Below are 72089 nucleotides of genomic sequence, written 5' to 3' on the forward strand. Positions count from 1 at the left end.
GTGAGACATTTAAAAAAAGCTTCTTTAAATTCAAAGAACTAAGAAAAAATTTGAAAGGGGATCTCTGATTCTAGAAATGATTGCATGCAGTGTGATGAAGGCTTTGAGGATATCAGGTAAATTGTAATAGCGCGGGGGAGCTCCCAATAGTCTTTGCCAGTGCTTAAATAATCCTGTGTGGATTGTTTGAACTACTGGTACTGCTGATTTAGCGCGAAGGGTTTGTCGTACGCAAGGATTTGTATTTGCTGGTATAGAATATCAGTGGTTTATCTGTGTTTACTTTAAGTATAGCATGCGCACAGATGGTTAACTTCCGGTTACCGTTTTGTTAAAGATTTAACAAAAGTCTGCTTGGGGAAGTTATGTTTAGCTTAACAGTTTACCGCCTCGAATAGCGAGGGACTGCTCGGGTTAAGCTAAATCCTATGGAATAGGGGAGTTAAAAGTGTTACTGAAGTGAATCTTTAATGTATTGCTTATAAAATAATTTAGTAAAACTGACAGGGAGTGAGTAAAGAAGAGCTTGTGTGTGTGTGAATGTGTGTGGAGCTCTGGATGTCAGTGGTTAAAAATAAGCTCTGCTCCTTGTGAACTTTGATCCCTTGCTGACTGTCACAGACTGTATGGTGGTGAGGTGAAATTGTTCACTGGAGAAGAGATAAGGAGTGTATGATGAGTCCTGAGGATAAAGTAATAAGCCTGGGGAACAAAGAGTGAATGAATAAAAATTGTCCCCATTACTTAATAAATGGACTGATATAGTGTTATATATTAATGGATAAATAAATAAGAATGCATGCTTAATATATTATATCTTATATCTGAAGACGTCTAAAATTTGTATCTCATTATCCCTGAAGACAAAGTTAGAAAAAAAATGATTCCATTGTAGATAATTAAGTTTGTGCTAAGGAAAAAATAATTTGTGCAGTGTGCAAAAAGTGAACAAGATTGAGTGACAAACAGTCATAAATAATTTACAGCAATCTTAGCACTGTGAGTTATTTTGAGCACAGCATGCAAACATAGGAAAAAGATTGATGTCTGATTTTATGATAAGGAAAATTATTTAATTGTATTATACTCAGAAAATCAAAAGTTAGATTTTTGATGATATTGCAAAGAAGAGATAGCTTGCTTTTTCCTGCAACGAAGAACTTGCTTTACTAAAAACAGAATGGGAGAACTGCTGTTGTCAACCAGTGATTATTATATAGTATAAAAGAACTAGGAAAAAGATGGATAAAAAGTGGAATTTAGAAAGAAAAAAAAAGCTAATAGCTCAGGAACAAATATTTATAAAGATTAATTTGATCTATGCAGCTCTCTGAGTGTTCAAGTTTCAGATGGCTCCAGTGTCGAATGGAAGAGGTGAAAGGTCAAAGACGACTGCAGAGAGAGCTTTCAGCTCCCCTTCTGAAGATGACCACTCTCTGGAAAACTCAGCATGGAGAAAGACTGATTTAATGCAGGAAAAGGTGAAACTTTCACTATTTCACTGGAGACTTTTTCCTGAGGACAAGAGGAAAATCCTGAGATGCAAAGCTGTGGCAAAATCTATCAAAGCCCGGCAGAGAAACAACAGAGCCTATATTCCAGTTTACACCAAGCCTTTGAGTGACAGCTAGGCTGACGACACATGCAGAGCGACAGCCAAGAAGCTTCAACCGACTGATAATCTTAAAACAGTAAAACCGACCGGCATCCTTCCCCTACTGGCAACACAGGTGTGGCAACTTCAATGATCGCTCTATAGAGACTGCTTCAAATTTAGTTAATTATTAGATTAACTTTATTCATTCTGATTATTCACTGGTCTCATAAGCAATTCTTTACATTCTCTGCTTTTTCAGTATAGGTTCAAGTCCAGCCCTATAAAAAAGAAATAATACACTGAAAGAGACAAGTGGGTGCTCAACTCACCAAATAGTTCAAACTGAGGCTGGATTTGGTATAGTGAGGGCTATTACATTAAACAACTATAGGGGTTAAAAGCATGAGGAAAATTAATCTGTAGAAAAGAAAAAGATAGACACAAAATGTCAAATAATTATTATTATTGTTTGCAAAACAATGATACTGGTCACTCCATTTTGTTTTGGTAAGTTTTTAGAGATATAGATTGGAGAAAAAATTACTCCAAAAGTCCAAAATTATGAAATCGCAAAAAATGCTGTCAAAACTGGGATAATGAGATGGAAATGTTGTTGGCCATGGATCCGAGATTATGCAGAGATCTCCAATTTATTTCATAAAGCAGCTCATGAGCAAAAAACAAAAAAGAATAGGAAAAATCAGAAAAACAAATGACAAAATGTATTTGAAAAATTACAATTGGCAGGCTTATTATTCTAAAATACTTAGTCTATTAGAATTTGTAAAAAAAAAAAAAAAAAAAAAAAAAAAGGGATTATAATAATGGTGTTAAACTAAACCTTATGATCATTGACACTTCTCAGTAGTGTTTGACATAGCTGTGTTGACCTGATCAACCCTTGAGAGAGACACTGAGTGTGAATGAGTGAGAGATGGTGTCTGAAGAGACACTAAGGCAAATCAATTATTTTGCCAATACAGCTGTATTTAAAATTTAACATGTGGGCCCACAGGGCAAATTCTGCCCAATAAAATAATGACCATGGATGCATTTGGTTAAATTTCCTGGTCAGGAACTGAAGTAACAATATGAAAAAACAAAGAATGAAAAGAGAAAAATAAAAATTGAAAAACCAGTGCCACATTTGCGCAGCGCATAACATATCTGACTTTCTTTGCAGCATAACACGTCTGCCTTTATTTTCAACATATCGTGATGGAGCTGATCTTTGTCAAAAGTATGAAATATTGTCTCTTAACTTTTGTCAAAGTGGGTTGAGTATTGTCCAAGATGCCTAATAAATAGTGGGTTGATAGTGGAACTCAAGACAAAGAGATAACTGAGTTGGATTGACTAATTATAAGAGTACATTGGAAATTTATTGTGAGAAAAATGCAAAAAGTTGCAAATAATGATGAAAAGTCAAATGTATGAAAAACAAATGAGAATATATGGATCAAAGCACTGCTGTTAATGAAAGCAGAAAGGACACTACTCAGCCCACATGACCTTTCTACAGGTAACATTGAGAAGGACAATGGGACAGATGAGCAGATGATTGAAATCACATGATGTTTTCACTAACAAAAATAATTAAGCTTTAATTTACAGATAGCAGCAGATCAATTCCAGGAAAGATTCTGGAACAAGTCTAACAAAAAGAACCAGTAACTGTGCTTTGTAATTTCAGAGGAAGTGATCAACAGAGTGAAATTTGAGTTCATGTCTCTCAACTTAAAATACACCAACTAACTTCAGCAACCCCCCACAACTGAAGTGAGGGATCAAGGACATGCTGACAATGAGAGAAAGAGTCCATTGCAACGAATGACTCAAGAGTCACCCTGGTGAAAGATGTAAAGATGACAAGACTAACAGAATGATCAAATCTTGAATGGAAAAAGAAGACAAACTTGACCAGAAACTGTGCAAAGAAAAGAGAATCAACAGAGATGAGTACAAGCTCAAACAATAGTCAACATCAACCAACTTTCCTATGATTGAATGTTCAGCCCTTGAATAGATTCAGTAGCAACTTAATAATAACCCCACCATAAAAAAAATGATTGAACAGAAAAATATATTAAAGCAACATAGAAAACAATGATAATGAAAAAAAGAAAAGAAACTAAAATTGTGACGGCAAAAACCACAGAAGCAATAATGCAAGTGAAGAATCTTTAATGTAACGATCACGGTCAGATGACACAAAACAAGACTGGTAGCGCAGGGACAAGATGGTCAGGGTCCCAAGTGAAGAGTCTTGAAGTGAAGTGAAGTGAAGGTCCAGGTGAAGTGAGGTAATCCACGGCAGTGATAATCCCAGGGAACACGAAACAAGACACGAGTTGACACGCCGACAGGAAAGGAATAACCACACACAACGAAGGACATCCAACAACGATCTGACAATGAGAGTACAAAAACAGTGAGTATAAATAGGGAATGGGATGAGCTGCAGCTGGTGGGTGGATAATGATCAGCTGGAGCGCTGATCAGCAGGATCGCTGATCAGCAGAATGGAGTGGTGACGCCCACTCACACACACCCACACAGATAACAACAGAAACACGAGACAAGAAGGAATCAATAAATTTATGAACCGTGACAGTACCCCTTCTCCTAGGAACGCCTCCTGGCGTTCCCAGACTCCCTTACCTGTCGATTGTAATCATCAATAAGGGAATGATCCAGGATGTCTCTAGCTGGTACCCAACTTCTCTCCTCCTGACCGTAACCTTCCCAGTCCACCAAGTACTGGAATCCGCGTCCCCTCCGCCTTGAGTCCAGAATACGATTTACCGAATAAGTGGGTTCCCCTTCTACGAGTCGCGGCGGGGGAGGAACCGGGACTGGCGGATTAATCCGAGAATAAAACACGGGCTTGATCTTGGATACATGGAAGGCGGGATGAATCCTCCTGTACACTGGAGGCAATTTGAGGCGGACTGTCACCGGACTAATGATCTTGGTGACAGTAAACGGGCCAATGAATTTGGGAGCAAGTTTGTTAGAAACGGAGCGGAGAGGAATGTTCTTAGTAGAAAGCCACACTTTTTGACCAACGACGTATACGGGAGGCTTTGACCGGTGGCGATCGGCCTTGGCCTTGGTGCGCTCCCCCACCCGGAGTAGAGTCTCACGGGCTCTAGTCCAGGTGCGGTGACACCTCTGGACAAAGGCGTGGGCGGAGGGAACCGCGACCTCGGATTCCAGACTGGGAAAAATAGGTGGCTGGTATCCTAAACTACATTCAAACGGAGACAGGCCCGTAGCTGACACTGGTAACGTATTGTGGGCGTACTCCACCATGGACAGTTGTTGGCTCCAAGAGGAAGGATTCTTGGAGACCAAACATCGTAACACCCTTTCCAGATCTTGGTTGGCTCTCTCGGTTTGACCATTGCTCTGGGGATGAAACCCTGAGGACAGACTAACAGTCGCTCCCAGTAATCTACAAAACTCTTGCCAAAATTTGGACACAAACTGGGGTCCTCTGTCGGCGACCACGTCTGTCGGGAGGCCATGAATACGAAAGACGTGATCTACGACTATCAACGCTGTCTCCTTAGCTGAGGGTAATTTGGGTAAGGGAATAAAGTGAGTCGCTTTCTAGAATCGGTCCACCACGGTTAAAACCACCGTGTTACCCTGAGAGGGTGGGAGGGCGGTGATAAAATCTAGAGCGATATGGGACCAGGGTCTCGAAGGGACAGGCAGCGGTTGAAGGAACCCATCTGGGGGTCGATTGGAAGTCTTACCAGTGGCACAGACAGAGCAAGCCAAAACAAAACTGTGGATGTCACGAGCCATACGTGGCCACCAGAATCGTTGCTTGGCTAAAAAACTAGTACGGTTAACTCCCGGATGGCAAGCCACGTTGGAACAATGAGCCCACTGGATAACGTCAGACCTTAATTCCTCTGGCACAAATAAACGGTTCGGTGGGCAGGCGGGCGGAGGCATTACCCCTTCTAAGGCCTTCTTGACCCTCGATTCGACCTCCCATACGAGTGTGGAGACGAATAGATTCCCCGGTAAAATGCACTCGGGAGTAGACGGGCGTTCGGATCGATCAAAAATGCGCGACAAAGAATCGGGTTTGATGTTTTTGGAACCCGGGCGGTACGAGAGAGTAAAGTCAAAACGTCCGAAAAAAAGTGCCCACCGAGCCTGCCTAGAGTTCAATCTTTTGGCAGTTCTGATATATTCCAAATTCTTATGGTCGGTCCAGACGATAAAGGGTACCCCTGACCCCTCCAACCAGTGACGCCATTCCTCCAACGCTAACTTGACTGCCAACAACTCCCTGTTACCAATATCATAATTGCGTTCGGCAGGGGATAAACGATGGGATAAAAACGCGCATGGATGAACTCTGTCGTCTGTGGGAGAATGCTGAGATATCACCGCTCCTACCCCCACCTCTGACGCGTCGACCTCCACCACGAACTGCCGTGATGGATCAGGGGTAATCAGGATAGGGGCCGAAACAAAGCGGTCCTTCAGTTTGGCAAACGCTGTCTCAGCAGCGTCTGACCACCTGAACGCAGTTCTGGGGGAGGTCAAGGCGATCAGAGGCGAGGCTAGTTGGCTGAAATTACGAATAAAACGCCGGTAAAAATTGGCGAATCCCAGAAACCTCTGTAGGGCCTTACGGGAATCCGGGATTGGCCAATCTACCACAGCCTTAACCTTCTCGGGATCCATGCGAATTCCCTCAGACGACACAATGTATCCTAGAAATGGAACAGACTGTGCATGAAAAACGCATTTCTCCGCCTTGACAAAAAGCCCATTCTCTAGCAGCCTCTGAAGCACTCGCCGGACGTGCTGCACGTGTTCCTGGAGAGAAGATGAAAATATCAATATGTCATCCAGGTAGACATAAATGAACTGATCGACCATATCTCGCAGCACGTCATTGACGAGAGCCTGGAAGACTGCTGGGGAGTTGGACAGCCCGAAAGGCATGACCAAGTATTCAAAGTGCCCCCTAGGGGTGTTAAAAGCAGTCTTCCATTCATCCCCCTCTCTAATGCGGACCAAATGATAAGCATTACGTAGATCGTGAAGATAGACGCTCCCTGCAACCTCTCGAAGGCTGAAGACATCAACGGCAAAGGATAGGTATTCTTTACCGTGATGTTGTTCAACCCTCGGTAATCTATGCAAGGTCGCAGAGATCCGTCCTTCTTCCCCACGAAAAAGAACCCCGCCCCCGCTGGAGAAGAAGAATGACGGATGAACCCAGATGCTAGAGAATCAGAAATATATTTCTCCATAGCCTCCCTCTCCGGGACAGAAAGTGAATATAACTTGCCTTTAGGCGGAGACTTACCTGACAGCAAATCTATAGCACAGTCATAGGGACGATGAGGAGGTAGAGAAGCAGCACGAGACTTACTGAACACTTCCTTCAGGTCTGAGTACTCCGCGGGCACGTTAGATAAATCCACTGCCTCCTCCTGAAACACAGAGACAGCAACAGACGAACAGGCAGACACAAGACAGGACTCATGACATCTACCACTCCATTCTAACACAGATTTCTTTAACCAGTCGATCTTGGGGTTGTGTTCAGTTAACCAAGGGTGTCCGAGAACGATGGGTGCAAGTGGTGAGTTCATGATATAAAAGGAACATGTCTCAGTGTGGTTTCCAGATGTGGTGAGTGTGATGGGTCCGGTGATGAGGGAGATGGTAGGAAGATCTTGACCATTGAGTGCCTGAACTGCTATTCTGCTGGTGAGTGGTAGAAGGGGAATGTTAAATCTTAGAGCAAAACCATGGTCCATGAAGTTACCTTCTGCCCCAGAATCCACCAGTGCCTGACAGTCGTGATTGTTGCCTGACCATCTTAGTCTTACCGGGAGGAGGGTCGATGTAGATGAGGACTTCGCAGCGGAGATCCCACCCGACAGTAGCCTCAACCTTACTGTCGGGCTTGGCCTTTTACGGGACAGTTGTAGGCGAAGTGTCCCGCGGCCCCACAGTAAAGACATAGTCCTTGGGATCTCCGCCTCTCCTTCTCCTCCCGGGAAAGCCGAGCTCGCCCGACCTGCATGGGCTCGTGATCGTAGACGGGGCTGACCGCGTCCCCGCCGCTGGATCGTGGGCTCTCAGCTCCTCCCCTGGCCCGATTCGTGGGTGCTCTCCGTTCCACTCTCGATAAGCGTGCGTCCACACGAAGGGCCAGATCCACGAGTCCGTTGAGAGATGTTGGGAGATCCAGGGCGTAGATCTCCTTTTGAACGCGGTCAGCCAGCCCATGCAGGAACATGTCCCACTGCGCCTCCTCGTTCCAGTGACACTCTGCCGCCAGGGTTCGAAATTCGATGGAGTAATCCGATACTGATCTTTCCTCCTGTCGTAACTCTGCAAGCATCCGAGCCGCCTCTCTCCCGGCAACCGCCCTGTCAAAAACCCTTTTCATCTCGGCGGAGAGTGTCTGGAACGAGGCGCAGCATGGATCCTGGTTCTCCCACACCGCCGTTCCCCAGAGAGCAGCCTTCCCAGTCAGTAATGTGAGCACAAAAGCCACCTTCGAACTCTCCTGGACAAATGTGCGAGGCTGCAGGGCAAAGTGCATAGAGCAACGTGTTAGAAAAGCACGACAGAAACTTGGCTCACCATCGTAGGTCTGTGGGATGGGTAGGCGGGGTTCTGACTGGGAGACTCCCTCAGCTGGAATGAGGGGAACGGCCGGTGCGGGGGGCGCAGTGGGATCTCGTAGCTGTTGTATCTGCTGGGTGAGCTCGGACACCTGCGCCACCAGTACTTGGACAGCGTGTCCCGTCTCATTAAGGTTCCTCTCCTGGGTCTCCATGCGCTGAATGCTGGAGTTAATGAAATCCTCCAACGGGCTCACCTCACTCGCTGCTTCCATTACTGGTCAGATCGTTCTGTGACGGCAAAAACCAGAGAAGCAATAATGCAAGTGAAGAATCTTTAATGTAACGATCACGGTCAGATGACACAAAACAAGACTGGTAGCGCAGGGACAAGATGGTCAGGGTCCCAAGTGAAGAGTCTTGAAGTGAAGTGAAGTGAAGGTCCAGGTGAAGTGAGGTAATCCACGGCAGTGATAATCCCAGGGAACACGAAACAAGACACGAGTTGACACGCCGACAGGAAAGGAATATCCACACACAACGAAGGACATCCAACAACGATCTGACAATGAGAGTACAAAAACAGTGAGTATAAATAGGGAATGGGATGAGCTGCAGCTGGTGGGTGGATAATGATCAGCTGGAGCGCTGATCAGCAGGATCGCTGATCAGCAGAATGGAGTGGTGACGCCCACTCACACACACCCACACAGATAACAACAGAAACACGAGACAAGAAGGAATCAATAAATTTATGAACCGTGACAAAAATAATGTTAACAATTAATTTAAGAAATTGATATAGCATAGTGGGAATTAAGACAATTCATGAAGGAAAAAATTAGAACTAAAAATAACTTTTAAAATAAATCTTATACTCAGATGAAATTTGTCAATACAAGGGTATACAAAATTAATTTAAGGCTACAGTTGAAATTGAAGCAAGTATTAACATTGGGTATTAACAAATATTAGATTTAAATTAAGAATACAATTTGATTCAATATGCAATTGATTAGTTAAAATTATATCAAGTAGTGCTCGATTTATAGTTTATAGACTTACAAGAACTTATTGAAATCCAATAACTAACAGGCCCTTATGAACACTCTATGTAGTATCAGAGAGGGGCCAAAAAAGATGAACAAAACATTTGGCGTTCACATGAAGGACAAATTGTTGCACCAACAGCGTTTTTAAATATTCTCATTGCAGATGTGCACGGATTTGATCACTGCGCGAGAGGGGAAGTAATTAGAAAAATTAAAAACCAGGGATATTGGTCCCCATATTTGTATGCAACCAGGGATATTGGTCCCCATATTTGTATGCAATGGTTGACAATTTTCTGTCCACATGTGAAATTTGTGCCAAATATAATGTTAGGAAAGGAACAGCGACACCAATAGGCCACATACCAGTACCAGAAAGACCATTCAAAAACTTGGTAATGGATTTTGTGGATATGATAAAGCGAGTACAAGGCAAAAGGTACATGCTTGTGATAATAGATATATTTAGTAGATGGGTAGAGGCGGTACCATCAGCAGATGAGGGGTCAGGAGCAGTGATTAAATTTTTGACAAGAGAAGTAATTCCTAGATTTGGAATACCATCAGAAATAAGTTATGATAATGGGTCGGCATTTATTCAAAAGACTGTAAAACAAGTTCTACAACAATTGCGAATAAAACAGAGATTAGGTTGCATTTATAGGCCGCAATCGCAAGGGATAGTTGAGAAATCTAATGGTATTCTCAAGGCCAAAATTAACAAAATATGTGAAATTACTAAACTTAATTGGGTTGATGCGTTACCACTTGCACTAATGAGTTATCGCATGCAAACCAATAGAATTACACATCTAACACCGCATGAAATGCTTACGGGTCGACCCATGCCTGTGCCGTATTGCAGAGGTCCCTATAAAGGACCGCCATTGGAGCAATTGCAAATGGAATTAAGATCCTATATGAAAAAACTAACTGCAATACATAAAGCTATATATTTACAGGAATCGAAAAAGCAGCCCAGTGAGGAGACAGAGACACCTTGTCCAGTGGTTCCAGGTGATCAAGTGTATCTGAGGGTGTTCAGGAGAAAGTGGAACGAGCCTAGGAGAGAGGGGCCCTACAAAGTAGTGATAGCTACTCCATCAGCAGTCCAGGTGGAAGGAAAGACAGCCTGGTATCATCTAAACCACTGCACAAAAGTTCCAAGACAAAGACAGGAAAGAGAAGATACAGCACGTGAAACGGAGAAACAGGACGAAAGGGTGCAGAATATTGAAAGCTCAGAACAACAAGTTGTTGAGCAAAGCAGAGAAAATCAACAAACGGAAAGTAATGAGTCTGATAATGTTCCTAATAATGATCCTCACATGCTCACTGTGTTTGATACTGCAAGCTCAAGCTATAAGCATCAGCACCCAAGCCTCCTTTCAAGTTCAAACTGTAGACAACACGACCCAGACTTCCCTACAATTGACTTCTCAGCCCTCGAATAGACCTAGTGGCACCTCAACAATAACCTCAACAGAAAAAGAATTGATTGAAGAGCAAAAGCTATCAAAACAACATAGAGATGTTGAATAGGGAAATATTGAGGGAGATAGTGGAGAAGATATTTTATGGGAAACAGCGCAAAATAATGATTGGTATAAATGGGCAACGTACACAGCAAAAGAAATAGGTGTGAGCAATTGCTTAATGTGCTCCAAATCCCCCTTAAATAAGGTGATAGTAGTTCCAAATCCATATGACCATGTAAAATGTGCTGTGTTTAATAGACACTTTTGTCATACAGATGATTTTTTTAGACCTTACTGCTCAGCTGAGTGCTTAGCTCTTGCAGGAAACTCCGCATTTCATGAACAATTAAAGAGACCACATTGGGGAACCTGGTGTCAATATTGGGATGTAAATGCAAATATTAAAATAGAAAAAGGAAAAGTAGAAATCCCAAAATGGTACAGCATAGACTACAGCCAAGATGTGAGTGTTTTAATAAGTCTACAGGAACTCATAATGTAGGAAAATTCAAAGGAAAGTGCGATACTGTATGGAACCTAGATAAAACAAATGCTTATAAGTCAAACATACCGGTAAGAGCTCCAGAACTTCTAGCGCTAGGAACAAGGAAAGGAGAAAAAATTAGCCCAGAAAAAGAATGCAAAAACCAAACTATAGCATTACCATCAATAGATCTGTATGAAGATCAAACAATGTTAGTAGCAGATTTCTTTTGGGCCTGTGGAAAAGGACGGCTTCGAGCTTCCCTGCCAGTAAAATGGAAAGGAATATGTGCTAGAGTAAGACTAATTCAAGAAATTACTATTGCACAGTGGGAACCAGAACAACATGTAAAAGAAGACAAGAACAGAAGTAAGAGAGCTTATCAACCAGATCCTAATATAAAATTAGATTCAATAGGTCAACCTAGGGGTATACCTAATGAGTATAAAGCAAGAGATGAAATTAAATCAGGGTTTGAATCAATATTCATATGGATCACGCAAAACAAAAATGTCGAATGGATTAATTACATTTACTATAATCAGCAGAGATTTATTAATTACACCGATGATGCATTATCTGCATTAGGAGAACAGTTATAGGCAACAAGTAAAATGACATGGCAAAATAGACAAGCGCTTAATTGGTTATTGGCAGACAAAGGAGGTGTATGTGTTATGTTTGGAGATCAGTGCTGTACTTTTATACCAAATAATACCGCTCCAGAAGGAAAATTTACTGAAGCTATGAATAAAATAAAAAGCTTAAGAGCAGAAGTTAAAGCAAATGCAGGAAGAGATGGGCAAATGTGGGACTGGCTTGATTTAAACTTCGGAGCACTGGGAGCATGGTTTGCAAAATTAGGAATGTTTTTGGGTGCTGCAATATTAATAGGAGGATTACTATTCTGTTGTGTACTTCCCATATTAAGATCACTAGTTGTCAAATCCACCGTTAAGCAAATGCGGGTGCTAAAATGCCAAGAAAATGGAAAAATAACTTTAGAGGACAGCCAAGGTATATGCTATCAAGACACAAATTGGATTTTACAAGCACTGGACAATGTTTCAAGTACCTCATTTGAGGACGAAAAAGATGATTGATGAGCCAGACCCTGGGTGTATGTACTAGCCTGCCCTCTCCCCAGTGGTGACCCTCTACGATGCACAAAGTGTCTGGGTCGAAGAGAAAGTCTACGCTACAAGAAAAACTTCAATAGTATATTGCATGGTTTGATGTTTGATGTATTTTACATAACTGTGAAAACCACAGGCAAGGCTGAACAAAGTACACGCTCACGCTTATAGCAATGTTTAATTTTTGTTTGACTAGGGAGCAGAGAATCTTTTACTTTTTCCATAGAAAGAAAAGCAAAATAACTGAAAGAAAGAAAAATGTATGGAGAAAGATGTTTGGTTCTTATGCTCCTCCGGGGTGTGGTGGCATAATCCAGTCATTGGAAAGGTGAAGGGGTGACTAATTTAGTCACTAGATAGTATTTTTGAGGGGGCTGGATTTTGAAACTACACTCTGGAAAAGGAAAAGGAAAGTGGGGCTTCGGTAAGCCCCAGAGAGGGGAATGTTGAAGATTTTATTAGTTAGAAAATAAGTAATTTAGCTATATATTAGGACACTATTATTTCCTCTGTGTGTGTATGTGTGACTTTATGATTGACTTTGGAAGCCTGCCAGAAAGCTGAGACAACAGAGAGTGCTATTTCAGTATGTCACATGGTACAAAAGTATTTCTCAAAATATCTATAGAAAGTATTACCATTTTTGGAAAGGATGAAGATATATATTGAGAAGCCAGCCACTGGACTGGAGTGCTTTTCTGCAGAGGGCGCTCGGCTTTGTTTGTGAATAAAGTCTAATATTTCTGGCATCAAAGATCTCTGAGAAATTATTTAAAAAAGGACTGAAACCACTTCAGTAACCCCTGCTTTATTCGTGTATGATCGCCAAGCACTGTTTAATATCAGATCAGTTTGCTCATCACTGTTAAATCAAGAATTTGAAGACGAAAACCACAACTCCCCTCCTCACCTGGCACTAGTGCCTACCTACCTGTGGCGCACGCCAGTGAAATTGAGGAGGAAGCGGCCTCGAAGACGCGGAAAGCGAGGTGGAGTACTGGTGAGAATTTGATCACAGTGGAGGTCTGATAACTGGATTAACCCTCATGCCCGAGACAATGGATACTCGGCACCTCACAGAGTACCGGGTCTGCGGTGGATTCAGCTCCTAAACCCCAGCAAACTGGACGTCGCGCCACGTCACCTGCCGCTGGAAGCACCGTTGCTCAGGCGTCGCAGGCGCAGCCGCGGTGTGGACACAGGATGCCTCCGGGAGTTGAAGCGCTGCTTTGCACCAGGCCATCAGGAGCATTCTCTCCACTTTGGCCTCCTCAATGTTAGATCCCTCACTAATAAGACGTTCATCCTCAACGACTTCTTTACATCACGGCAGTTGGATATATTTCTTCTGTGTGAAACTTGGCTGCACGTCGGTGAGTGCACTCCGTTCTCCGAGCTTACACCTCCGGATTGTTCGTTCTTAAACTCCCCATGTAGCACTGGCTGAGATGGAGGGCTGGCATCAGTTTTCAAGTCAAGTTTTAATTGTAGACAAGTACAAACAAACTCATTTTCGAGCTTCGAATTACAGACATTTGTTCTAAATGCCGACGTTCCAGTTCTGTGCGCTTTATGCTATCGCCCCCCAAAATTTAATAAGACTTTCATTGAGGACTTTACAGACTTTTTTGCAGAACTAACTCTTAGCTACGACCATTTTTTAATAGCCGGGGATATGAATGTCCATGTGTGCTGTAAGTCGAACCAATTGGCCAAGGATTATCTAAATGTGGCTGACTCTTTTAATCTTACTCAATGGGTGGTTGGGGCCTCACACGAGAAGGGACATACATTGGATATTGTGTTGTCCTTTGGATTAAGTGTAAACATACAGGAAGTCTGCAATTCTGGCATCTCGGATCACTTTGCAGTACTGTTCTCTGTTACATTGGCTGGCTCCTTGGATAAACCGTGTGCCCCAGCGCGCCGGGTGCGCACGATAAACAGCCAGACTGCCTCGCGCTTTTTATGTGCTTTTGACGACTCATTGATTCACATGAGTAACATAGATAATGTAAATGTTGATCAATGGCTTTGTGTTTTTAACTCGATATGCTCAGACTTGCTGGACGAAATAGCTCCACTGGGAAGTAAAAAGTCTAAACCAGCATCGGAGCCATGGTTGAATGAAGTCACGCGCGCATACAGACTTGCGTGTAGACGCGCAGAAAGGAAATGGAAAAAGGACCGTTTGCAAGTTTCGTATGAAATACTAAAAAACATTCTGGCGGAATACCAGAAAGCTGTTAAAGCTGCAAAAACTCAGTTTTTATCCAATCTTGTTTCCAGTAACAGCCATTAGCCACAGCTTCTTTTTAAAATGTTAAATTCTATTTTAAACCCTTGTGATTGTGCTGATGTTGAATCTTCAACTGAATTATGTGACAAATTACTGTTGTTTTTCCATGAAAAGGTTTTGGCTGTTAGGTCCTCTCTCACTCCTTATGTGTCTGAGCCTCAGATACTCTTTACAGGTGCGGCTGTGTTTGATCAATTCGAGACGGTGTCTCTATCTTTTCTAACTAAAGTTGTTCAGCAGCTGAGGCCTTCAAACTGTCCACCTGACACTATCCCGTCACACCTCTTTAAAGAGGTATTTCCGACACTTGGCCCTTTTATTTTGGATTTTATTAATTCCTCACTGCTCTCTGGCTGTTTCCCGGCTGCTTTCAAACATGCTGTGGTCCAGCCCCTGTTGAAAAAAACAAACCTTGATTCCACAGTGTTATCAAATTTTAGACCTATTTCTAAACTCCCTTTCATGTCTAAGATAGTGGAGAAAGTTGTATATGACAAACTACAGTCTCATCTTGATGAAAATGGAATCACTGAATTATTCCAATCTGGTTTTAAACCCCGGCATAGCACAGAAACAGCCCTCTTAAAAATTTTAAATGATTTATTTTTAGCTGCGGATGTAGGCAAATCTACTGTTCTGGTGCTTTTAGACTTAACAGCCGCATTTGACACTGTAGACCATGCCACACTATTATCTCGCCTAGAGCATTACGTGGGCATAAAGGGTACTGCCCTTCAGTGGTTTAAATAGTTTTTATCTAACAGAAGTTTCTCAGTTCAGCTTGGTGACCACTCTTCTTCAACAATGTCACTAAATTTCGGCCTGCCCCAGGGTGCAATTTTAAGCCCTCTCTTATTTTCACTGTATATGCTTCCGCTTGGGGCCATTTTTAAGAAACACAATGTGGCTTTTCACTACTTTGCAGATGATATTCAAGTATACCTCCCACTGAGCACAATTGATATTACAGCAATTTAAACTTTACAGGACTGCCTTGAGGAGGTGGTATTATGGTTGGACTCAATTTTTTTAAGTCTTAATAAAAACAAAACTGAAATTGTAGTCTTTGGAAAAACAGACTGTCTGCAGGGCTGGGACAGTGCCATCGGCCCACGGGCTTCATTTTCTCGCTCAAGCACAAAACATTTAGGAGTGATTCTGGACTGTGGTTTTAAATTCGACAAACAGGTCAGTGCAGTGGTAAAAAGCAGTTTTTATCATTTAAGACTACTTAGTAAAATCAAGGCCTATCTCCCCAAGAAAGACTTAGGCCCTGTCCCATTTCTCCCCCCTTAAAACTTCAACTTGGTTTTGAGTGCCCTCGAAATTAAAGTCCCCTCAACAAGGGAAGTGGAGTTGAAGATCTTTCCCTATGAAATGGGACACCACTATATGCAAATTAGCACAGCAAACCTCACTACATGACGCGCAGCAAACCTCACTACGTCACGCGCAGCGTTAACGTGTCTACTACTATTTTCATTCAGAAAATGCCGGTTCCAGTTGTGTGGCCTGTGTTCGTTTATCTACGTCTGATGAATCAACAGAGACATGTGGAATATAGAAGACGCATTCGCCATATTTTTGTCTGTATTTAATCGTTTAGACGCGCACATGAAACCCAAAATATAGTTCGCTTGTCTAGTTGCAGTCCGTTTCCGAGCGCGCGCCGCCATGGGAACAGGGTCAACGTCTCTTGCGTAGATCATTGTGTTTATAATAGCACTTTTTACAGTCAAACACCTCCCGCAATTTAGAATCAGCAATTTTAAAACAATCACTGATTGTGCTCAGTGCAGTTTGGGTTTAACGTTAGGGAGACTTTCATCTTTTTCTTCACAGCGCGCTGTCATTTCTCCCGGAGAAATGACAGCGCGCTGTGAAGAAAAAGATGAAGCACTAACGTTAGACGAACGTGGCTAGTTTTTAATAGTTTTACCTCACATCTTCTTTTTATAATCCTTGGAAGCCAAAATCGAAAATAAAATTAGATGAACCAGATCAGATGTATATTTGATGGGCAGACTCTCTCGAAGCACTCAGCAGATATCATGAACATCGTCGGATAGATAGCTTTGTGAAATATTTTCTAACATTAGTGTTCAAAACTTAACAGTCCATTGGATGTGCATCAAACTAATATATTCCAACATATTTAGAAATTTTAACATGCTTATTTGTGAAAATATACTTCAATTCTTCCTTTCCAGCGGTGTCCGCCATCTTGTTTAAAAACATTTGGCTTACAAGTCCGCAAGGTATCCTGGGTAATTTCATCTTCCACTTCGTTTTAAGCCTGCATCGGACCGCACTATGTTTTGAGGGTTGATTTTAAGGGGAGAATAGCACTCCCCCTTGCTCTTTGGAGTATTGGGACACCCTACCCCTATACGAGAACGCGCAAAAACAAGGGTTAGGGCAGAAATCTAGGGTAAGGGGAGGTATAGGGACAGGCCCTTAGAGAGAGCAGTCCATCCCTTCGTGACATCGCGGCTGGACTACTGCAAATCGTTGTACTGCGGACTCGAACGCCGCTTTCTCCGCCGCCTCCAAGGGGTACAGAATGCGGCTGCTCGGTTTCTGACAGGGAAAAGAAAAAGGGACCAAATTACCCCTGTGCTGGCCTCATTACACTGGCTCCCTGTATCTTTTAGAGTGCAGTTTAATATTTTATTAATAGTTTTTAAATGTTTAATTAATACTGAGCCACCTTATCTTTCGGATATGCTGCACTCCTATGCTCCTGCCAGAGCATTAAGGTCAGCAGATCAGCTCCTTTTGACTGTCCCTAAAACTCGACTCATCTCCCGAGGGGACAGAGCCTTTTAAGTGGTAGGACCACGGCTTTGGAATAGCCTACCACTTTCTGTTAGATCTGCAGAATCCGTAGACCAATTTAAAAGCAGGCTAAAAACGTACCTGTTTTCCATAGCTTTCAACAATGAATAGACAGGTTACATTGGCCGTTCCACCACTGTATGTTTTATACTCTATTGTACGTAATGATCTATTCTATTTTATTATTTTGTGATTGTATTCTGACTAACTGATTCCATATGTACAGCACTTTGGTCAGCGGAAGTTGTTTTTCAATGTGCTCTATAAATAAATCTGACTTGACTTGACTGTTACACGATCAAAAAAGCAGGTTATGAATGTAAGTCTCGTGCCTGCAGAGAGCGTTCACGCTTGCTAACACAATCCTCCCCCCGGGCTCCGCCCGCGCGTTTAAGTGTTATCACAAAATGCAGGGCATTAATAAGACGCTCCCCGTCCATTATGATCGGGGCGTCAAATACACTTGTAAGTCTCTTGCCCGCGCACACGCGCTCACGCTTACAGGAAGCTTTTCCGCCCGGAGCGCTGCTCGCGCGTCAAAAAGTGAAAAAGGAATGTTCCCCATCCCTTATGATTGGGACATCTCACATATATCAGCCGGTTTCAGCTTTCAGCGAGCAGCCATTGCCCAGAACCGAGAGCGCGCGCGCAGCGCTTTCGGCTCCGGTTCAGTTTCACAAGCCCGCAAATGGCGGCGATCTGAACCCAGAGGCCATTCGCCCCCTAGCGGCTCACATAGCTTCGTGGGAAACTATCCCAGGGATTTCAGAATGGGTGCTGAGCACAATAAAGCAGGGCTATACACTTCAATTCATTCGCCGTCCCCTGTGCTTTCAAGCCCGGACTGCGACGATAGTGAATGCAGAAGTAGCACACCTACATCACGCAGAAATAGCAAAGCTGCTGTGCAAAGGGGCTAGAGAAAAGGTACCGCTTTCTCTGAGCGAGTCAGGTTTTTACAGCCGATATTTTCTCGTACCCAAAAAAGACGGCGCGTTCAGACCTATCCTAGATCTGAGACATTTGAACAAAGTGCTTGCGAAAATGAAAAAACAAAGTGCTTGCGAAATGAAAAAACATTTCAAAGGATATTGGGCTGTTTGGCATCAGCTGCAGCGGTGCTTCAGGTGGGCCTACTGTGCATGCGCCCGCTCCAACGCTGGTTGAATGCTCACGCGTCCCGCCGAGCCTGGGTTTCTGGCGGCCAGAAAATCAGAGTGACTCAGACCTGCATAGCGGCTCTGCAGCCCTGGTTAGTAGCCGACTGGTACCAGCAGGGAGTGATGATGGGAACCATCTCTTATCGGAAAGTCATTCGACAGACGCGTCCAACTCGGGTTGGGGCGCTCTGTTCGAGGGCAGACCGGTCTTCGACCGGTGGTCAGACCAAGAGAAGTGTTTTCACATAAACTGTCTGGAAATGATAGCGGTCGAGAACGCGCTGAAGCGCTTCCTCCCGTTCATACAGGACCAACATGTTCTTGTCCGCTCGGACAACATGTCTGTGGTATCCTATGTAAACCGTCAGGGCGGTGTCAGATCCAGAAATCTCTGCAATCTGACGGAACGCCTCCTTATTTGGTCTCAGATGCACCTGCGTTCGCTGAGGGTGGCGTATGCGCCTGGCCACTTGAACGAGGGCCCAGACAAACTGTCCAGGGACAATGTTCCCCCAGGGGAATGGTCCCTGCACCCCCAAACGGTCCAAAAGCTTTGGCGCCTATTCGGCAGAGCGGAAGTCAACCTATTTGCGTCAAAAGACAACGCTCAATGCCCGACGTTCTTCTCGAAGGACGAGGACGCGCTGGCCCAGGTTTGGCCCATTCTCCCGCTATATGCTTTCCCTCCGGTCTCTCTGTTACCACAGGTGATCAAGAGAATCAGGGAAACGCGCCACTCTGTGCTCCTCATAGCCCCGCGTTGGGAGAACCAGATTTGGTTCCCGGAACTAGCACGGCTGTCACTTACAGCTCCGTGGCCGATTCCGGTGAGGGCAGATCTCCTCTCTCAGGTTCGCTGAGCGAGCTGGCATCCCCATCCAAAGCGCTGGTCTCTGCACGCATGGTTGATCAACGGGTACTCGTTGCCCTGCCAGAAGGAGTGATGATCAACGCACGGCCAGTCACTGGGAAGACATGAGTTGGTCATGCGCTTCCTTAGAGGAGCAAGAAGGATGAACCCGCCGTGCCCCCCGTCGGTTCCTATGTGGGATCTTTCATCGGTCCTCGAGGCCCTGAACGCCTTTCCATTTGAACCACTAGACTCCATGGGGTTGAAATATCTATCACTGGAAACCGTCTTTCTGACTGCACTGTCGTCAGTAAAACGTGTGGGGGATCTGCATGCGCTGTCTGTCAGCGCGTCGTGTCTTGAGTCTGGGCCGAATGACTCTAAAGTCATCCCCAGACCTAGACATGGCTATGTTCCTAAAGTGATGGGCACTCCATTCAGAGCGCAAGTTATTTCGCTGTCCGCTCTGACAGCATCTGACAGCGAAAGTGAGGTGAATCTCCTCTGCCCTGTCAGGGCGCTGAGATTTAACATTATGCACTCCGCCTCCTTCAGGCGTTCAGAATAGCTTTTTGTTTCGTTTGGTGGGTGCACCAAGGGTCTCGCCTCCTCGAAACAGAGCCGGCGCGCTGCTCTGTATTCCCTATGTGTGCTTATGTACAAGTGATGGCCCGCGTGGCTGGCCACCTTATTTTTTCCACTTATGGGGTTCCCCTGAAAGTTCGGGGTCTCATGGTGGATGCTTGGCGCGCACCGCGGTGACAAAGTGTTCCCGTAGCGTAAGCTAAACTTCCGCAATACGAGAGAACCTCTCGTAAGAGAACGATACTCGGTTACTATCGTAACCTCGGTTCTCTCTAGAGAGGGAACGAGTATTGCGTAACCGGCCGTGCTCGCGCCCCGAGCGACTTCGCTTCAGTCGACGAAAAACCAGGGAAGTCAGCCTACAGACCCTACTTTTATACGCCAAGCCACGCCCATTCTGGCGGGCTGTGACGCTATGAAGGCGCGGGCGCCCTTCATTGGGCGTGACGTCACGCCGGGCTCACTGGTAGGCTGCAGCAGCTGCCCGCAGGGCGGCCAATGAGCACGCGAAAAATGGCCTGCTCTAGGTCTGCTAGCTGCTGCACTGGGTTGACAATGAATACAAAATTAAGGATAATTTTTTTGGCTTCAATATCTCGAGAAGATGAATCTTTCCTGTAGCGTAAGCTAAACTTACGCAATACTCGTTCCCTCTCTAGAGAGAACCGAGGTTACGTTAGTAACCGAGTATCGTTATCGTAGGAACATTGACTTTACATTTTAATGTCCCTAAACATGACTTAGAACAACACACATTTTGATTGGTTGCTTTACATGTCAATTGGAAGTCCTCTTGGCCAATGAAAGCTGCGATAGAGTCCAGACCTTCTGCTGTCAGAAGGAATGTCCCGCCATTAGTGCAAATCAACGGATGTGTCTTTATCACATGCCATGTGTATCTTTATAACACTCTAAAAAGTAGTACGACACCACACCAATTTGATGTATCTTTGATGTATCAGAACAGTGTACTTGCCGAAGTTTAATATTTAGGGTTAGACATTTGTTTAAATTAAAAATTCAGTCTTACAACTGGTTGTAATACTGGGTTTTCACTGTTTTATGCAATCAATAAACATAGTCCAGAGTGTTTCATGCTTGTCTGTAATACTCTTTTAGCTCTAAGCTAAAGCCTATTCATCAGTTCCATGAACCAATTCAAATTTAGTTTTACAATATTAGTGCATGAAAAGAGTGTCACGTTGTCAAATAGAGTTCAGGGCCGTCATAGTCAAGAGCGCGCACACTCCTGTCAGTGCTTATTGACAACCCAACAATCACTGATCTGAGTCACAGTGGGAAAATACTGATGTATTTTGTTGCAGATTGTTGATGCATTATTAGGAGGGCAGGGTGCTTCAGGTGAGAGCTGCTACACTGTATTGCTTGTCGATAAAGGTGCATTATTGTCAAGGCCAGTTTCAATAGTTACAATAAAATAAAGCAAAGCTATTCTGAAGATGATACTGCAATTGTAGAACAATGGCCTTAGTTATTCCACAAACAGACAAACAAGTAGGCCAACTCGTCGTCCTGCATCATAAATAGAGGCTTGTTAGGAACCACAAGAAACATCAATTATTTGACATGAAGCATTGCTATAGGATAACTACTGTATCAGAACTTTGTAAAAGTTGGAACAAATGCTAATACACTGAGGACAAATGTGTGTAGGATGTGGTATCTGACCTGAGTGCAGTGATCTCTCCTTCTGCCCCTGGGTTGTGAGGTGAAAGTCAGTGTCTATTAAACAACTTGGACTTTTTTGCTCTTCAACATAGTTCTCCATTTTGTGAACTGAACTCGAGTTCAGACTTTCCTACCACAGTGCTTTTACTGTTCATAAGAGCAGCTCTGAGGTCTACAATGTACTTTTTCCATCTCTAAATGACTGTAGGGAACATAGCCTACTGCTAACCTGTAAAAATATTCCAGCGATGAAGGTAAACCTGAGGAAATTATACAGCTCTCAAATATTACCATCGTATTTCTCTACACTGTCAATGTCTTTTTTACCTGCCCTAGAACACACTATTGTTTCAGTAATCAATATTGAAAAACTGACCAAAGAGGTATTATAGCTATATTTAGCCTTTAAAAGTACACACTTACTCATACTTTAAGAGCTGCAGTAATTCTTAATAAATAAAATGTTATGTTTAAGCATTTTTTACTAAGAAAAGGTTAAAATATCTTGTTTTAACTTGTTAAGTATTTTCCATACTTGTACTGATGAATTTAATCACTTGTAAGGCATTACGGCCGTTTCACACCGCAAGCGTCAGCGGCGCGTGAGCAGCGCGTATTTTTTTCGGCGTGCATGTTAATCAATGAGTGCGTTCACACCGCGAGCAGGAACAGCGCGTGAGCGTCAAGCAGGAGCGTCGCGTGAGCAGCAGTGAAGCGGGGGTTTCGGCTTCGAGTCTATTTTTGCTGCGCTGCTCACGCTCAATTAAAGTGAAAGCACACTTTTGATGAACAAAATGAATATGATTCCACACAAAAAGTGCCCAAAACGCATAGAATTTGCATGTCTAGTGTGTTTTAACAAGAATTGCAGTATGTCAGAAAAGGAAATGAAGACTAACATAAAGAAAATAAAATATTATAGAAAATGTAGGCTACCCATTAAACTTGTTTTTAATTATCCAGTTTGGGCTTTGAACAAACTTCAAATGTGTTTATGACCACCAACTTCTAAAAACAGATTTTTTAAAAGTCTTTGTAAAGAAATGCTTGCTTATATGTAGCCTGTGAGCCGCTGTTGTGACGCTGTACAAACGCTTCCAGTGTGAATACTCGCGCGCGTCTGCAGCTGCAGTTACGATGTAGTTGCGCTGACGTGTTGCTCACGCGCCGCTCGTGCTTGCGGTGTGAAACGGCCGTTATGCTCTAGACCAGGTGTGCCCATGCCCAACCCTGCTCCTGCACAGTTCATCTCCAACCCTAATCAAACACACCTGAAGCAACCAATTAAGGTATTCAGGATCACTTGAAAGTTAAAGGCAGGTGTGTTTAATTAGGGTTGGAGATAAACTGTGCAGGACAGTCGATCGGCAGGAGCAGGGTTGGGCACCCTTCCTCTAGACCAGTGGTTCCCAAACCTGTCCTGGCGACCCACCAACACTGCACGTTTTCTCTGTCTCCCTAATCAAACACACCTAATTCAACTCATCAGCTCATAATCACATGGGTTAATGAGCTGATGAGTTGAATCAGGTGTGTTTGATTAGGGAGACAGAGAAAACGTGCAGTGTTGGTGGGTCGCCAGGACAGGTTTGGGAACCACTGCTCTAGACCAGGTGTGCCCAACCCTGCTCCCGCCGATCAACTGTCCTGCACAGTTCATCACCAACCCTAATCAAACACACCTGAAGCAAACAATTGTGTTCATGCGACGAACAACCGTATAAGTCCAAAAAAACAAAAATTGAGATAACCATGTGACTTGAATGTATGTGTGTCACTTTGTATACAGAATCACTTTGCGGGTGTGTTCGCGCGACCAAAACTCTGTATTTTAAACTTTAAAATAGTCTCACGCGGAAAAACCATTTATGTCCACTAACGAAAAATGGAGACGCCGGTTGCTTTCATGTCCGCTGCAGATATTAAAAGGCAAAACCCCGGCAAAAAAAGGAGAACGAACATGAATGAATGGAAGGACAGAGCAAGGAAGTCTTTGAGGGATGCTGGGAAACCATATGTGAACCGGAGAGGAGAGCAAAAACGAGGAAAAGGTCCACCGAAAGAGGTGAGTGAAAGAACCGTATACAAAGTATCTACCTAACTTTAGCGGTTACAGTCAGAGGGGCGTGTAGGCTACTGGGCGTCGTCTACAGTTCATATAGCTCACTCTGTTTAACGGATCAAGTCATGAATGGGTCGAAATGAATGCTGTAGGCTACTCCTTATAACCACGGATAAATTAATCGAAACATTTTAGCTGCGTCTGATGTCCCTAATGTTAGATGGCGGGATAATGTTAGCTGGCTAGCCAGTTACTTTGTAACGTAACGTTAGCTGGTCATAGTCAGGGGGCATATTACTGGGCGTCTAACGTTACTAATGTTCATACAGCTCAGACTGTTTAGTGAATCAAGTCATGAATGGGTGACTTGAAATGAAATTAAATCGAAATGAAAGCTGAGAAAATTAGAATTTGATTGCTTTATGTCTTCACTGAAATTGGTAAAAAGAAAAGAAAAAAAGTCATTGACGTGTTTAAAATATTCTGATATCATTTTTGGATCCCCTGTTACCATTTAATGCAACACTTTGTTTTGTAATATTGTATGCTATGCTATGTTTGTTACTTGTTATTTAATAAATAAAAAGGTAATAATAAAAAATGCATTGATTGTGTAAGCTGTTATATATTCTAGCTAGTAACCTTAACAGCTGCTAATAGCTCTAGTGTTCTATAGCTAAAAAAAAAAAAAAACAGTAGTGTGATTTTGTTTCTGTTAAGGGCAAGGTGTGCAAGGAGACGTGTCCCAGGCAGTGTTCAAGCCAGACCAAAATAGACCAAAACAGACCAAAGAAAACTCCAGCTCTTCACAGAGTTTTATGCTGTCTCTTATGAGAGGCAGCAGGCTATCATTCTCTCTGGTTTGGAGCAGGTAGGCTAACTTAAGCAATTCATGACCATATCATGTCAACAGTATGCAGTGCATTACAATGTAGGCCCATGAAATAACCAGTGAATTGAATATTACTGTAGGCCTTAAATTCACCAAGACTGCACATGTGCCTGATCACTGTAAATGTTAAATTTTGTGAGGATGGATGAAGGATGATCGGCATCAAGTAGGCCTCGAGTGCATTACAGACCACAGTGCTTTGGTGCCCTAAAAGGCATACACATGGCTTATTCATAATCCTAACCAAAGCCTACTCACATACTTAATGACCTTAACTTGACAGCTCTACACGACGGCTAGCCTGCTACGCTATGTTAAATGTCTTTTTACTTCATGTCTTTTTACTTCTAGCACAAGGTGAGTCGCAGAAGACCACGTGGGCCTGACACTGAGATTACTAAGAGGAAGTACACCTTCAAGTACCATGTGCAACAAGGAGGCCAAAGACTTGCTGTTTGTAAGCTCACATTTATGTCAGTCTTTCAACTGACCAACAGTCGCCTACAGGCAAGTTCTATATAGCCTAGTGTTTTCCGTTTGTTAACTTTTTATTACATGCATGACTTTAATCAGATACATTGTCCATTACATATTTATTTAAAGTTACTTATCTTTGAAAAGGTTATTCAAGAAAAGTTAGGCAGTCAGTCTGAGGGAACAGAGCAGGTAGCTAAAGTCAGGTCTCCATTAGAGGACTTCAGAGGAAAACATAAGAACAGGTAAGTAAAAAAAAAAAATCTTGAAGGACCTCATGCTCTCGTCCTGATAGTTTTTAAAGCTGCACCATTGTCAGCATCTGTTGCCCTACAACATTCCCTGGTCTAATGGTACACTGGATGCTGGCATTATAGGGCGTCGGGTGCCTTGCCACCTTATAACGCCAGCGTGCACGTACGGTATTGGTTAGGATTCAGCTCACTGTTGTTGCCCAGTCAGGAAACATATTTTTGCACTTTGAGATCGATATCAGAGGTAAAGTGCTATGCAAATGTAATGTATGATTATTCTTTGTATCATTACAACATGTGGATATTTTAGGGATACTTTAGCTCTGGAAAGATTGATGTGTATTTAAAATGGGTCATTTATGTAGTAGAAATGTGAAATTATGTTTGAATTTGGAGCTTTCTAGACTGAGAAAAGCCAGAAAATGTATTTTTGATTTATGGGGATGAAAGACAACAACTCCCAGATTGCAATGCTAAAACGCACACATCAATCGATCACATGTTTAGCATTCATGTAAACACTACATTCAGATTCACAAATCGGAATAAATTCAGTTAGATTGAAACAAAAGTTGTGCATGTAAACAATGACGATTTTTGCGTCATCAGAGGATTTTTTCCAGACAAAAAATACATAAATCTCTCATCTCAGGGGGATATGAGGGAGGAAAGCATGGTAATTCGAAAATACTAAAAAGAATTCGGTTTTCTAATGATACCAAGCTTAATGCTAAATCCTGAAGTATCCCTTTAATGACTGTATGTGAAAAACAAAATCCTATGGTTTAGAGGAAATTTAAGAATTATGCATTTATTGTCACAGAAACAATGCAATTGTGTAAAACAGACCAGCATAGTTTATTATATTTCCCTTGTTCATGAGTTGTGTTTATTTTTTAGGCCTCATAGCATTCATCCTGCAGTGAGAGAGGGGATAAGAGAGCATATCTTGAGCTTCCCACGCCAACCGAACCACTACTCACGGATGAAGGGAGATGTGGAGAGGGAGTACCTGAGCCCTGATTTAAACCTGCTCCGCATGTTCCGCCTGTACAAGGAGAACAATCCAACATCCACTACAAAGTTCTGGCTCTATAGGGACCTCTTCAAGCAGCAGAACCTCAGTTTTGGGCAGCCAAGAAGTGACACTTGTGCGAAATGTGACGCCCTGTTCTCAAAATTAACAGCTGCTACAACAGATGGAGAAAGGTTGAAGATCGCAGCCGAGAGTGAGCTTCACCACCGGAAAGCTGAAAAAGCATGCACCCAGTTGCAGGCTGACACAGAGTGGGCCAAAGCCAATGATGACTGCCATGTCATTTGTATCGACATGCAGGGGGTAGTGTTCACACCGAACCTGACACACTCCAACGTGTACTATCAACGGCAGCTGGCCAACTACAACCTCTGTATCCAGGAGATGGGCACTGACGATCCTCCTACAATGTGCCTCTGGCATGAGAGCATCGCTCACAGAGGTTCCATCGAGGTGGCAAGCTGTCTTTTGAAGTGGGCAGAAACATCTTTCGCTCCCCTAGTCCAGGCAAAGGAACGGAAGCTCATCATCTATTGTGACCGATGCTGTGGGCAGAACAATAACTGGCGAGTCCTAAACCTCATGGCCCTGCTCGTATCTAGAGGGTACTTCAGTCACATAGAGCAGAAGTTCATGGTGTCTGGTCACTCCTTCCTTCCCTGTGACCGTTCCTTTGCCACGCTGGACAAGAGGCGTAAGGTGTCCACACTCTACACCCCCAGCGATGTTGCCGAGTTGATGCATGGAGCCAGGCAGCAGCATCCATTTAAAGTAATTGAGATGAAATGTGCGGACTTCAGGCAGCTCCCTGATGCAACATTAAAGCGTCCACCTGGCTTCCTAATCACATCCATGATGTGGTTGAAAGTGACAGGTAAAAAACTAAAGAGTTTTTCTGAGATTAACAGTGTTGGGGATATGTGCGTGAAAGAAGAATCTTTAGTAAATTTCTTGTTGAATCATGATTTCAGCTGCTGATCCATGGTGTGTCCACACAAAAGGGAGCCACAGCCTCTACGAGGGATGGAAGACCTGGCTGATCACCAAACAGAGGAAGAATCATCCAGTTCCCTTGTTCTCCACCACGTATGCTCGTGCTTACGAGGACCCTCTGCCCGTCAAGAAGGAGAAGCACCGTGACTTTATGAAAATGCTAGCCTACATGCCAGCGGAGGCCCAAGCATTTTATGGGACATTAGAATGCGAAGAGTAGCCTGGTATGTGTTGGTCTTGTGCAGGGTAAGGTGGGTGTGGCGAACAGGACGAGGCCGAGGGACGTGAGAGAATGACGCGAGGCTGGTGGTGCGAGTGTTAATGAACGTCACCTGTGAGACGCACCGGTCTCGCATCTCTCAACGTCGTCGCTCCTCCTTTATGCTTCCGCTCCTCCGTGAGAGATGCGAGACCAGTGCATCTCACAGATGTCACTCATTAACACTCGCACCACCGGCCTCGCGCCATTCTCTCACGTCCCTCGGCCTCGTCCTGTTCGCCACAGTGGGGTATATTGTGTATATTGTGTAAAATTAAATCATAATAGTAGTTGTAGCTTATCTTGTATGCCTTATCTTATGTTGTATAATAGGAATATATAGGTATTTATTTATTTAGTAAATGAATGAATGGGGTGATTATTTATGAAATGTATTATAAAAGTTAAAAGGAACAAAAAAAGAAAGATGTATATGGTAAACTAGCATATACTGTACCATAGCATGGAATGATGAGGATGTATGTCTGTATTGTAAATATGTATTGTTTACAGTTATTACTGTTGTTTATTGTTTGTACTGATTTTTATTTTCTGTACTATAAGTAGGCCTATGTATTGTTCATTGTTCGTGAATAGAGAATATGTTGTAAAGGTTCCAAATTGTAAATTCCGCCTTCAATAAACATAAAACATTCTAGTGATAAGACTTGTAATGTCGCTACAATACAAAACGTCTCGGTTACGTATGTAACCCTAGTTCCCTGAACAGCGAACGAGACGCTGCGTCAACGCTGTGGGAATGCCCCTACGTGTCTGCGTCCTGAAGCACATATGAAATCAGTCCAATGGAGAGACGGAACGTCATAGGCGGGTGACGTCATCGACCAGGAAACTATAAAGCACCCCAAAACACAAGCGCGACAGCTTCTGATAGGCTGAACCAAGTGCTAACGGGCATGCCGGGAGTATGGCAGAACGACGCAGCGTCTCGTTCCCTGTTCAGGGAACTAGTGTTACATACGTAACCGAGACATTCACTTTCAAGGGAACTCGAGCTAATACCCACGTCGCCATAAGAGCAAGTGCCCGTCATGTGAAATCAGAGCGCACAGAGGACGAGAACACCTGCGCCCCTGGAGTGTAGCTGAGGTAAAGGTCATAAATCCTAACAAACGTGTGCGGTGAGGACCAGCCTGCCGCATCACAGACAACATGGAGAGAAACTCCTTACAATAAAGCTTTGGAAGCAGCCATACTCCTAGTCGAGTGCGCTCGTACAGCCAAGGGTGAAGGTTAACCAGCCGAATCGTAAGCAAGTGAAATGGCCTCAACCACCCATTTGCTCATTCCCTGTTTAGATGCAGGACACCTGTCCCTGGGTGGCCCAAAGCAAACGAACAACTGTTCAGACTTCCTCCACAGGGCAGCACTGTGGACATAAGCATCTAAAGCCCTAACTGGGCAGAGTAAATTAAGTTTCTCCTGGTCTGACGACATAAAGGGAGGAGGACAGAAAGCCTGCAGAACTATAGGTCTAGCAACATTAGAAGGGACCCTAGGAACATAGCCCGACATAGGATGGAGGAAGGCCTTCACCATACCAGGCGAGAATTCCAGGCACGAGGGGGGAACCGAGAGTGCTTGAATGTCTCCAATTCTCTTAAGAGACGAAATAGCGAGAAGAAAGATAGTCTTTAGAGTGACGAATTTCTCAGGAACCTCTTCAATGGGCTCGAACGGAGCTAGGGAGAGACCTTCTAGTACGATGGCCAGATCCCAGGTCGGCACCCTCGTGTGAACTGCAGGCCTCAACCTCAAAGAACCACGAAGAAAGCGTGTTATAAGCGGGTGTCTCCCCAAAGAGAATCCACTGAAATGGACATGGTAAGCAGCTAGTGCTGCCACTTACACCTTTAGTGTGGAGGGAGATAGCCCTGAGGAGAAACGCTCCTGCAGGAACTCCAGCACTGCACCCACTGGGCAGTTAACTGGGTCCAACTGGTGTTCTCCACACGAAGAAGTGAAAAATCTCCACTTCAAGGCATATAACTTCCTCGTGGAAGGAGCTCTGGAATGGAGGATGGTCTCAACAACCTCGGTTGAGAGACCTGAACTTAAGAGCTGGGCCGCTTCAGAGGACAAGCCCAAAGTTTCCACAGTTCTGTGCGGGGTTGAAGGATCGACCCACTCGCCTGAGAGAGAAGGTCCCTCCTGATCAGAATCTCCAGAGGAGAGAACGGGCGCGAAGACAACGTTGCGTGACCCTGATCATGCGGAGTGGGTTTCCCCTCGGGGAGAACCCCTTGGCCCTGAGCCACCACTGCAATGATCCCATGTACAGCAGGCCGCACGGTATAACGTTGGACATTGCTGCCATCAGACCTAACAGTCTCTGAAACTGTTTCACAGTGAGTGACTGGCCTAGCTTTGCTTGTTTGTCGGCCATGAGGATCGAAGTGATACGAGCAGGAGACAGGCGTGCCTGCATCGTCGTCAAATCCCAGATTACACCCAGAAAAGTGGTCCTCTGTAGTGGAGATAGCACACTTTTCTTGGCATTGAGCCTCAGCCCCAGTTTCTTGATGTGAGCGAGAACGACATCTCGATGCCGAGCCGCCAGATGCTCCGATTGAGCTAAAATCAACCAATCGTCGATATAATTCAAAATGTGGATGGCACTGGAGTCCGGAGCCAGAGCTGCATCCATACATTTCATAAATGTTCGGGGAGAGAGAGCTAGGCCGAACGGAAGTACCCGATATTGGTACGCTTCGCCCCCGAAAGGGCACCTCAGGAACTTCCTGTGTTGTGGAAGGATAGACACATTGAGGTAGGCGTCCTTGAGATCTTTCATGACAGACCAGTCCTCAGATCTGATCTGTGGCACAATGTTTCTCAACATTTTGAACTTTAGTTACATGATGTAAACGTACAGAACTAAAAAAAAAAAAAAAAATGGGACACAACCCCCCATCTTTCTCTGGAACGATGAAATACCGGCTGTAAAACCCGGTGTCCCTGCTGGAGGGAGGTACATATTCTATGGCCCATGTTCAACAGAATTTTCAACTCTTGTTCCATTACCAGAACCTGCTCGGGCTCACCTCAGTGGGATGAAAGCACCTTTTGGTCTGCAGGACCCAACGAGAAATAGTTGGCAGTAGCTTCGCGCTGCCAAGAATTCTACTAGAGGTACCAGCCTCTCGAGACTGGTTTCTGGATTTAGCTTTTGCTGGGCAATCAGCCCGTTGCCCTGTAACGGCGAACCGGCAGGGAACGACTGAACTGACTGCTCTAGGACCCTCCTCGGAGGGGGCTGGCATCCCAGGGCCACTACGTTTCCGGGTGGCACTTGAGATATGTGCTCGCCGGAGACCGCTGTGCCCTGTAACACAAGAGGTGGCAGGGTTAGCAGAACGGTCCCTAGAGGGCACTGAAGGGAGACAGGCACCGTAAAAAGAGGTGTTAACCGCTCTGCTTCTTCCCACCTTTTTTTGCAGCTTTCTTGGAAATAATGACGGTCCTCAGATCCATCTTATCCCTTGAAGGCTGCTGTTGAGCGCGCTTTCCGTGTCCCCAGACTTTTTGTGGGGGAACACGGGAAGCAATGCTCTGTTTTTGTGTGGCCCGGTGTGAGGAGCTGGTTTTAAAAGTTTGGGGCTGCTCCCACTCAGCAACCCCGGAGGCATGAGTCTGGCGAGGGAGAAGTTTTTGGAAGGCAACCGTTTCTTGTATTGCTGATTCCTGAACCCTCTCGACGACCGTGTTCACTGCGTCGCCGAAGACGCCAGATAAAGAGATAGGAAAATCCATTAAAAAAAAATATTTTCTCATTTTCTTTAATATTGCTCAAATTGAGGCAGAAATGTCTCTCAGTGGCAACTAGGGCTGCCATAGACCGGGCGATGGAAATAGCCGTCTCCTTGGCGACCCCGAGAGACAAATCTGTGGCTCGACGCAGTTCGCAAACTGCGTTCGGGCCAAAAGCCCCGCCCTCATTAATGTCTCCTAACATTTCAGCCTGGTAAGGCTGCAGCAGCAACATTGTGTGAAGACATGCTGCAGCCTGACCAGCCGCTGAATAAGCCTTACCCACCAAAGCTGAAGTTAATCTAACTGGCTTGGTGGGTAATAATGTGGCTTTAAGGGAAGATGCAGTATCAGGGGAGAGATAGCTCGCGAGCGTCTCTTCCACCTTCGGCATTTCCCCATATCCGTGCTCTTTATATTGTATTATATATATATATATATATATATATATATATATATATATATATATATATATATATTTTTTTTTTTTTTTTTTTAAATAGTGAGAAAACTCTTGCCTAGTGACAACTAAGGACAGACAAAAACACTTGAGACAATGATTTCACATATAGCACTTGCTGAAGGCACAGAAGCTGTCGCGCTTGTGTTTTTGGGGTGCTTTATAGTTTCCTGGTCGATGACGTCACCCGCCTATGGCGTTCCGTCCCTCCATTGGACTGATTTCATACGTGCTTCAGGACGCACACATGCAGGGGCGTTCCCACAGCGTTGACGCTGCTCGAGTTCCCTTGAAAGGGAAATAGTCGAACTTCGCATGTAATCAAATTTCTTAACAAACGTAAACCCAAAGCTTTATGCTGTCTGACTATTCTTTATAAAAGAAGAGATGCGCAATATTTGTGTTGAAAATACAAACAAACTGATTTGCTTCCTCTTACTTCTTTTTCTTTACATTGCATCTGCATGCATTGGAGATTGTTTCCACGTAATGAGCAGATTCGTAATGTGTAACGTAATGTGATCAACACCACTAAAGGGACATGTCACATCCGGTGTGAGTAGGTTGTACGCTGTGCTCGCCTCGTTGCCGCTTTTTTGTTTTGTTTGTTTGTTTGTTTAGCGTCTACCGTGCCTCTCTTTTACGTTGGCTTGGACATTATTAATTTCATTTTCCTGTGGATTTTTAATGTGGATATAACACGGACATTGACAACTTTCCAACTCATCGCTGGCACTCAACTAACTCGCATAACTCATACTCCTCTGCTGCTATCTGTTGATCTTCGCGCTACTCCTGCAACTGTAATAACAACAACAACGCTGTCGTCCCGGGTACATTACCCCCTGATGCGGAGATATGCCGAGGAAACCCAATAGCGCAATAATGGAGGAGGAATTAGAAAACATAAAAATATCTCTGTACACCTTGACAGCTGAGATACAGAAAATCTCGACGCAACAAACGACTAGAATGGAATTGATGCTTGAAGTGAAAGAATTAAAAAAAAGCAAAACGAGAAAAAAAAAAAAAAAAATAATAACCCTGGAAAACCGATTGGCGGATTTGGAGCAATACACCCGAATCAATGACCTCATCATATCAGGCCTGGATGTCAAGCCGCGTTCCTATGCTAGAGCAGTGGCGTCAGGCGGAGGGGAGCCAACTGACCAAGACTTGGAGTCTGTGGAGCAACAAGTGGTATGGTTCATGAACAGCAAAGGGATTGTCTTGGACAGTAAGGACATTGAGGCCTGCCACCCGCTGCCTCGTAAAGATAGACAACTCAAACCAAGTATAATACTGAGATTCGCAACTAGGAAAAAAAAAAATCGCACTACTCAAGCAAGGGAGAAACCTGAAAGGGACAAATGTGTACATCAATGAACATTTGACAAAAAAAAAAAAAAACTCTGACATCACCAGACAAGCACGACAATTTCGCAAAGAAAACAAAATCCAGGCAACATGGACATCCAATTGCAGGGTGTTCATCAAATTAAATGGATCTCCTGAAGAAGCTAAAGTTCTGCTGATTAAGGAATGCTGTGAATTGGATCAGTACAGATAAGGTAACAAATAACCTTACTTTCATTCACCATGATGACAGACATTCTAACTAACGACTCGTCCTCATCGGACAATGAGGATACAGCTGATATTCAGGAGTCAGAGTTAGAAATATTTTCAAAAGTTGAGCACAAACCAATGAATATGCTAAATAACATGGATCCTGATATACATTTTATAACTCTATCTCTCATAACTGTAAATATTATCGCAATTAAAACATTAAATAAGGCAGATCGTATGTCAATAATGCACTTAAACTGCCACAGCTTATATGCAAACTTTGAGTATGTTAAAGAATATTTGAACAAGCTAGATGTCAAATTCAATGTATTTGCACTATCAGAGACATGGATAAATGAAAACAAATATGGGAATTTTAAACTTGATGACTATCAAATGTACAACCAAAACAGACACCATAAATCTGGTGGGGGGCTTGCACTTTATGTGCAAAAAGAATTGAAAGCTCAGAAGGTTGATTGTATGACTATGGAAATAGATCATGTGTTTGAATGTGTCACGGTTGAAATATTTACTGATAAAATGAAAAAAATTCTTATATCTTTTATTTACAAAGCTCCGGGTGCAGACATGGAAGTGTTTATTGATCACATGGAAAGGTTGTTTACAAATAAGAATCAAAAAGATCTAATTATATGTGGGGATTTCAACATAGATTTATTAATAGCTAAATTACATAGACCCAGTGGAAAATTCATAGACACTATGTACAGTCTTTATTTATATCCAACAATTACACGTCCCACATGGATTACTGCACACTGCGCTACCTAAATCGATAATATATTCACAAATATTCAGAACTCTAATATATCAAGTGGATTGCTGGTTAATGATATCAGTGATCACTTACCAATTTTTTATATTCTATGAAAAAAGAATAAATACGAAAAAGATAAAAAAAAAAAACAAAGAAAATCAGACTAAGATCTGAACAGTCAATAAATATTTTTAACCAAAGCCTGTCCAAACAAAATTGGGACCAAAAAGTAACAAATATGGATAAACGTCTCGGGTTACGACTGTAACCCTCGTTCCCTGAGAAGGGACGCTGCGTCGAGAATCAACACATTGGGGAACGCCTCCAGCGTGACGCGTCTGAAGCCTGTATGGAACTAGTCCAATCTTGATTGGTGTCGCGTCATGACGTCAACCGTGACGTCGCATGTGACGGTAAGCGGAAGCTATAAAAGGGAACCCGATCATAACAATGTCAGCTTTTGATTGGTCGAAGCAAGTCGCTCTCAGGGGTGCTAGAAGTGTGCCCGAGGGACGCAGCGTCTCGTTCCCTTCTCAGGGAACGAGGGTTACAGTCGTAACCCGAGACGTTCCCTTTCGAGGGAACTCGCGCTGCGTCGACAATAGACACATTGGGGAACGAAATACCCACTGCGCCACACTGAGAGAATACGCCCTGGTGTGAAGCAATCTGGCACATTTAGGACGAGAGAACTTGTGAACCCGGAGTAAAGGGCAGATCCAGACTGTAGTGTCTAATGAAGGTGTGAGGGGAGGCCCAGCCCTCGGCATCGCAGACCTCGTGAAGAGAAACTCCTGACAGCAAAGCTTTAAAGGAGGCCACTCCTCTAGTTGAGTGGGCTCTTATCAGAAGAGGCGAAGGCAAGCTGCGCGCCTCGTAAGCTGAAGATATAGCCTCTACTATCCATCTGCTGATAGTCTGCTTGGAAACAGGGGAACCCCATCTTAGGTGACCCGAAACGTACAGGTAACTGGTCCGACTTCCTCCAGCCCGAGGTTCTATGAGCATAGACCTCCAGGGCTCGGACCGGACACAATAAATGCTGCTTAGCTTGCTCATCCGACACATGCGGTGGAGGATGAAATGCCTGAAGAATTATAGACCGTGGCACATTTGACGGCACCTTAGGCACATAGCCAGGTCTAGGGTGGAGAAAGGCCTTTACTTTGCCGGGAGCGAACTCGAGGCAAGAAGGAGCAACCGATAAAGCCTGCAGGTCCCCAACTCTCTTGAGGGGCGTAATGGCTTGCAGGAAGGCTACTTTAAAGGACATAAACTTCTCAGACACCTCATCCAATGGTTCGAAGGGTGCCAGGGATAACCCTTCGAGGACCACTGTCAGATCCCAAGTGGGAACTCTAGACTGGATGACAGGCCTCATTCTCCTAGCTCCACGAAGAAAACATACGATTAGTGGGTGTCTCCCCAAGGTGCCCACCCCTAGAGGCGTGTGGAAGGCAGCTATGGCCGCCACATAGACCTTAAGCGTGGACGGGGAGAGACCATTAGAGAAACGACTCTGGAGGAACTCCAGCACTGAAGCCACTGGGCAGTTAACTGGGTCCAACTGAAGTTCTCTGCACCATAAGTTAAACACATTCCATTTTAATACACAAAGTTTCCTCATGGAGGGGGCTGTAGAGTTTAACCCTCTGGGGTCCTATGTGTTTTTGGGGTCCTGGAGCATTCTGACATGCTCTAACATTTGTGCTTTTTTCAGTTATTTATAAACATGTTAATGGCAAAGGTGTAAATTCACTCTATATAGCACAAACAGGGCTACCATAATATGTTAGCAAGATGTATGTACATGTTTGTATTTTTGAGAGAATATTGTTTATGCATGGTTATTGAAAAAACTAAAACTTGAAGTCTCTGAAATAAGGCCACAAAACACATACTAAATATGTGTCCACAAGACCTTTGACTAATGGATGTTCTCGCCTAGGATTTTTGCTTCAAAATGATCTGAAAATCATCCTTCCAAATCATTCACATAAAACAATACATTGATTTAAATTTAGTAAAACACTTTTTGTTTGGAAAGGCAATATGCGAAATGGGCGTGACTCATGTATAATGGTCTGATTCACACCTGTGAAGACAAAAGACCTACTTAATGAGCCTGCATAATGAGCTTTTCACAGGTGTGTCACTGAGCCACAAGAAAGAATACAAGGACACAAGAAAAGAAATGTGTATATATACAACAAAATTGGTTCACAGTTGGAAACATCTATAAAAAAATAGTATTTTTCCACTTGTATTTTTGCTTGCAAATTGTATAATATCCAAGGTGAACATTTCTAGTAATTGTGTAGTTAATTCTCATACTGTATTTTCAGAAAGTTTTGGATATGTATCCTCTCCCCAAATTTGTCACTAATAAAACACAATACAAATAATTTGAAGAGAAGGCTTATATTGACATTTTAAGATTTTGTTTACATCTACCTTGTAAATATATTATTTGCTATTTTATTAAAAAGGTTACAATTACAGCAACAATTAAAATAACAATATTTCAAGTGTAATATTTCTTTGTAAAAACTAAAGTATACATTTTATCATACATATTTCAAAGTTAAGGATTCATTAGTTTGAATAAAGCCTACATTGGAACAAACACTATAATAGCATCCTAGTTGATGACTTTATTTTTGACAAAACAAACATAGCCTAATATATTTAACATTTGAGCAGAAATTGGTGAACAAAAGCTTATTCAATGTGGCAGTAGTCTATAGTTTAGGCTACAGTTAATAATCTATCCAAAAACTAGTCAACGAAATGTTGTCTTTCATATTTCTTCTGTAACATAGGCATATTGTTTGTTGTTTTTATGATAGCCTATATTAGGGCATATAAATATTAATATACAGTTTAATACGTTGCTAATACAAAGACATTTTAACGTTATTTCAACATATTTCAGTCGATTTTCACTCATCTCAGTATAGCAATAGGGTTTGGTAAAAACTGTTCAGTTCATTCATTCACACACAGACGCGATTCATATTTAAACAGTCTTTTTGCGGTTTACATACACTATGATATCGCAATTAGAACACTAATAAAAAAACTTACTTCTCAGATGGATATTTCATATTTCTTTGTAAAAACTAAAGTATACATTTTATCATACATATTTCAAAGTTAAGGATTCATTAGTTTGAATAAAGCCTACATTGAAACAAACACTATAATAGCATCCTACTTGATGACTCTATTTTTGACAAAACAAACATAGCCTAATATATAACATTTGAGCAGAAATTGGTGAACAAAAGCTTATTCGATGTGGCAGTAGCATATTTTACATTAAACAGTTAATAATCTATCCAAAACTAGTCAACAAAATGTTGTCTTTCATATTTTGTCTGTAACATAGGCATATCGTTTGTTGTTTTTATGAGCCTATATTAGGGCATAAATATTAATTTGCAGTTTAATACGTTGCTAATACAAAGACATTATAACGTTATTTCTACACATTTCAGTCGATTTTCACTCATCTCAGTATAGTAATAGGATTTGGTAAAAACTGTTCAGTTCATTCATTCACACACAGACGCGATTCATATTTAAACAGTCTTTTTGCGGTTTACATACACTATGATATCGCGATTAGAACAATAATAATAAATAACTTACTTATCAGATGGATCCGTTGCTCCTCGTAATGAAAAAAAACAGCACATGTTCTGAGGTAAATGTCCCAGGATTACTCCTCACACAGCCTCGCAAGAAGAAATAGTAGGCTACATTAATCTGATGATTACATTTGTTGTGTTTATGTTGCGTTTATGAGGGGCGTTGACACTTTGCATGTGTTGCTTCAGATCATTTGCGTTTGAATAGCGCGCGCTCTCCGTGGGCGTGTCACATTAGCAGAATAATGAGCTGAGAGAACGATAATGAGATCGGCTGACACCTCTCTCTTTTTTAATAGATTACATAAACAGAGAATATTTATTTTAGTTTTGAATTAGATATTTTAAAAGTACAAACTTAAATGATTATAAAGATATTTTGCTCATGCTTGTGTGAATAGTATTCGCTGAGCTTTGTTTAAGTTTAGAGACGTGCACCAGAAAAAAATTTAACGGAGACAGAGAGGCAGAAAGCACACCCTGTTTATTTTCTTCATTTTACAAAAGCACACGGTTTTGATGTTAATGTGACACAAAAAAAAGAAGACCCTCTATAGTTTATAATCATGTATTGCTTTTATTTATATGACCAAAAATGACGGAGTATTTTAAGTCTATGTTGCTGCTATGTGGAAAAAAAACAGCAAAACGCGCCGGCGCGTTTCTCGACCCCAGAGAGTTAAAATGGTCTCAACAACCTCAGTTGAGAGACCAATATTTATTAGCTGGTCCCCCTCAGGGGCCAGACCCATAGCTTCCATTGCTCCGGCCGGGGGTGAAATATTGTGCCCCTGGCCTGAAAAAGAAGGTCTCTCCTGATCGGAATTTGCCACATAGGGCCTGCTCGGAGGACCATGATGTCCGAGAACCATACTCGGGCGACCAGTACGGGGCTACTAGGAGTAAGCTGATCCCGTACCACCGGACCCTCTCTAGAACCCCTGGGAGCAGAGCAATCGGGGGAAATACATACTGACGTAGCCTTGGCCATGACTGAACCATGGCATCCAGCCCCAAGGGAGCTGGATGCGAGAGAGAGAACCAGAGTGGACAGTGAGTGTTCTCTTGAGAGGCAAATAGGTCCACTTCCGCCTGTCCAAACTCCTTCCATATTAACTCCACCGACTCGGGGTGGAGTCTCCAATTTCCGGGCCTCAGCCCCGGCCTCAACAGGATGTCTGCTCCCACATTGCTGTCCCCAGGGATAAACATCGCTCTGACTGAGAGCAGTTTGCCCTGGGACCACAGGAGGACCTGATGTGCCAATCTGCATAGAGGGCGCGATCTCAGGCCCCCCTGACGATTTATATAAGAGACCACCGCCGTATTGTCTGTCCGTACTAGAACATGATGGCCTATGAGGTCTGGAAGGAAGTGTTTGAGAGCCAAAAATCACAGCCAGCATCTCCAGGCAGTTGATGTGCCAAGAGAGATAGTGGTCCTTCCAGAGACCCCGGTGTAGCGGCCTTCCATAACCGCACCCCAGCCTGTGAGAGAAGCATCCGTAGTAACAATCTTTCTTTCTGCTCCCAACACAGGGCCTAGGGACAGGAACCAATGTGTCATCCACTTACCAAAGAACGAAGGCATCTGCACGTTACTTTGATAGTGCGAAATGGGTTCCCCCTCGGGGAAAACCCTCTGGTCCTGAGCCACCACTGTAGGGCTCTCATGTGCAGCAGGCCAAAAGGAATAACGTTGGACGCTGCTGCCAGGAGACTTGCACTATTTGAAAGTGTTTGACCGTGATGGTTTGGCCTAGCCTGAAGCTCGAAACTGTAAAGATGGTATTTATATAAGCGGGAGACAGCTGTGCCCGCATCGTGATTGAGTCCCAAATTACCCCCAGAAAAGTAGCCTTTTGTAGAGGAACCAATGAAAAAAATATAAAACAAACCCAGTAATATTGTGAAATAATATTTCAATGTAAATCAGCTGTTTTCTATGTAAATATATAGTAAAGTTTAATTTATTCCTGTGATCAAAGCTGAATTTTCAGCATCATTACTCCAGTCTTCAGTGTCACATGATCCTTCAGAAATCAGTATAATATGATAATTTGATGCTCAAGAAACATTTTCATTATCATCAATGTTGAAAACAGTTATTTACATTTTTATTTCAGGATTCTTTGATGAATAGAAAGTTCAAAAGAACAGCATTTATCTGAAAAATAATCTTTTGTAACATTAAACACTACTGTTCAAAATTTTGGGGTCAGAAATAATTTTCTTTTTTTTGGGGGGGGGGGAAATAAATAAAATGGATCAATACTTTTATTCATCAAGGAGGAATTAAATTGATAAAAAGTAACAGTAAAGACATTTATAATGTTACAAAAGATTATATTTCAAATAGATGCTGTTGTTTTTAACTTTATGTTCATCAAAGAATTAAAAAAAAGGTACACAACTGTTTTAAACATTGATAATAATCATAAATGTTTCTTGAGCATCACATCATCATATTATACTGATTTCTGAAGGATCATGTGACACTGAAGACTGGAGTAATGATGCTGAAAATTCAGCTTTGATCACAGGAATAATTTACGCTTTTTACTATATATTCACATAGAAAACAGCTGTTTTACATTGAAATAATATTTCAAGACTTCCTGTGACGTCATGGTTGTGGCGGCAGCCTGATTTTTAAGCTCCCAGAGGACAATTTGTAAAAACTAGCCAAACCTTAATTATAAACCTTATTTTCTGCCAAAAATACTCACAATAAGCAATCGAAATGGCCTGCAATCGAAAAGATACAGATAAGAAGGGTAAATCATCGAAAAAAGAAGAACAACCGAACCTAAAGGATGAGCGAGGAGAAGAGCACATGGCGGCAGTGCTCGCCGAGCTGCGAATACTAAGAAAGGAGCACACTGAAGCCTCTAAAGACACTAAAGACTCCTTAGCAAGAGTAGAAGCCGAACTAGCCGAAGTAGACGAAAGGATGACGAAAGTAGAACAGCGTGTGACTGAATAAGAACAGAGGCTGAGTGATGCAGAAGATAAATCGCAAAGAAATGAGCGAGCCCTTCATTACTTGCTACTAAGAGATACCAGCTTGTCTGCAAAATGTGAAGACCTAGAGTCCAGAGCAAGACGGAATAACGTCCGCATATACAGCGAGAAAGAAGACGAAGAAACCAACAAAGACATGCTGAGTTTCGTAAATGATCTCATCCGAACCTCGCTGACATTACCAGAAGAGCTCAAATTAAATATAGAGAGGGCACACGGCTCGCTGACTATGAAACCGAAAGACGCAGCGAGTCCCCCGAGATCCATTATCGTTAGATTTCTGGACTACAGAATCAAAGAAACGGTAATCCAAGAAGCATGGAAACATCGCGAAGGAGTGCCATATAACGGACAGAGGATTTTCTTTGACCAGGACTACACGTCAGACATCCAGAAGAAATGCAAGAAAGTAAGAGACATGATGAAATTGCTTAAGGAGAAGAACATCAAAGCTCACCACCATTTCCTGCCGAGCTGAAAATTCACTTGAAATCTGGGACGAAGACCTTCACGACCCTCGCAGACGCGGCCGCAACACTCGGAGAGCTGGGTATCCAGGTTCAATTGAACAAACGAGAGACACTACAGGCGGAACTTTTGAAAAACAAATGGACCGAGGCTTCAACGTCAAACAGAGCGAATTCAATGACCAACGCAGACTTGAAGATCATTCTCCATGGTGGCCATCGATGAACAAATGAAACATTTCTGAACAGTTAGTAAGTAGTGATTTATAAAAAATAAATAAAATAAATAAATAAAAAAACGATTTAAGTTACCCTTTAACACATGTTTGGCTAGTTTTATTATTTTAAGATAACTAATAAGAGAGGACGGGTTCTCCTCAGTAGAGCGGTTTCTATTTTTTTCTCTCTTTGATTTTTTTTTTTGTATAATATATATATATATATATATACACACATTTGTTTTTTTTTTGGTTGTTTTTTTTTGGTTGTTTTTTTTTTTGGTTTTCCGTCGACGTTCCATATTACAGGCAACTTATCACGCGTAAGCTATATGATAGTTGCAACAGCACTGTGTGCACCTCCCCAGAGAGATCGGTCGCAACTCTCTGTCCTTGTTGAGACTGAGTTTATGGTTGTTAGAACAGTCGGGTGTTTGGAAGTTGTTTATTTCTTTCTTGTTCTATTTGTGAGTTCTTGTTCTCCACAATGGTGAAAGTTATGTGTTATTCTTACAATTAAGCAGTCACATAAGATACTTTGTAAACACGGGTATGGGTCTACATTTGGAAAAGTAATGTATAATATAAAGGTTAAAATCATGGGATACTGTTATCCACATGGATAAACTGATTGTAGTGAGTTATAATGTCCATGGATTAAACCATCCGATCAAAAGGAAGAAAATATTCAATCAGCTCAAAAAAATGCAATGCTCAATTGCATTATTACAAGAAACCCACTTATCAGAGAATGAGCATATAAAACTAAGAAGGGAATGGGTTAATTCAGTATATAGTGCCTCAAATGGGAAAAAAAGAGGGGTGGCTATTTTAATCAACAAAAACTTGGCTTTTAATGCAGAGAAGGTGATACAGGACAAATCAGGTCGTTATGTCATGGTGGTTGGGACTGCTGGAGGAAACAAAGTATCCATACTAAATGTATATGCCCCAAACGAGTTTGATCCAATGTTCTTTAGAGAGATCGCTAACATCATTGCAGGCAATGCAAAAGGGGTATTAATAATAGGAGGGGACTTTAATGCAGTGCAGGATGGGAAGCTGGATAGGATACCCACGGAGAAGGGATCTCAGTGCTCCAAAACAAAAACCTTAAATAACTTTATGTCCAAACTGGGTCTTACTGACCCATGGAGAGCTAGAAACCTAAAAGGGAAGGATTTGAGTTTCTTCTCTAATGTCCACAATAGTTACTCTAGGATCGATTTTTTCTGTCTCCCTCAACAATACATGCATAAAGTAACAGACTGTTTCATTGAACCTATAACCTATTCACCTATTGTGCTGAAAGTAGATCTAGGCATGCACTCTTTTTTCAGATATTGGAGGTTAAACGTATCACTGCTGAATAAGTCTGAAATAGTAGAAGAATTAAGCAAAACCATAAAATAATATTTTGAGATCAATGATAATGGTGAAGTTGACCCTTCAATTCTGTGGGAGGGAGCAAAAGCAGTTATGAGAGGAAAAATAGAGATATCATCAAAAATAAAAAGACAGCGACTCAAGGAACAACTAAATCTGGAAAATAAAATAAAGCTTTTAGAGACACAACACAAAACCACAAGAATGAGTAAAATTGCAACAGAACTTAAGGAGACAAGAAAAGCCTTGGATAAACTCCTGTCATATAAAGCGGAAAGGGCTTTAAGATTTTCTAAACAGAGATATTACGAGATGGGGAATAAAGCTAGCCGCCTTCTAGCATTTCAACTTCGTAAAGCTCAAGCTAATCGTACTGTGTCCAAGGTTTGTCATCCTACACTGAGTAGAACAGTATCTCAACCCAAAGAGGTAGCAGATGCCTTTGCATCATTCTACCAAAACGTATACAAAGAACCCAGAGTACAAACATCAGGAAGGGATACTGATACTTTCCTTACTGGTTTAAATCTCCCCACATTATCAGAAGAAACATCTCAACAGATGATAACACCAATTACAGAAACAGTAATAAGAGAGGCTATAAAAAGATTGAAAAGCAACAAATCTCCAGGAGTCGATGGGCTTCCTGGAGAATTTTACAAATGCTTCATAAATGACCTTGCGCCCGTGCTAACCAAGGTGTTTAGATACTCTCTCTCTAAGAATAATCCTCCAGAGACATGGTCACAGGCCATTATATCTGTGATTCATAAAGAAGGAAAGGACCCAACACTCTGTGAAGGATATAGACCCATCAGCCTGATATGCAATGATCAGAAAATACTGACAAGTATTTTAGCACATAGAGTTCAAAAACATATTACTACTCTGATTAAGCCAGATCAAACCAGATTTATTCCTAATAGACAGGGTGCCAACAATATAAGAAGAACCCTAAACATAATTACGTGCGCTAAAAGAGATTTTTTATACAAAACGCTATCAGTAATGGGCTGCTCTGAGTTCTTTGACCTACAGAGGGGGGGGGGGGGGGGGGGGGTAGGCAAGGGGACTGTCTTAGTCCTCTGCTCTTTGCTATAAATATTGAACCCCTGGCAGCATCTATAAGACAGAATGAGGAAATAAAAGGCATAAAAGACATGGGAAATAAGGACCACAAGGTATCTCTTTATGCAGACGATATCCTGACCTATATAAAGGGATTCAGTTATTTCTGTCCCTGCACTGCTAGACACCTTAAAAAAATATGGAGAACTCTCTGGTTATAAAATTAATCAATCGAAGTCTGAGGCAATGATGCTAGTAGGACATTGGCCAACCCAATTGTCAGAAAGGCTTGATTTCCACTGGTCGCAAGGACTTAGATATTTGGGGATTATCATAACGACAGACTTATCAAAACTTTTTAAAGACAATTACGGGAAATTATTGGGCAACATAAAAATGGACCTTACTATATGGGAAATTCTCCCACTCTCCACGATGGGAAGAATAGAAACTATAAGAATGAACATTTTACCAAGGTTGCTCTTTCTCTTCCAATCACTACCTATATATGTTCCTGCCTCCACCTTTACTATATTAGATAAATGGCTATCCAAATTTATTTGGCAAGGAAAGCGACCCAGACTTATATTTAAAAGACTACTTTGCCCAAAGGAAAATGGAGGCCTGGACTTTACTAGCCTTAAAACATATTATTGGGCAGCCCAACTGAGATCAATGGTTGCGTGGATGTCCCAAGATACTGACACTCTTTGGGTCGGAATGGAGCAGAGTGAATGCCCAAATTCCCCATTAAATTCAACTCCATTCCTAAACCATGACATATGGGGGAAAAAGAAGATTACTAATGTATGGAGTAAAAACACCTTACAAATATGGTCAATTGTGAGGAAGAAACTACAACTCCCCATGATTATTTCCAGAGCTATAAGGATAGCAAATAATTGTGAGTTTTCCCCAGCTAGACTGGACAAGGGTTTTCTGAAATGGACAGAAAGGGGTCTAGTGGTTTTGGACCAACTGTTTGACGGAGCAGCCTTGAAATCATTTGAACAACTCAAAGAGAAATATGATTTACCGAACCAAGATTTCTTTATGTATTTACAAATTAGACATTACCTCCAAAATCATCAAGAATGGGAAAGGCTCTGCTCCCTACCAACAAAAATAGAGCGCTTCTTCATATCAATAACAGAAGGAAAAGTAAATTCAAAATTCATTTCACATATTTACAAAATATTGGAAGAAGAATTTAAAGGAAATAATTTAGACATTAAAGAAAAATGGTAATTAGAAATGAACACAATAATTACAGACAAGCAGTGGGAGACTTCATGCAGTCAAGGAATTTGGATGGAAGAGAATAACCAAACATGTTTGCTGAGAATCCTTCTTTTAATAGCGAATTAGGTAATCACAGCCTCCTGGCTGAAGCCACACCCTCCAACGGTTGCACAATGGAGGGAAAGAATCCAGGATGTTAATATCATGGAGCATACAACGGCATTATTACAACTGAAAGCAGAGGTTTTTCTAAATAAATGGTCTTCAATTGCCCAACATTTTAACTTGATATGACTATTATGCAGACTATATTTTTCTTACTTTTATTTCATTTATTTATCATTTACTACCAATGGTCATATGTATTGTAAAAAATTCTGTACTATTTACCAAATGTATATGTGTACTGCAGAGATAAGGATCTTTCCCCTCACCTATATTCCTGTTGGGATGGAAGATTTCTATGGACTGCTGTTCTATTTGTAGACTTGCCCATGACACTTACCTGCACCATCATTATTGTACCATCAAATGTTGATTCGTGACATACTGTATGACTGCACTTGATAATACGAAAAAAAAGAAAAGTAAAAAAAAAAAAAAAAGAAATAATATTTCACAATATTACTGGGTTTGTTTTGTATTTTTAATCAAATAAATACAGCCTTGGTGAGCATAAGTGACTTCTTTTAAAAACATAAAAAATCTTACTGACCCCAAACTTTTGAACGGAAGTGTATATATGTATACTGCCCTACAAAGCAGAAAGGCAGTAACTACGCAGAGTGCAGAACTGAGAAAAATGACTTTAAAGTTATCCTGTCATCCAACCTAAGTAGTTGTAGGTAGATTATTGGACACGTGGCTGTTTTGTTACTTTATATTAGCTTATTCTTTGTACATATCAATCCTCATATTTAATTTGATATTTTACCCCTATTTTGCAGTTACTGTATACTTGCTTCGTATTACTTACCAACAACGTGGCACCATACCAAGGAAAAAGGCAGTAACTACAGATTCTCGTAAATGCCTGCCGGTTCATTCTGTCTGCAGAAGTTTGTTTTTGTTGAAAGCATGGATGCTTACAACAGTAAAACGAAAGATGTCAGTTTTGCTCACAACTCGCTAACTTATCTAAACAGCGGACATAGTCTTCAAACAGCGGCTGCGAAGAGAGTGTGCTTTAAGTTGAACAGACACCTGTCACGTTAAAGAATAACTGTTACACCGTGTTTATGGACAGTTATATTCTCCTGCTGGACAATAACACCTTGAGTGATTAGCCTATGAAAAAAGAAGACGCCGTTCATGTAGGCTAATAAGAGCGAAGAAGATCACGCCTTGACAGAGGTTGTGCTCTCCGAGTGCTTTGCTAGTTATTGTATATTTTTTTCACCGCTGGTTGGATTATAACTTTGTGATATGAACAACAAAATAATGACAAGGCATTGGCGATGATGTGAAGTTACAGAGGATAAAGTTACATTTAGGAGCAGGGAGGATCAGGGGCAGGTAAGCAAAGCTATTTAAAAAATCGCCTGTCAATTAGCATAATGCTATCTGAATGGACCTCTGAGAGGAAGTCCCGCCCTGGCGGCTGACATGTGTTTATATTGTGATAACCTAGCCTCTAAATGTTTAATCTGTCACTGTACTCCGGGTATTTTCTTTTCAACGCCAGTTCAACCATCTTCTTTCCCCGGCTTTGTGCCATCTCAAAAAAATTTGTGTGAAGTTAGAAGGGTGAAATCGCAAATGTTAAAACCGTCCCGTGAGGATGCCGCAAAATCAGCTGTGTGTGTTCACCATGGCAACAGTAACAATACTGCGCAGCAACACGGTAACATATAAAGGATGTTACTGTACTCTTGCTTTGTTTCACTAGGGCTTTTTGCAGTGACTGTACAAACGACTACCATTTTTCTCCAAAACAACACACATTTGAGATAAGATGTTTTGTCACATAACAAAGGATGCCTTGAATGTCATGAAAATGATAATAACTAATTTTTTACCAAAAATGCAGTTACTGCCTTTTTGCTTTGTAGGGCAGTATATGTATTTTGTGAATATATACACGAACACCAAGTTTGTTGTGCCTTGTATATAGGCATGTGTAGTGCTGCATAAAATAATAACAATAGCCTAGATAGCAGGCAGCCTATAAATCGTTAAAAATGAACTGAATTCGAACTGAATTCTGTACCCCTGTTCTATTATGTGCAGGACCCACTGAGATTTATTTTGAAGACCTTTCCAGGTGTCTAGATAATCTACTAGGGGGACTCTCGGGACTGGCTTCTGGTGTTAAATTCGATATATCGGTGACCTGAAGCATTTGTCTGGCAGCAGCTAACCAATTTAATTTTTCTGCAGGCCTCGTGAGAGGAAGCGAACTTGACAGGGCCGCCATATTTTCAGGCAGACACTGTGATGTGCGTTGCTGGAAACCGATGCGACCCGAAGCGCTCTCAGCGGCGGGAAGCAAACATCGATTTGGGGCTGAGGGCTCCGCGAAGGATTGAGTTGTTGATACTGCGCCAGGCGTCAGGGCCTCTTTGCCGAAGCCTTCCTAGCCTGAATGACAGTCCTCAGATCTGCCCTAGGCCTGGAAGGCTTCGGCTGAGAGTGTTGCCTCTGGCTCCAGGCCTTTTGCGGGGGAGCACGAGAAGCAACACTCTCTCTTTGCTGTTGCTGGTGTGAGGAGCTGGCGGCAGCCTCGTGGGACTGCCCCCTGGCAGCAGCCCCACGAGACTTGGAACGACGGCAGGGGATGAGCTGTTTTAACGCGGCTGATTGTCGTTTCGTCTCCTGAAACCTCTCGACAACAGTGATGACTGCGTCGCAGAAGAGGCCAGAAGACGAAATCGGGGCTTCGAGGAGGAAGGCCCTGTCCTTGTCCCCAACGCCCGACAAATTCAGCCACAAATGTCTCTCCGTGGCTACCAAGGCTGCCATAGAACGGCCGATTGCATGGGCCATCCCTTTGGTAGCACGGAGAGACAAGTCAACCGCTCGACTTACTCCTGAATATCGTCCAGGATGACCTCCCCGCTGTTGTCCACCTCTTTTAGTAGGTCGGCCTGGTATGCCTGCAGGAGCCCCATTGTGTGCAGGCATGCACCAGCCCGACCTGCCGCCATATATGCTTTCCCAACCAAGGCCGATGTTGTACGGCAGGGTTTGGAGGGAAGCGCCGGAGCTCTCAGGGACGATGCGGCCTCGGGCGAGTGATGAGATACAAAAGTCTCTTCAACCCGAGGCATCGTCCCATAGCCCATCTCTCTCGACCCCATTATAGAAGAATATATATTTACATTGGGGCTGGAAAGTCGAGAAGAGAAGGGCCTATCCCACGATCTCGACACCTCGGTGTGGAGATCGTTAAAAAATGTGGTGGCAGATCTTCACATTCTCCTACATCGATGCTCAAATTATCCACCTCCTCGGAGGCAGATAATTCGAGCATCGGGTCCTCTTCACGGGCGGATGAAGCCCTGGGCAGGCTTCCGAACCATGAGCGGGACCACGGGAACTGGTCAATGAATGCTGAGAAAGGGCCAAGCCGTCTCAACATCCTCGGCCAGATCCCTCTGCGATCCCCATGAATGCAAGCGCTACATTGCCTCGACAGACGCGGAACCTGATCCACGGGGAGCGCGTGCCTGGCCTGCCTCATCGAACAGGCACAGGCGGGAGCGGAGCGTTCTAAGGGGCATTAGATCACAGTTAGCACAGACAGTGCCCTCGAGCGCTGCCCGTGCATGCTCCACTCCCAGACAAACAACACAGAGCGCGTGTGTGTCACCCTCGCTCAAAAAGCGCGGACAAGGGGACGCACACTGCCTGAACTGCTTCTCTTTTCTCTCATCAATATATATAAATATAGGGAAGGGATAACGAAAATACAACACCAAAAAAGACAAACAGTCACACAGAGCGCTTCGCTGAAGAACAGAAAGCTGACATGTTATGATCCGGTTCCCTTTTATAGCTACTGCTCACAGTCACATGCGACGTCATGGGTGACGTCATGACGCAACACCAATCAAGATTGGACTAGTTCCATACTAGCTTCAGACACGTCACACTGGAGGCGTTCCCCAATGTGTTGATTCTCGACGCAGCGCGAGTTCTCTGGAAACGCATTCAATTATCTTTTTTGTTAACATCGGCCCAAAATTGGCATCAAAGATTGCCAACACAGATCATAATTACGCTGGCTACACAAATAAAATTGTAAACTCACTGTTTCTGACTGCAGCAAATGAGAATGAAATCATTAAAATAGTCAATGACTGTAAAAATAAAAAGTCCACAGATTGGAACGACCTCGATATGGCCATAATTAAGAAAGTAATATGTAATATAGTAACACCTCTAACCTAAATCTGCAACACATCTTTTTTAAATGGAGAAGTCCCTCAGCTCATGAAAATCGCAAAGGTCACTCCAATTTATAAAAACTGGGATAGTCATCAATTCACAAACTACCGACCTATTTCTATACTTTCTCAATTATCAAAAATATTGGGAAAAAAAATTGTTGCACGCCTGAATGGCTTTATTAGTAGCCATAGCTTACTTCACGATAGTCAATACAGTTTTAGAAAAAATAGGTCAACTGCTCATGGATTGATTGATCTAATAGAATAGATAAGTGGCAAAATTGACAGCAAAGTGTACTTGGTGGGTATATTAATTGATCTCCAAAACGCGTTCTTTACTATAGACGATGAAATGCTTTTACAGAAACTACAACAAAATGGGATAAGGGGTCTTGCATATAACTGGGTGAAATCTTACTTAACTGATAGACAACAATTTGTACAGATCCTGTTCCTGTTGTTCCTGTTGTACATAAATTATCTATGTTATGTATCATCTAAACTTAAACTTATATTATTTGCCGTCGACACCACAATCTTATCCTCGAGCAAAAATCTTCAGCTACTTGTGAATGAGATCACAGCGGAGTTAGAGAAAATAAAAAAATGGTTCAGTCAAAACAAATTATCCTTAAATATAATGAAAACAAAAGTGATGTTATTTGGTAAACATAAGGAGGATATACAGTTCCAAATCAAAATTAACAAAGTCGAAATAGAAAGAGTAAAAGAGTATAAATTCCTATTAGCTGGAGACCACAAATAAACAGCATGCGTACTATATTAGCAAAAAATATTGCTATTTTGGATAAGTGTAGATATCTATTGAACCAACAAGCTCTCCTTATCTTGTACTATTCGCTCATACTTCCTTACCTCAGTCACTGCACAGAGATTTGGGGATTTACCTACAGTAGCCATCTAGCGACTGTATTTAAATTACAAGAGAAAGCTATTAGGATAGTGCACAACGCTGGGTTCAGGGACCATACTAACACATTGTTTATAAAATCGAACCTTCTAAAACTTGAAGATTTAATAAAGCTAAAAGTGCTTTTAATTGTATTTAAAGTTAGAGCTAACCAACTTCCTAGCAATATCCAGCAATTATTCATCAACAGAGAAGGCGGATATAATTTGCGGGGAACGCTAAATTTTAAGGTGCAACGTGTTTGTACTACCCTCAGGAGCCAATGTGTCACTCTGAGAGGTGTGAACTTATGGAATGGCTTAAAGGATGAATTAAAGAATGCTGTAAATTCTTCAAAAAACAATTAGAAAAGTAAATTAACGCAATATGTCACATGTAACCACTAATCAGGATTTCTGTCACTGTCTACTAAAATGAGTATAAAATGTTAAACGCAATATGTCAATTGTAACCACTAAGCAGGATTTCTCTCACTGTCTTATTAAAATGAGTATAATATATCATATCATGCTGACACAGCTACTGTCACCAATGTCTCCACATGATCTGGCATAATTAAAATTAGGAAACTAGTTAAACTAAGGCTGTTTATTACCATTGTCATTGCTATTGCAACATACGATAAACAAAAGAGAATTAGGGCAGACGAGACATGGACCTGTCGGGTGAAGGGCCCCCTCCTCCAGACTGGCTCATGAAACACCATCTTCTTAAACACATCACACAGGAAAGGTTGCAAACATCCCCCGCCTAGACAATTATTTATGGTAGCTGGGCGAGCCTGTTGGATAGGGGCTAAGACCCACTCCACTCCCAACTGGCCCACGCCCTGGCTTTTTAATGCACAACACAAGATAGGATACACCTCTTTAGGGATGCTCCGATTGATCGGACGCCGATCATGATCGGCCGATATTGGCTAAAAATAGATTGATCGGCGAACCCCAAAAGCGCCGATCAAAAAATCCAATCCTGTGACGTAAATTACTCGCGCGACTTTTTCCCACCTGCATGCGTGGCGCACGGGCACACAACGGCAGAGTGGAGCTTGGCAGTGGCAACATGAGTTCTCCTTCACCGGAACGAATAGGGAGTCTCCCAACGGATTGAAGCGCGCGTCCGAGTGAAGACCGTGCACCGCGCGAGCCACAACAGAACGCAGTATCTGCGCCACTGATCGCTGCGGCAGCGAGCCCTTTGATCACTTGATAAAAATAAAAAAAAACTTTTCAGCGCTAGATCGCCTCTTATTTAACAAATGAACAAAATGAATTCTCTGAGTTAACTGGAGATGTTTTTATTTATTTTTATTGGTACATTAGTGCCGCCAGATGTTTCAAAAGTGGTGGTGGTATTTTATTTTTTTTGATCTGACGTAGTTGATTCCTCAACTACATCAGATTCAGATTATTTTATTTAATGCCATGTCAGCATTCAAAGCTATTTTCATGGCAAAAATTCAATTATAAAAATAAAAATGTCATATAAATACAATAAAACAAAACAAAACAAGAAGTCATTGTATACAATATATATTTTTAAATGAACATACGATAAAAAATCCAAAACCTTTTCAGGCATAATCTCATTAAATATGTCCTTTAATGAAGTAACTTCATAAAAGAGCATTCTGCTCAACTACATCAGACGTTCATAATAATAACAGAAAAAAACTTGCCATAGTTTTGTCCTTTTATCAGTAGCCAGTTTTGGTGTAACAAGTTGTAGATTTTGTTGCCAATTAGTAAATGTAGTGGGTGTATTAAGAGGCTACAATTTCCAAATATGCCTAAGTGTAACTTGATCCCCTCCCATTAGGCTGATCTGATGTGTCTTGGTCTGCCAGACCCCTCTTTGTTTGGAATAATTTAATGTTACTCTGCCTTATTTGGGAAACAGTTTTGGGCTGGCCTACAGTAGCCTTAAGACATCTCATTTTCTAAATACAATTAAATAAACACATTTCTACAAATGGTGCAAACTCTGCTAGATTATAGATAAAAGATTCCCATTCCCCTGCCATTCTGTGATCGGCAATCGGCAGATCATGATTTTGGTGATCGGTAATCGGTGACCGGCCCCAAAAATGCTGATCTCTACACCTCTTAATCAAAATGAATGTTGTAAATTTATACCCAGTTGCTGTAGAGATGGTAATGACAACAAGGTGATAACAAGATAAAATATGTACAAGAAAAATTATAGTTTTACATAATTCTGTTAATAATGATGATACTTTTGAATCTAATACTGGCATAATAGAATGGATAAAAATTATAATTAACATATGGTTAACCAAAAATTACAATAATAATAATAATAACAATAATTGAAAGAAGCAAACAATATGGAGACTGGTTATGTCAGTTGTGTCAGTTATGGTTGTTTCTGTTTTGTTTTTGTTTTGTTTTTGTTTTTGCTAACATCAGGGGTACATCTTCTAGGCAAGGCAAGGCAAGTTTATTTATATAGCACATTTCATACACAATGGTAATTCAAAGTGCTTTACATAGAAGAAATTAAAATAATCAAAAGAAATCAGAATAATTAAAACAGTTTAGAATAAAAGATAAAATACAGAAATAATCAAATGAAGTCAGAATAATTAAAACATAAAATAAAATACAGTACAAACAGTCGGACGAACAGTGGCACAGTGCTCATTCAGTAAATGCACAGTTAAACAGATGTGTTTTGAGTCTGGATTTGAATGTGACTACTGTAGGAGCACATCTGATCTCTTCTTGATGCTGGTTCCAGCTGCGGCTGGCATAGTAGCTAAAAGCGGACTCGCCATGCTTAGAGTGAACCCTTGCTATTTCTAGCCGATGTGATCCTAATGATCTGAGTGATCTGTTGGGTTTGTATTCAGTGAGCATATCTGCAATGTATTGAGGTCCTAGGCCATTGAATGATTTATATACCAGTAATAATACTTTAAAATCAATCCTAAATGTAACTGGCAGCCAGTGTAAAGACCTGAGGACTGGTGTGATGTGTTCATATTTTCTGGTTCTGCTCAGAATCCTAGCAGCAGCGTTCTGTATGGGCTGCAACTGTCTTATGGTCTTTTTGGGAAGGCCAGTGAGAAGTCCATTACAATAATCCACCCTACTGGTGATGAAAGCATGCACAAGTTTTTCTAAGTCTTGACTGGAAACAAATCATCTAATTCTTGCAATATTTTTCAGGTGATAGTATGCTGATTTAGTTATTGCTTTGACATGACTACTGAAACTAAGGTATGACTCCAGAGACACACCCAGATTCCTGACTTGATTTTTAGTTGTTTGACCCCTAGACTGAAGGTATGCGTTCACCTTGAGAACTTCATCTTTGTTTCCAAACGCAATGACTTCAGTTTTGTCTTTGTTTAACTGAAGAAAGTTTTGGCACATCCAATTGTTTACTTCATCAATGCATTGGCAAAGGGAGTCAATGGGGTTGTAATCGTTAGGCGTTAGGGATAAGTAGAGCTGTGTGTCGTCTGCATAGCTATGGTAAGCGATTTGGTTCTTTCTCATTATTTGGCTCATTGGGAGCATGTACAGGTTTAATAGGAGTGGCGCAAGAATTGAGCCTTGAGGGACTCTGCATGTCATGGATGTCCACTCAGACTTATGGTCTCCTATACTCACATAATAACCTCTGCCTCCTAAGTATGACCTGAACCATTTTAGGACTATCCCAGAAAGCCCGACCCAGTTTTCTAGTAGTATGCAGAATTCTGTTAATGTTATCCTTCTCGACATAATGCCTTATGGAAGAACTTATTATTATAGATGTAGTCATGCTGCTTGTACAATAGATGTATAACTCAAACATTGTATAGTTATCTCTATAAGCTTGCGACAATATATGTTTGCTGTGGAATGTAGCCACAAGCTCTTATTGTCTGAAATGCTGCAATTTGCAATGTCCATATTACTGATTGTATGGTTGGAAATGTAATTCATAAACAGGTGCACGCTGGTGGTTGTGTGTTCCTGGGTATGAAAATGATATACGTACTTGAATTTGTCCATATCTTGTGGTAACTTTATAAATACAATATAAATTGTTAAATGCAGTGTTATTAGTTGAGTTACAATTGGGAATACAATCGTGAAATCCATGAGTACTGAGAGTATTGAACATAGGGGTTGTCGCACATAAGCTTCCTTGCTTCAGCCTACCCTTTTTGAGCTTCCATTTTTGTGTAATCTTAAGACTTCTGTAACAAACATGATTGTGAACAGCTCAAATAAATAAATAAATAATTCACCCAGGCATTTTGTACTTCCAAGAAAAGTATTGCTGTGTTTAGCAACGTACTTTGGCAACATAATGTGAAAGTAGGTTAGCAACAACAGGAACTCATGAGCTGCACCAAAGGGACTTTTCATTTAGGATTCAGAGGAAATGGAAAAACCAATCAAAATGAATATAGAAATAGAAAAACAAACCTAACGATGTGCTCCAATGATACGATACCAATACATTGTAAATCATAAACATCACAAATCCTTTTGTTAAAGTCATTGTAATATCCAACAGGGACCTTTTAAGAGACATGCAGTACCAAATATAAACAAATACTCTAATAACTGCATCCTCCTGATAAAAACACACATCAAACAGACCTATCTGCAATGTACAATGTCGTTCAAAATTGAACAGAAAGAAAGAAATTAATGCTTTTATTCTGCGAAGATGTGTTAAATTAATCAAAAGTGACAGTAAAGACATTTATAATATTACGAAATATTTCTATTTAAAATAAATGCTGTTCTTTTGAACTTTCTATTCATCAAAGAATCCTGAAAAAAAGTATCATGATTTCCACAAAAATATTTAACAGAAAAAACTCAAGATGAAAAGGTTTCTTGAGCAGCAGAACGTCTCGGTTACGTATGTAACCCTCGTTCCCTGAGTAGGGAACGGAGACGTTATGTCGAGTGACGATGAAATGAGGGTTTCGCTTAGAAGCCTATCACCTTCAAGTATTAAAAAACGAGCCATTAAAAACGAGCCAATGGCAAAGAAATGCCATTGGTCTGCGGAATTTGCATAGCGTAGCTCCGCCCCACCTCGTGGGTTTTATAAGGAAGGACGCTGGCAACATGCAGATGTGTTTCCTGCTGAGGAGCCAAGACTGAACTCAGCGTTCCAGCATTCCAGCGGAAGTGGCAGGAAGACGTACCGTCTCCGTTCCCTACTCAGGGAACGAGGGTTACATACGTAACCGAGACGTTCCCTTTAGTAGTCACTAATCACGCCACCTCTCGACTGTCTTCCAGTGCCCTGCATAAGTGTGAGCTCCCTGTCGTGAGACTGGCACAGACGAAGGACTCCAACTTAACACAGGAATACCAAGGTACAATGGGGAGCATAACTCAGTGGAAATATGCAAACCATGCCCGCCCGAAGGGAGGTCTTAAGAATACACATATGACCCGCGAGCGGGTTGCATACAGAAGAACACTGGAGTGTCCAGCCCGTAGGGTGGAATCTTTCAACTCCAGGGGTGGCAAGGTGGCTTGGCAAGGGGAAGACACATGCTCAAGGAGGCTTACAATGGAAATACACATGTGGGGTTCGCCCAGCGGGGGAACCATGCACATTGAGGCACCTAGCCAACTGTGAAAGCTGCCGGAGGCATAACCTTGGCGTTGACGTCAACAGTACTGGATGAACTCAGGGCTTCTCGGGGAAACTCACCTGAGGAGAATATTGCACGTATCCAGTCCGTGGAGTGGAATGGCGAGCAAGCGAAGACACCTGAGGGGATCCTAGTTACCGGCTAGTTGAATAGCGAGAACACAAGAGGACACTGGCTCCTCTCGGAGATTATAGAATCTCGCGAATGTGTTAGGTGTCGCCCAGCCTGCAGCTCTACAAATGTCTGTTAGCGAGGCGCCATGAGCTAGAGCCCAAGAGGAGGCCAGACTCGGAGAGGAGTGGGCCTTCACACCAAGGGGGCACAGTCGACCTTGCTGCTGATATGCCAAAGCAATGGCGTCCACTATCCAGTGAGACAACATTTACTTGGAGAAACCCTTTCCCTTCAGCTTCCCACCATGACAGACAAAGAGCTGGTCTGAGGTCCTGAACTGCGTCCTGTCTACGTAGGCACGGAGACCGCACACTGGAAAGAGCAGTGCCAAGGCTGGGTCTGCCTCCTCCGAGGGCAGCGCTTGTTCACTACCTGGTCTCAATAGGGGGTGGTAGGAACTTTGGGCACATATCCAGGCCGGGGTCTCAGGATCATGTGAGAGTTAGCCGGCCCGAATTCCAGGCACGCTTCATCAATGGAAAATGCCTGCTGGTCCCCTAGCCTCTTGATGGAGGCTAATGCAATCAGAAACTTAAGCTCCACTGATTGCAATGCTCGAAGGGAGCACTCCGCAGGGCAGTTAAAACCACTGAGAGGTCCCAAGAGGATATGAGAGGAGTGCGAGGAGGATTCAGTATCCTCGCTCCTCTCAGAAACCTGATGTTCAGGACGTGCTTCCCAATGGACTTAACCTCAACTGCATCATGATGTGCGGCAATAGCGGACAGCCTTCGCTCCAACCCATCTTGCAGGAAGGAAAGCACGACACTGAACAGGCATATCCTGGGGTCTTCTCGGCGAGAAGAGCACCAGTTGACGAAGAGGTTCCACTTCAATGTATAGGCATGTCTCGTGGACGATGCTCTAGTGGAAGTGATGGTGGCCACAACCTCTGGTGGTAGGGTACTCAAACTAACCTCGTCCCATCCAGGAGCCACACGTGGAGGTTCCAAAGATCGGGATGAGGGTGCCATAGGGTGCCCCATCCCTGAGAAAGGAGGTCCTTCCTCAGAGGAATTGGCCAGGGAGGTGCTGTCGCGAGGAGTACAAGTTCGGAAAAGTTTGCTCTTCTCCTAGTTGACCCGAAGGCCCAGACGAGCTAGGTGCCGGAGCACTAGGTCCCTGTGTTCGCAAATCTGGTCTTGAGAGTAAGCTAGGATCAGCCAGTCATCGAGATAGTTCAGGATGCGAACCCCGTGTAGCCGAAGCGGTACAAGGGCTGCCTCAATGACATTCGTAAAGACGCGAGGGGACAGGGCCAGTCCGAAGGGGAGAACCGCGTACTAATATGCCTTAACGGTCTGTGTCGAGGAAGAATGGAGACATGAAAGTAGGCGTCCTTCAGGTCGATCGCTGCAAACCAATCCTGTGGCTAAACACTTTCGAAAACGCGTTTGGCCCTGAGCATCTTGAACGGAAAACTACGAAGGGATCGGTTTCAAAACACGCAGGTCCAGGATTGGCCATAACCCACCAGATTTCTTCGGTACAATGAAGTAGGGGCTGTAGAACCCGGACTTCATTTTGGTTGGAGGGACAATCGCGATCGCAACTTTCGCCGGCAAGGTTGCGACTTCCGCACGCATGACAGGGGCATTGCCACCGACCACAGTGTAGCGGACTCCCCAGAAGCAGGGAGAAGATCGTTCGGACTGAATCGCAGCCTGATGTTCCTGGTGACCCAGCGGGACAGGTATGGGAGCTGAAGCCAGATTCCCCAAAAATGTACCAGCGGAGTCATGGGGACCACAGACATACCCTCCGTGAGGCAGCGAAGCGGTATAACTGGCACGGACAGGGGAGGGGTGTGGGGACACAGACATAGACTGCGTCCTGACAGAGGAGACCAGGGAAGGACGTGCATTCCACTGGGGTCTTGTCTGACAGTGGTCTGGCAATAGAGGGGGACGCGAGTGGCGAGGCTCATAAGCGGCGCACACTGTCATCTGAGAACTCTATGACAGAGGGGAACGAAAGTGGTGAGGCTCTTAAGCGGCATACACTGTCATTCGCGCACTCTGGGGGCTCAGAGATGGGGGTGTTAGTTCTGTCCTTAGCCACACAGGGGTTCCACTGATCAAGAACAAGAGATTCTCCCCCGGCCTTCCACCAGGGGAAGGAGTGGCCCTGCTACCACCTCCTCGACAGAACTGTAGGCCATCTCTGAGCTGTCCGCGTAAGGAGCGCCGCTTGCCCTGGCGTGTAGCGGGCTGCGGGGCCTGAGCGGACTGCAACGCCTTCCTGCGACTACCTCCACGGCGCGGCCTGGTAAAGGCTGCTGCTGGGGCCGAGCGGGAGGGGCGGGAGTCACAGGAGGGCACCCTCGGCGGCGAACAGACTTAACTGTGCCGGTGGCTGGGTGGAGGCAGCAGCTGGCCGCCAGGGCAGTATGTGCTTAGTACCCTCAGTCTGTCTCTGGGTGGCCGAGAACTTTTGGGTGAAGTCCTCAACCGCGCCGCTGAAAAGGCCTGCCTGGGAAATAGGGGAGTCGAGGAGACGTGTCCGCTCGGCATCCCGCATATCAGCCAGGTTAATCCACAGTTGTCTTTCCTTGACCACAGCTGTGGACATCACCTGACCAAGGGAGCGTTCAGTCACCTTCGTCACTCGGAGAGCAAGGTCGGTTGCGGTGCGCAGCTCATTAGTCAACTCTGCCCTCGTGCATGTCCTTGAGCATCCTGGCCTGGTAGACCTGGAGGATGGCCATGGCATGCATTGAGGCGGCGGCCTGCCCCGCCTCAGTGTAGAAAATCTACAGGCTTTGAAGGGGTGCTTTGGGTCACCATGCCACATCGAAGCACTCTGCGGACACAGTTGCATCGCAACAGAGCGTTCGACAGGGGGAACCCCAGTGTACCCTTTCACCGCGGCCTCATCAAGGGCAGAGAAGGTGGAGGAGGTCGCCGAGCGATCACGGGAAGACAATGGGGACTTCCAGGGGCTTGTGACCTCCTAATGCACTTCCGGCAAGAAAGGGACTGCGTGCAGCCACCAAGAGCCAATCATCAAATCGCGAGCGTTCAGGAGAAGGTGGAAGGCACCACGCTAACCCGACACTCGCGGCGGCCCGGGAAAGCATGGCTGTTAGTTCCGGGTCAGACTCAGGCAATGCTGCGACCCCGGGGGGCAGCAGCACATGCGAATCCTCATCCACATAAAATTCCAGCTCGCCTTGTGATGCGACGATCGATATCGCCTCATCATCTGGAGCACCGAATGAGATAAGAGGCACATCCGAAGACGGCCCCGCGGCTGCACTCGAGGTGCTTGCGGGTTGCTGCGCTGGAGAGGGGGGTGTGGCCCGAGGACGCATCGTCAGGGCAGTGTTCCACACCGTAACCCTCAGATCACCCTGGCCACCTGCCAAAGTGTCGCCTCTCGTGGAGGGGACAGATCGGGGTGTGGCAGAGGGGACTCTACCTTTAATAAGGTCACAGAGTCTCGACCTCAGAGCAGCGATGGTCGTGTTCCCGTAGTGAGAACATGACTCATCCATGAAAGCTGCCTTTCCGTGTACTAAGCCCAAACACGCAAGACAACGATCATGCCCATCAGATAATGAGACGGAACGACCGCACCCAGAAATACACGCGCAAAACATCTTGAAAAAGACGTGCTCATGCAAGCTCTTTTGTGAAAGGACGCTCAGCAGCCTGTGCTGAAGCAGCCAGGGAGAAACACACACGCTGGATGCAGACCACTGCACAGATCAGCAGGCAGGAATGTGAAACTCGCTGGAAATCGCCTTTGCACCAACACAGACTGGAGAGCTGCTCGTCTCAAAAGATACCCGATGACACTCAGAGAGAATTCAAGCTATAGGAGTGAAGAGGACCTCTTGGCTCCGAAGGAAAAACACATCTGCATGTTGCCAGCATCCTTCCTTATATACCCACAAGGTGGGGCGGAGCTACGCTATGCAAATTCCGCAGACCCATGGCATTTCTTTGCCATTGGCTAATACTCGAAGGTGATAGGCTTCTAAGCGAAACCCCCATTTTGTCGCCACTCGACGTAACTTGTAGTGACTACGAAAGGGAACAGCATATTAGAAGTATTTCTGAAGGTACATAGCCCATGACATGATGAGTAATGATGCTGAAAATGTATGCTTTGTATGTATGTATTCAAACAGAAAACAGTTATTTTAATTTGTAATAATATTATTAATAATATTAAATATTATTAATAATATTATTTGTAATAATATTACACAGTATTACTTTTTACTGTATTTTTGACCAAATAAATGCAGCCTTGGTGAAAACATATTTCTAAAACATTTTAAAAATCTTACCAACCCCAAACTTTTGAATGGTAGTAGATATGTGCTACCAGTAATTGCATGACTGACAACATGTATACCGTCTGTGGAATTTTCTCAAGGTTTTATTGTTTAAAAACTAAAATTAGCATTCTGTATGCATTTTCAAATCCGACTGAAAATTTTATTTTCTGCTGAAAACAAGCTTATCATAAATGAATAAAAAAGGCATGTCTACAGAACATTTGTGAAAAGGCTTATAAATAAACACACATCACTGTGCAGACAGATTTCGCCAGAAAGTCTGAAAAGATGGCTAATGGGGCAACCTTGGTTTGCCAAGGTTTTGAGCGTTGGTTTATCTCTTTTCAAGGCTTTCACTCGCACTATTCTTTACCGGAGCGTATTCAAGCCTCAGGGTCTCCGGTGTGTTGTGTCAGCCTCCATTATTAACCACCCTACCGGCTTCGTGTATTATCACTTACACAGTTACCACACTTTTTTTGTGCATCATATTTATTGTTCCCTCTTGAATTTATTAACCCTAAAATATTTGCCATCGCATTCCACACGCGCTCCAGTTCGTACGTCTTCTAACAAGCTGTAGGCGGTGGTGAGCACGGTGCCATGGGACTGCTCTCTCTGATAGCCTGGAGTGAGTGCAAGAGAGTTTGTGTGTGTTATCTCGGCCCGGCCGATGTTGCTGTCAGCTTGTATTGTGCACTGCGGTAACTAATTGACTCCCAGGCCACTGTCGGCTACCCCGTATTACCCCGACATGTCCTCCTCCACAAAGAGGTTACAAATCCCAACAGCTTGAAGAATTATCATCCCTCTGGACTTCACACCTCTCAGGCTGAGAGAGTCTGACCTGAGCTTCAAATGCTGTCTGAGAGATATCAGATTAAAGTAATAGCTTTGAATGGATCACAATGGAGGCACGCCATTACTCCTTTTGCACTTCTCACCTATGTGAACCACATTCGTGTAGAATTCTTGACACATTGCACTCCACTCTCTGTAATAATGTGTTTGTGTCAAAAGAAGCTACAAGCGTTGCAATGTACATCTATTGTATTTTCTATGTAAGATAGAAGAATAAGAAACAAAGCCTTTGCAGGTTTCTTTCACACTGTGTTATCTGGCTGTGACGATTACATCATCAACACAAGTGCTGTGGTGAGTACTAATGGCAGTTTACCATGGACAAGATGCTAGTTTTGTAGTAATCTGAATTTATTGCAATGTAAGGTGCTGGCTGAAGGGATTATTTGCACAGACAAGAAGAAATGAAAAATGCATTATTCTTTAGTTGGCAAATTATACATCGTCAATAGCAGTTGACTTTACAAATTCCTTTCAGAGCAATTTCAACCCGTACAGTCTACACAAATTGTACATCTGTCCACTGTTTCACAGCTTATATGCTAACCAGCCAAACAACATGCACTTTGGTCCACACCAAAACCTATAGTGTGACAAAATCGTGTAGAAAAGTAGAAATTTATCAAAACAAAAATACAGTAAAAACAGTAATATTGGGAAATATTATAAATATATTTTCAAATATATGAAAATATAAAAGTTAATGTATTTGTGTGATGGAAAATAGGAATTTTCAGCATCAGTCTTCAGTGTAACTTGATCCTTTAGAAATAATTATAATATGCTGATTTGCTGCTTATTATTATCAGTGTTGAAAACAGTTGTGCGTCTTAATATTTTTGTGAAAACTGAATTTTTTCTCTGGATTCTTTGATGAATAGAAAGCTCAAAAAAACAGTATTCATTTGAAATGGAAATCTTTTTTAATATTAGAAATTTCTTTACAGTCACTTTTGATCATTTCAAGCGCCCTCGCTGAATAAAAGTTAATTTAAAAAAATAAACATTTGAAAGGTATTTTATACAGTATATTCATTCTGACATTTGATAAATATTAAATATAATAATGTTATTAAATCATCAGCATTTTTAAATATGTATGTACGCATAGATGAAGATAATCTGAATGGAAAAATATACAGAAATTAACATGCACAAATAAATATCTAATATTGAAAAATACCAATAAAATAAAATTGTACATCAACAAAAAAAAAAATATTTCATTTTGTTCATCACATTAAGCTATCATATAAGTTGATAGCTTTCAAATGACCTGAAATATAATATACAAGCCAGATGGACTAATGTTATGTTCTTTTATGTTCTGTATTTCAAGCTAAACGGTCTCAGTCTCTATTCATTGAAATTGCATGGAAAACAGTGACCAGCACTGCCTTCAAAACATCTCCTTTATACAGAGTTAAGATAGTCATAAAGGTGTGCGTTTCCCAAAACATTGTTAGCCAACTATGGTCTCAAATTCTGTCATTATCAGCATAGTTCAAAGAGTTTGTCTGTTTCCCGATACCATATTTCCAATGAACGCTTGCAAACAGCATTGCAAATTTGTTTGGTTGGAACCTGTGGTTAGAAGCATAATTACTTGTTTGCATGACATGTGGACAATCCTTATCTTGAGCAAAATAAGCAAGGTGACATTTAGTACAATCTATATCTTTTGTTTAGAATATATATAAATTTAATTTATATATTTTAACTTGTCAAGAGTTTAAAAGCGCCGTTTTGAAGAGTAAGCATGTGCGTACGTGATCAAGTATATGTAAGAATAGGCTCCTTCACCTTCTGCTCCTTCTACTCTTCGACCTGCGTGAAATCATTAACATAATTTGCGACAATATCACAGAAACAGTCGTGACTAGCAAGTTGATTTCTTCAACAATGCATTGTACTATGTCAGTTAAGCAGCGAGTTCCATCGTTGTACGGGAAACGCACCCCAGGTTTGGAACAACATGAGGATAAGTAAATTATGACAAATATTCATTATAGGGTGAACTATCGCTTTCATGAACAAATGAGATTGTCCATTACTGATGAAGAAGAAACATCCATAGTATGAATAGCAACACGCCGTGAAAGTGTATTGCCCAATTAAAATGTTTTCCTTGGTTTAACTTGTGTTCATTTAGACTTGCGTTCTAGTTATTCAAATTCTTAAAGAAACTGTGTTTTAAATGTGTGTTAGCATGCACATTGTTCTAAATTCCCTAATGTTTCATGTTGCAAGCAAAGCATAGAATCCCTATGAAAATGAACTTTACATGTATACTGTATATATTTCTTAATTTTAAGTCTGCATTGTATTACAAGCAGCAGTTGCTTCACATGCAAAACCATGTGTCATAATTCGTACATCAGCTATCAATTTTCATTTACGTATTTCCAGCCTGGTGTAATTTAGTGCACACATTATGTTAAGTACACACACACACACACACACACACACACACACACACAATCTAACATACAAATCGGTTTTCAGTCACCCTAAAGAATCTCGATAGGCACATGATTAATGTCCTGTCGGGCTGAATTAGCCCCGCAGCCATCAGCAGACGCTTGGAGCCCGGCCCAAAGAGACTCACCCCCGCACAGAACACAGCGCAAATGGGCCAGAGGAAGAAAGGAGAGAACAAGGAAATGAGAGAGGTGAGAAGAGAACAACTGATGCAGGAGGAAATGAAGGAAGCCAGCAAAATAACTTATGATGGCTGCTGGGAAAGGCTGAGAGATGGGTTAAAAAACTAAAATTAATGGCAGAGAAAAGGGAGCTGTGCCCGCTGACGATAGTCCTACCTTTCCTGTAATCCAGTCCCAAAAATGTCTTAGGCCTATTCCATCTGTTTCGCAATTGCTTTTGTTCCTTCTCAATGAGACAACCAGTTTTCATGAAGTGTAGCTGATTTGCCATACTATTTGTCGTTAACTCCTTCCTGTGATAATCAATACACTATTTTGGCTGATGAGCTGGACGGAAATTCCCACAGCCATTAAAGGAGGAACCAAAGCCATATCTAGAGATCTGAATATTTACCCCTATTATGGTTTTTCGAATATTCCCTTTCATGCAGTGTGTAACTAAGCTGTTTGTAAATTTAAACGTACTGCAAAGTTGTAAAGTTGAAAGTGCACAATAAAGATATCTGCATAATGCCCGCCAATGTTGTACGTCCTCCGCCCGCAAAAAACTTGACCAGCCCACAACATGTCAACGTGGGATTCACAAAACGCTTGCTAGATGGATCAGTACCCAGTACCCGGGTGTTCCAAATAGTTTTGAGATTTATATTGTGTAAGTTTCCAGCTAAATGGCTTACTTTGCGCAGGTGTGTGCATGCGCCAGTGTGCATGCAGCCTGTTGCAGTTGCCCCGACTGGGGCGCCCAGGCTCACAGACATCCCCACTGAGATCTGCAGGAGGACACAGAGAGGTTGCAGAGGAGGAACGAAACGGCAAGGGAAGAGAGAGGGGTCTAGACAACAGAGACTTAGGAGAAGGAGGGCCAACAGGGATTGCACCAAGAGCGGTAAGCGTGAAGTGGGGGGGGGGGGGGGGGGGTTGCCGCTCTAGTTGACAACAGATGGTGTAATCCCGATCACATTACAGTTAAACAGCGTATCTGTAGCCCGGACACTGAACTGCTTGCTGTGGGACTCCGGACATATTATCTGCCACAGGAAATTTCACATGCCATCGCCGTTGCTGTTTACATTCTGCCCTCTGCCAACCCAACGTTGGCGTGTAACGTCATCCACTCCGCCATTGCTGAACTCCAGACCCAACACACGAGTGCCCTCATAGTGATCACGGGTGACTTCAACCACGTCACCATGACCACCACACTAACCAACTTCACCCAGTATGTGAGCTGCCATACTAGAGAGGAGAGGACCCTGGACCTGCAGTATGCTAATGTGTGCCTCACTGCTGACCAGGCCCTGGACTTAAGTCCATAAGGCTGCAGACCCTGATGGTGTCCATCCCGGGGTGCTCAAAGCCTGTGCCCCTCAGCTATGTGGAGTCCTTCACCATGTCTTCAAACTGAGCCTGAGTGTTCAAAGGGTATCTGTGCTGTGGAAGACATCTTGCCTCGTTCCTGTGCCAAAGACGGCACGTCTAAATGACTCCAAGGACTACAGACCCGTGGCACTGACCTCCCACATTATGAAGACCCTGGAGAGACTGGTTCTGGATCAGCTGCGGCCCATGGTCAGACCTGGACCCAATCCAGTTCGCCTACAAGCCCCGACTGGGAGTTGAAGATGCCATCATATTCCTGCTCAATCGCATCTACGCCCACCTGGACAAGCCGGCGAGCACAGTGAGGGTCATGTTTTTTGACTTCTCCAATGCTTTCAACACCATCCGGCCGGCCCTGCTGGGTGAGAAGCTGACAGCGATGCAGGTGGATTCCCCCCTCGTGTCCTGGATTGTTGACTACCTGACTGGCAGACCACAGTAAGTGCGTCTACAACACTGTGTATCAGACAGCGTGGTCAGCAACACCGGGGCCCCGCAGGGGACTGTCCTCTCTCCCTTCCTCTTCACTATCTACACCACAGACTTCCATTACTACACATAGTCCTGCCATCTTCAGAAGTTTTCTGATGACTCTGCTGTGGTTGGATGTATCAGCAAGGGTGACGAGGCTGAGTACAGAGCTGTGGTGGGGGACTTTGTCACATGGTGCGAGCAGAACCATCTGCAGCTCAACGTGACAAAGACTAAGGAGCTGGTTGTGGATCTAAGGAGAGCAAAGACACCAGTGACCCCTGTTTCCATCCAGGGGGTCCCTGTGGACACTGTGGAGGATTACACATACCTGGGAGTGAACATGGACAATAAACTGGACTGGGCCAAGAACACTCAAGCCCTCTACAGGAAGGGCCAAAGCCGTCTCTTTTTTCTGAGGAGGCTGAGGTCCTTCAACATCTGCAGGACGATAATGAGGATGTTTTATGAGTCTGTGGTGGCTAGTGCTATCCTGTTTGCTGTTGCATGCTTGGGCAGCAGGCTGAGGGTAGCAGATGCTAACAGACTCAACAAACTGATCCGCAAGGCCAGTAATGTTGTGGGGGTGGAGCTTGACTCTCTGTCGGTGGTATCAGAGAGGAGGATGCTTTCCAATCTACATGTCATTTTGGACAAGTCTTTCTCCCACTCCATAACAGGCTGCTCAAACACAGGAGCACTTTCAGTTCAAGACTTATTCCCCCAAAATGCAACACAGAGTGCCACAGGAAGTCATTTCTGCCTGTGGCCATCAAACTTTATAACTCACCTCTCTAAGTATCTGATACACGGACACTTAGTTAGTTTTAAACGGGACAATATTATCTGTTTTGTGCAACATTATCTGTTTAATAATTAATGTGCAATATCATTTGCTGCTATTTATTCCTTTAGTCCTTTTTGGTTCACCATAATAATTCTTAATAATGTAAATGTTCACCATAACAATTATCTAATAATGTAAATATTGTACATACCCACACTCCTTTATATTTTTCTTTATATGTTATATTTATACTCTTATATTTATATACTCTTTATCTATCTACCTTTATTATTATTTCTATTCCCTTTGCCTTGACGAGTGTGCAATTGTGATAAAGAATTTCCCCTCGGGGGTCAATAAAGTATTTCTGATTCTGATTCTGATTACTTAACGTTATTTACTGTCTTACAGAAGTACTTATGCTAAGCAGCTGTCGGCCACTGTTACCTAAAATTGTGTATATTAATGCAGATTATCCGTCTACTAAATCAGTCATTAATGTTAGTGCTCGACTAATGTATGTACCGTTATTGATACAGTTACAGTATGCCCACTGCAATAAATAAGAAATATACACATTCGGTTTGTTGATGGACATACACTTGTTAATGCTGATGGTGAGGAATTACAATTGAAACATCTCATAATGTAGGCTACCTCAAACTGGGTAGCGTATCACTGAGAAATATGTGCTAAAGTTGTCTTTGCAATGAAGGTTCGAGTTGAATAACTAGTTCTTCCAATGTATCGTCATCGGACTCGCACTCATATTGATATGCTAAAATCGACAGCATCGTTACTGTCTTTCCAGTTTGTACAATCGCTGAGGACCGAGGAAGCCTCCGGACGGAGCTACAGTTCAGTTATGGTAATGGGAGTTAGCCCTCCGAAACACGCACTGTATGCAGTAGACCAATCACAACAGAGCAGAGTAGACTCGCAGCAAGGAGGTTGTTAAAGAGTTAGTTCACTCAAACTTGAAAATTCTGTCATAATTTTTGCTCCCTCATGCTGTTCCAAACTCGTAAGACTTTTATTCATCTTCAGAACACAAATGAAAATATTTTTGATAAAATATGAGCCAGTTCTGTGCTTTACCACTTTGATGCTTAAAAAAGTTCATAAAGAGATCGCAAAACTAATCCATACGAATTGAGTGTTTAAGTACCAATTTTCTGAAGAGACACAAATGCTTATATGATGAACATATCGAATTTAGGCTTTTACTCGCTTGTAAACCTTGATCAGCGAACATAAACAGAAGCTAAAACTAACCTGCTTGACGTGCGAGAACAAACCTGACTGGTTCTTGCGGAAGCTCAAACGTGCTGCGTAACACACGAGAACAAACCTGATTGGTTCTTGTGGAAGCTCAAACTTGCTGCGTAACACACGAGAATGAACCTCATTGGTTCTGGTACGTCAAGCAAACACACTTGAGCTTCTGTTTACCACAAATGATTTGTGAGTTGATGAATGTTTATGTGAATTAAAGCCTAAATTCAATTTGTTCATCATATAAAGCGATTGTGTCTCTTCAGAAAATTTTGACTAAACCGCTCAAATCATATGGAGTCATTTTACAATCTCTTTACTGGTTTGAATTTAGGAACGAAATGAGGGTTAGTAAATTATGACAGAATTTAATTTTTTGGGTGAACTAACCCTTTAAAAGCACCTGAAAGCATTTTTGGAATTCTGTAAATTTTAGAAATGTTTCTGTTAACTTAACCTCTTATGTAACAGCACTTGTTGATTTTTATCTGATCATATTAGAGACACATTAGAAAGAAGGTGTAAGTGCAGTCTGGCTTAAAAAAACAACAACTAGCAACCACCCAAAACACATAAGTAACAGCATAGCAACAACCTGGCAAACACCCATAGCCACCAAGCCACCCCCTAGAACATCACGGCATAGTAACTTCCTGGAAACCACCCAGCAACCACTCAAACAACCCCAGCAACTGCAAAGAAATGTTCTGGCAAACATATAGTAACCCATTACAGCATAGCAACATCCTGCAACCACTTATTATCCACCCATAACATTCTAGCAACATCCTGGCAACCCCTAAGAAAACCCTAGAAACAAATTACAGCATAGCACAGGGTTCTCAAGTCTCACGCATTGGCCGTGAGACACATGCAATTCAACCAATTCACACGCTCACAAGCCAGACCGTGTATTTCTCACGCTTAAAAGGAAATGCCAACCAAGTTGTCCTTGCAAGCTTTATATATAATGTTGTATACGAGGCGCAGGCACACAAAGTGAAGTTTCCTGCAGCCAGCACGTATCTCGGCCAGAATGCGTTAGTTACTAGGCAACATAGATACGCGAACACACGGAAGTTGACGATACATTCTCATCCTCCGTACGTTCGTTACTAGGTAACCAACAACATCGCGCGAACACATGTCGTGATGGAGAAGGTAAGTTGGAAGAAAGCCCGTCTAACATTTTTAGGCAAGAACATTTAAAGGTGCTCTAAGCGATGTCGGGTGACATCACTTCTTGTTGACGTTTAAAGTATTGTCAAACAAAACGAAGGCTAGCTAGACCCTCCCTCCTCCTCATCCGCGCACTAATCCCCTAAACCCCACCCCCAAACCCTTCTTATCGGTTATTGGCTGGAACAGTTTGTTATGTTTGTGGAGCCAGGGATGTCTACAGAGACCGTGTTTTTTTACAGTGTGTTCAGGGGACAGGCAGGTAGAAGATAGTGAGGATATGTTTGTTGTATGTGACAAAAAAAATGTTTTGGCCTAAAAAACGTGTGACGTCGCTTTGAGCACCTTTAATATATAGCCCATCGTATACATTATTATTGATGCAGTCAAAAACTCTACAACGACTTTGCAACCAGGCCAGAAGCTTTGGCTCAGTTTGGCTAACTTATATCTGAAACTAAGGCAAATGTTAGTGGGTATGGGAAGGAATGAAGATGTATTTCTTCATTTTAGTTTAAGTTATATATTATACTGTATTAATAGTCTTTCTAGTTGCATTAAGGCTACATGTGTTAAAGCAGAGTGCTCTGGGTAATATTTTATATCACACAATAAATCATTATACCATTTCAACTAGACACATTCAAAATGCAAAAATATTTGTTATTCCAAACTGTTTGGAACAATTTGTTATATTTTTTTAATTTTTGTATATTTGTAATTTTGAAATATAACATTAAAGAGTATATTTGATGTGATGAACTGCTCTGTCATTTATCAGATTTACCAATTGTTATAATTTCAGTTTGTGATGGTTAATTATGAACGATGGGTAAAATTGTGTGTGGGGGGGGCGGGGGGGGCAGGGGCGGGGCTCCATTAGGGCTCCTCCCCTAACTGCATGTGATCTCACTCCAAGCTTATGATAAAACTTGAGAACCCTGTAGCAATATCCTGGCAACACTCCTTAACCATCTAGGATCCACCCAGAACACACAAACACAACCCATAACACTCTGTCAAACATCTAGCAACCCCCCAGAACATCCTAATAACCCATAACAGCATAGCAACGACCTGGCAACCACCCAAAACATTGTAGAAGCAAGTTTTGCATATTTTCTTCAACTAACATAAAATCTAGTTTTAAATAAAGGCTTTTGTTTGGAGACCCCAACACGAGTCAAATTATCTATATAAAAAGGGAAGTTTTGATAGTAGGACATCAGTACTGAAATGTAAGCAGTAAATCTGTGTCCCCGGCTGTTTCTTCTGAATGCGAGTAAACATTTAATTTCACGTTTCCTATCATTAATTTCCTTATCTTATGCATTTATTTATGTAACTTATTTATTCATTCAGTTTGCTCTTCCACTCCTGTCTTTGCATCTCTGTGGTCTGTTTCTGACAGTCTCTGCTCCATTAATCTATCTGTGGGACCATATGGGCGTCATTAGTGTTTATACTCTGCTGTCCTCGTCTCCACCCAAACCGGGCTGGCACTCTCCCGGCATAGAACAGCACTGCCAGGGAGACCCACCGCTCACGCTCGGTCACACCACGCAACAAGGAAGGAATGAAAAGGCGGAGTTTACTGTCTGCTTGGCTACTGTGCTGTTGTTTTTTTTAACCAACAGCAACCACCTGTGTTCAGATAAATGCTATTTTGGTGTTTGCCATTTTGCTGGCCCATCAGAGACACACTCATACGCACACACAAACTCAGCCCACCCATCTTCAAAAACACCCTCAAAATCACAGCATGCTGCTGGTAATTGCCTTCACTTTTAAGTTTGTTTGTGGGAGTGGAGACGCTAATGACTCCAGCCACAACTTAATTGCTCGAGCGGAAGAGACTGAAATGGAAAATCTCTCTTCTAAATGTTTTTTATATTCCGATGAGTATTTATAGAGACAGATTACACAGATAAACTTTCCAACATTTTACACCTGCTCTGGGAATGTCTTGGTCTTTTATCGTCCCTTTACGCACCTGCCTGGCTTGCCAAGCCGGGTGTAGGTGTGTTGGCAGGATAGGAGATAATTAAAATATATGCAGGTAGCGTCTGTATAATGAGGTTAGCTGAGTGTTGTTTATTGCAGGCTGTCTGTTCAGATCTGAAAGGGTGTGAACTGCACTGATTTATTATATCAAGGCGATTTTTGAATTCAACAGATTACAACTAGTGTATTGTTTGTGAGAACATTGATATAGGATGTCTAATGAAAAATAGCCCGTTAATGAAAAATGCAAGATGTTGACCTTTAATGTAAAAAGTAAAATAAAATAAAATAATAAAATGTGTCAAATATTTCAGTTCCTCTCACATAATATTATTTGTGACCCGATCTGACGAAATGAGTCTGAAGTCGCAACGTTCCATTTTAAGATATGGGCTGATTATGTGGAAAAACAATGAAATAATATATATATATATTTTTTTTTGTTTTGTTTTTTTGTGCTAATTTCAAAGAATAGACATTCAAAAATAATCTCCCAAAGTTTCGTAGTCCAGATAATTGATTGTAAAGGTATTTAAATTACTATTAAAGTTTACAAAGTTTTACTAAATTCGCTGGAAATGAACATGCTTTTCTCAACTCCTCTCGTCACCTCTGAGCATTTCCCGGGTATCCCCTGAAACGTCACTA

General features: G+C 42.7%; 1 protein-coding gene and 1 long non-coding RNA gene across 2 annotated transcripts; both read left to right on the forward strand.

Moving 5' to 3' along the window:
* Nucleotides 1–24627: 24627 nt before the first annotated feature.
* Nucleotides 24628–26529, forward strand: LOC143696961 (uncharacterized). Its single transcript, XR_013186101.1, has 3 exons — nt 24628–24718; nt 25091–25246; nt 26368–26529. It is a non-coding gene; the product is annotated as an uncharacterized LOC143696961 (long non-coding RNA).
* Nucleotides 26530–26560: 31 nt separating this feature from the next.
* On the forward strand, nt 26561–27716 carry LOC143697088 (uncharacterized). Its single transcript, XM_077194015.1, has 2 exons — nt 26561–27377; nt 27475–27716. The coding sequence occupies exons 1-2, from the start codon at nt 26798–26800 to the stop codon at nt 27714–27716; spliced, it is 822 nt and encodes a 273-aa protein (XP_077050130.1). The 5' UTR covers nt 26561–26797.
* Nucleotides 27717–72089: the final 44373 nt, after the last annotated feature.

This window comes from Siphateles boraxobius, unplaced genomic scaffold (genome assembly GCF_051911475.1).
Source record: "Siphateles boraxobius isolate OS27281-9 unplaced genomic scaffold, OSU_SipBor_1 31, whole genome shotgun sequence".
In the NCBI taxonomy this organism is placed as follows: Eukaryota; Metazoa; Chordata; class Actinopteri; order Cypriniformes; family Leuciscidae; genus Siphateles; species Siphateles boraxobius.

Excerpts from the sequence above, each read along its gene's own strand:
- LOC143697088 (XM_077194015.1), top strand. The coding sequence starts at position 26,798 with ATGCAGGGGGTAGTGTTCACACCGAACCTGACACACTCCAACGTGTAC. Across the intron at positions 27,378-27,474 it reads GATGTGGTTGAAAGTGACAG|CTGCTGATCCATGGTGTGTC; the intron begins GTAAAAAACTAA and ends TCATGATTTCAG.